The 71,877-nt window shown below is 34.7% G+C and overlaps 1 protein-coding gene across 3 annotated transcripts; it reads left to right on the plus strand.

Annotated features, from left to right (window-relative positions):
- Positions 1-4,900: 4,900 nt before the first annotated feature.
- LOC127856300 (P2X purinoceptor 4-like) lies at positions 4,901-59,619 on the plus strand. Of its 3 annotated transcripts, none has more exons than XM_052392431.1 (12): positions 4,901-5,064; positions 15,166-15,319; positions 18,386-18,457; positions 21,940-22,018; positions 22,556-22,655; positions 24,563-24,649; positions 25,174-25,318; positions 31,937-32,064; positions 40,321-40,477; positions 43,093-43,194; positions 44,004-44,063; positions 56,707-59,619. In XM_052392431.1, exons 1-12 carry the CDS (start codon positions 4,925-4,927, stop codon positions 56,740-56,742), a joined length of 1,260 nt encoding a protein of 419 aa, XP_052248391.1. In that variant the 5' UTR covers positions 4,901-4,924; the 3' UTR covers positions 56,743-59,619. The 3 variants fall into 3 exon arrangements, with proteins under 3 accessions (XP_052248391.1, XP_052248384.1, XP_052248401.1); XM_052392424.1 differs by lacking the exon at positions 25,174-25,318 and adding an exon at positions 28,888-29,035; XM_052392441.1 differs by lacking the exons at positions 25,174-25,318; positions 44,004-44,063 and adding an exon at positions 28,888-29,035.
- Positions 59,620-71,877: the final 12,258 nt, after the last annotated feature.

The following is a 71,877-nucleotide window of genomic DNA, read 5'->3' on the forward strand; positions in this document are numbered from 1 at the left end:
CACATGCTATTACTAAATCCATGTGCGTTTGGTTGGTGGTCACCATACTGGACATGTGGGGTTTTCCTCCACAACACTTGACTAAAATAAAAACTTTCAGAAGCTTGAAATTGCAGATATAATTGAAAATCCGTCCCAACGTGTGTGCGTCTAGTAAGGCTCCATTGGTCATTGTCGGCTCGGATACTACTGAAATGTACCCCGGGTACTCTAAGGTATACTTAAATGTATCCCGGGTACGGAAAATATACTGAAACATACCCGAGAATTTTAACGCTTAATTGGTCGCTGTCTGCTTTTTTTTCGAATTACAGGTAACTATGTTTATATTTATGTCATTTTTTTAATGAACTCTATATTATCGAATCCTACTTAAATACATATTGAGGCAGGTTTTGTTCAAGAAGAATTTTGTTTCGTATTCCGTACCGCATTTTTCGACATCAGATTTTTTGGGGAATACACTTCGGGTACAGTCTAAATTGGCCGGGAACGTGTTAGCATATTTTCCGTACCCGGGGTACGTTTAAGTATACTTAAGAGTACCCGGGCTACATTTATGCAGTACCCGAACCGACAATAACCAATCGACTAAACTGGCCTTTTTATTTTCGAAACTCTTGCTCAAAAAGCATTTTGAGAAAGATTTTATTCAAAGAGAATTTTGTTTCGTATTTCGTAGCGCGTTTTATGACATCGCATTTTAGGCGGGAATATATCTCAAATACAGTCTAAATTGGCCGGGTACGTGTAAGTATATTTTCCGTACCCGGAGTACATTTAAGTGTACTTAAGAGTACCCGTGGTACATGTAAGTAGTACCCGAGCCGACAATGACCTATCAAACTCAAGTTGACCAATGTATTGTCTCGTTGTATCATAAAATGCTGGATGTGCAATGTATACAGAATTGAAACTCCAGCTGCTGTAGCAGAATTGCATTCACATTATTACATACGATCTGTTGGTCCTTTATTTAGGCAAGTGACAAATTGCCAAAACAGTACGAAACAACACAATACGAAACAACATGCACACAAAGAAGAATTAAAGCTGGGGTCATCGCCTTGGAACGGTCAATGCAAAGCATTTGGCGGTTTAAAACTGTTTGAGAGCGCTCAACCTCACACTTGGCCCAGCAATATTCATGTAAAATAATAAAAGTGTAAATAAAATTTAACCTAACAGCATTGCAACTCAAATTAAACAATAATAAAAAGTATAACACAAATATATGTTTTCTTTAAGGACGTATGCTGCAGTTTTAATGAACATTTTATTATATATCTAGAACTTGATAATTTGTGTTGTTTAGCTAGAACCACCTATTGTGGATTAAAAAGTAAAATAAACATCATGTGGCACTGGTGCTGTTAATTTTTTATTCGCACTTAAACAACAAGCATATTTCAGCATATTTTTTTATCAAATAAGGTAATAACTAATAACATAAAAAAAGATTGAGTAAATTAAAGAGAAAACTGTTAAAAACAACATCTTTTTCTCTCAAAATATATCATACTGGTTCAATTTGACTGCAAATTCATTTTAAGAACAACATTAATCGAATTAATGTTTTATTAGTTATTAACATCAACAAAAACAACATAATTTTACATATGAAAACTATTAAAATGCACACAAGTCATTTTTATTTTTACATGCCTTCCCATATCTAGATTTTGTCCAAATTTAACCAAATGTTTTATGATTTATAATAAAATATAAAAAGAAAAAAAAACATATGTCACCGGGGTCGATTGTTCACAACTGCAGTGTTACTGCGTGAAGTACAATACAATTTAAAAGAAACACAACATCTGGTCAAAACACAAACTAATACATGTTTTGCCAAATGCCAATGCAAAAGTAGATTTTAATGTAAATGAAATCACGCATTATGTGAAGCAAGATCGGAAAAAGTAGGTTAAGAGAGCATCCAACTTAAATAAGATATATACCGTACATTTAAAGGGGCTGTCGGCGATATTTATTGTAATTTTTGACATGGCTTGACCAATATATTGCGGTGCGCCAATACAAAGTAGTTTTAAATATAAATGAAAACACAAATTATGTGTAGCAAAATCAGTTAACTTCGGATGCTACACCCCCCTCCTCCCCAAAAAGAAGATTTATAGAAATAGGCATATCAACGTTATTTAATTGTAATTCGTGGCATGACTTAATTGATTGATTTATTGCTGTAAGCCAATCCAAATTCAGATTTAAATTGAAATGGAAAAACTAAATATTAATTATATGCATCGATATCATTAAAGTTAGGTTAATTACGTTTCCAACTTAAAACAAGACGTCCACAATACACTTAAAGGGGCATATCAACGGTATTAGTTGTAATTCTTGACAAGACTTGACCAAGCCACGGCTTTCTATTGGCATGCTTAAATATATTGATAAGCAGTAACCGATGATTGATATTTGCTATGAACCTTTGTATGCAAAAAAATATGTTCACAGTTCGTGTACGATAAAAACATCATCCGAAACAAGTATTTCATTTTTATGAAAACTTTTATACACTAGAAAAATGTTTGCATCCGAAAAGAGATATTACAGAAGGCGATAATGACATATGTGTAAAAAAACTCATTCGCTTCCTACACGAACTTCGTTATCTATAATAAGTTTTTTTCAACTATAATAACATAAAGTCTATGACTTTATGTAATGTAATACGACTGACATTAGTATTGCTTTTTTAAATTTATATTTTCTGAAGCGATGAATACATTTGAAGACATTTTTTAAAGCCATGAACACATTTGATGGACGTGCGCGTAAGTTTATATTATATTTATTGCACATAGAATATGTTTGATAGTTTGTTAGAACCATATTTTGCTGATATAAAATAAAATAAAAATCGTGGGAGATCGGTGTGACTGGTGTTGTTATTTTGTATATAACTAAATGATGTTTCCAATTACATACTAAAGGCCTTTTCAAGTTCGCGTATGCTACACGTGGTTGCATGTCGCGTATTAAAAAGTTCAATGTGTCATCAAAAATAGAAAGAAACATTTTACAATTTCAATGTTTCTTTTAATAAATTGATAACCAAACAAATGTTTTTTTCCAATCAAATTGGTTCAAGAGAAAAAATATTACACGTGGCTGCAAGTCGCGTCTCAAGAAGTTCAACGTGTAACCAAAAAAGAAAGAAAAAAATAACAATTTTATTTTTTTATTGTAATCATTTGCTAACCAAAAATAAACAAAATGTTTTTCCAATCAAATTAGTCCGAGAGAAAAATATATGTGAACAAAAATCAATAATATTCGCATATATGCACGTGCGTCAAGATGCAACTTCACCCGCACATGGACCAGACGTCGTTGATATATTATTTTATTTTATCAGGTTTTCTTTGTAGTAAATGATCTCAAACAACATTTCATGGAAGTTGATATCTTAAGCCATTGTCTGAGAGAGCAAAATTATAAAAGTGTTCCGCTTTATTTTTAAGCATAACATTAATGTGTATGTACAGATTTTGAGTATAACTCAAATATGTTTTAATGACATGTTTCAAATATTTGATGGTTAAATACCAATTTACTTAATTCTAAGGAACGCTATCTGGTCTAAACAAGTATTACTTGAAACACAAAGATTTTCTATGGTAAGGGTTATCTATGGCAAGCGAAATGCACATTAATTCCTTAAACCACGGTTTAACAGTTAACTATATAGCTAAGAGACTTTGAACCCGGGTTCAAAGTGCCGTTTGCACATTAATTCCTTAAACCCGAGTTCAAGACTTTGAACAGCGCTTCAAAGTGTTCTAAAATAGATACAAATCTGTTATCTGAGACAACCAATCAGCGGAGCTTAAACCACAATTAGAAGGTAAATGCCGCGACTTCATTGGTCATCTCTTAACTACAAGGTTAAGAGACTTTGAACTGCGGTTCAAAGACCTATAGAATACATGTTATCTATAGGTCTTTGTGCGGTTCAAAGTCTTAAACTGCGGTACAGAGGCGCGGAATGCACATTAATTATCTAACAGTTAATTATATAGTTAAGCAACTTTGAACCCGAGTTCAAAGTGCCGTTTGCACATTAATTCCTGTCTTAACTATAGGGTTAAGAGACTTTGAACTGCGGTTCAAAAACTGAAACTGCGGTTCAAAGTCTTAAACTGCGGTTTAAAGTCTTAAACTGGGGTTAAGATGGCGGAATGCACATTAATTTATTTAACAGTTACCTATAGGGTTAAGAGACTTTGAACCCGAGTTGAAAGTGCCGTTTGCACATTTATTCCTTAAACCAGAGTTCAAGAGTTTGAACCGCGGTTCAAAGTGTGTCTAAAACTAGATACCTACATAATTCAGTGACAACCAATCAGCGGAGCTTAAATCACAATTAGAAGGCAAATGTCACGATTTCATTGGTCGTTTCTTAACTACAGAATTAAGAGACTTTGAACCGCGGTTCAAAGTCTTGAACCCGGGTTTAAGGAATTAATGTGCAAACGGCACTTTGAACCCGGGTTCAAAGTCTCTTAACTATATAGCTAACTGTTAAACCGTGGTTTAAGGACTTAATGTGCATTTCGCTTGTCATAGTTATCCTTAACTAGACCACGGGCTTTAGTGACTAGACTCATGCTCGCCGTTACAATCACGTTTGTATAGGTCCCTGAATCACGCGATAAAAAGGTCTGTGTACGTGGTCTAATGGATGATGGTTGGGTCGTATTGTTAAGTTAAGGAGCTACACATTGAGTATCGATTGCAATTGCTTCATGATACTTTATTTCTTGATTTTATTCCCTTATTTAACATACTTACCGTTTTAAAACAACTATCCGAAAAAGCATAAACTTATTGCGCAACCGATGTTAAAAGCGTTCGCTGATTCAGAGTGGTTTTCATCATCATGTGATGATAAAAAATGAAAATGGCGTCTTTACTCGGACGCGTCTTCTCCTTATTTTTTGAATACGATACTCCAAGAATAGTTCACATACGAAGCAAGAAAGTTGGCGTCATAAATCGATTATTACAGCTTTGTATAGTTGGATACGTGATTGGGTATGTCTATTAAATGACCATTTGTTTTTCATCATGTCTCATGAGTGACAGTTGGAAAAAACATTGCAGATACTTTACTTTCGTTTTGGCTTTTTTTAGAAATGGGAACGTCTTTTTGAGTCGTAGGTATATAGTCTAAGAGATCACGTAAAACACAACGTTTGTTAAAGATGCCGTTTGTTCCAGTACAACATTTAAACAAATAAACAAATAAACCATTGTTTTGCTGATCAAAAATTTAGTCAATATAAATTGCCGCCCTAGACTTAGAGCCTTTTGATGATTTTTACTTTGGCAGACTCTTGGCTCTCAGATTTATCCAGAACGCGTATTATTTCAGCTAATCAAGAATTCGACAAAAACTGACTTTAACAGAGAAATATAATTTCAAGGTCACACATTTGTATCTGATGTTAAATAATAATAAACACCATACATGGTACTAGTCTTGTTTAGTTAAAACTTTCAACATATAAAAAAAAACATGTTGAACGCATATAAATATAAATGGGAATCGCTCCTTTGTTATATCTTAAGAACATTTTCCAAAACGAAAGTAGCTGATACTTGTTTACTTAAGCTACGCTTAGCTAGCATGTCAGATATCAGTCTGGTCAATATGGTCTAAACTGACGACGGCCTCGATAAATGACGACCAGCCTTTTTCACACATGGACATTGACAGCCAATATTATAACGGTTCAATGACAATGACAGGGGTCTAGATAGGCTCAAAACTTGTGGCTTCTCCCTTAAGCCAAAATATGTAGAATTGGTAACATTTTTGGGAGAAATGGTACTTTTGCGTCTTAGATCTTAGTTTTACGTACATTTCGCAGCAACTGAACGGATGATTGGTTTCTGTTCAGCTTTCAATCAACTTTTCACTTGTTTTATAAAATAAGACATGTTCAGTGTATAAAACTACATTTTTCTTATTTCTCATTGATTATTGATTATGATTGTACTTTTAATTAATTTTTTTCCTGAACAGGTTATCAAATAAACTTCAATTGTAACAAGCCAATTGTTCAGAATATTTTTACTTCCTTGTTAATTTTAAGCAATTCAACATGAAATCAAATTCACATTTTCATTTGAAATCTCATTTTAAAGCAGAGATTCCAAATCTTACCTGTAAATGAGCCCCATATTTATTGCCAGTGCTAGGATACATCTTCCCATGTGATCATTCCTTAGTATTGTTTTCATGGGGCATTTAACATTGCTGAAGCATAGTTATTGGTAGCCAGCACAAGGCAATTAATCAAGGCATCATCTATTAACAATTTCAAGAAGTGTAATAGCTCCAGACTGTTCTTTTGAATGTTCAAATTTGCATGACCTGTAAATGGGACAACTTATGGCTGAGAATACTGTGTCCAATTATCCACATCAAAGTGATTTTAATCAGTCAATTTCTTGCACAAAGTAAATCATTAAAAGGAGGAGAAGTCACTTCGCCTTCATGAAATTTATGTGCGAAGTTAAGATTCATTTGGCGAAGAAATCGCCCACTCGATCGCGAGACCCCTGAATGATCATAATTATTATACATTACTATTCAGTATTGCTATTACAACAACACAAATTGATATCTGTATCATTTAAATTTGAATAATCAGATTTATGATTATCTTGTTAAGCAACTAGGCCGTCATGGATTTGGACCATCCTGACCCGCATTCGTAAGATGCACTGTGCCACAAAAATGAACCAATCAGGTGCCCTTGGAAAGTTCCGTCAGCAGGAAGAGCGTTAGTACAGAAAAGCACGTGTATAAAGATGCTATCGCTATTTTTGCACCTCAGGAACTTTCAGAGCTGTAAACAAACCTATACAAACCAGCGAATTTGTTTTCTTTTTTTTAATGGACAATCGGTCCTGTAAAGTTGACCGACAGGCCGGACCTTACATAATTTTACAGGACATGTCCGTTGGTCCAGCCACGTTTGGCTGTGACTGTGTTATTTGCCAATCTATAGTTAAATGTGTATTCTTGGACATTATGTCGAAAATTGCATTCAAATTCTGCAATGTTTTGACAAAATACTTGCATACTGGCTAGACCTCACTACATGAATTAAAGTAATCTGTTTCGTTTACAATTGTCTCATAGTGTCGACCCTTCTGATTGGTTGCTTTCCCCCCATTCACACATAGCTGCGACTTTACGATGATTATCCCGATCAAGCCCGGTCTGAAAAAAAGGATTGAGGCTGGTCAGAGTCTAAATCGAGCAATTTGGCAAATTATGGTCTTCATTTCGACCGTTCTACGATGCCCCTACGTCAAACTCTTTCACCGTTATTGCCGCGACATTCAAGATCATACTATGACGCTACCCAGAGCTTTTACTGCGCTTTTACTACGATCATGAAGATCTCTCTACGATGCTTCCGCGCTGCCTGTATGATTACGACGCTTCTACTACGCTCGTTTTACAATTTTACAACGATTCTTGTTGGCCACAATCCCGCTACGCTTGTTTTGAGCATGTTCAAAATAAGCGTGGCAAGAGTGTAGAGATCTCCGATCATGAAGACTCAACCGCGACCATACTGCGCTTACAAAGACTCCACTTTGTTTCTCCTACGATTTGTCACGATTGGCCACGTTTTCGGCCACACTTTTATCGTAGTAGAAGCGGCGTCTATGTGTGAACGGGGGGTAAGATTTGTTACTATGTGCATGTGCTTGTTCCAAAACATGTAACTTAATGGAAAACCCAAACTCTTTCTCATATTATTGTTAAAATATTTTTTACATTTTATTAAAAAGTAAGCGGCATATAAAACATTTCATGAAGCTATTAATATTCCATGAACAAACTAACATAATCATGTGTTACCTAATTAAAATTCATAGCATCTATGACAGGGCCCTTGTTTGGCCGTTTTTGTTTGGGGCTGAAATTCTCCCCTTAAAATAGTATACTTTTTTTCCCCTATTTCAGCTAAAAACTTCACCTCCAAATTAAAAAAAAAACTTTTATACCTATGTTGCCAGCTGGTATTGTGCTATTCACCTTTGATTAAATTTTGTTTAACGATTATTTACATTGTTAAAGTGTTTAACTGGATAATTATGCTAAATTTATTACGCCATTTTGTCAAAAAAATGACATCATTTCACAGCATATTGATATTTTTCACTGTTATTTTTCACTGTTTAAAACAGTGAAATACCAGTTTTATTTCACTGATATTTCTCTATTAACCACCGAAAAGCATAAAATAAAATGATTTATTACCAAATAATCAAGAGAACTTGCTATCTACATGTACCTGTGACAATCAAATAAAATAGACAAAAGTTTTTTGATTGGTCAGTTGGAATCATTCAACCTTATTGTTTTCCTTGACCTTTTCACCATTTCATGCTACTATTAAGAAGTCTAGCCATGGTAAAAGTTCTGAAATTGGGTTTTATCTGGTTTCCGCTCAATAACTCTAGCAAATATCTTAGATTCTTTGCCAAAATTCATGAAAATGTGTAAGGCAATAACATATAGGTCAAGCTCGATAATCGGCCAAATCGACCCAGACACTCCTGAGTTTCGACCCTTGAATCATCGAAAAATTGTGTTTTTTCTCGTTTCAGCTCAATAACTCGAGCAATTGTCATAGGATTTTCGCCACACTTCATAAAAATGTGTAAGGCAATAAGATCTAGGTCAATTTCGATAATTGGCCAAATTGAACGGGACACTCTTGAGTTACGGCCCTTGAATTATCGAAAAATTGCGGTTCTTCTCGTTTCTGCTTAATAACTCGAGCAAATTTCATAGGATCTCCGCCACACTACATGAAAATGTGTAAGGTCATAAGATCTAGGTCAAGATCGATAATCAACCAAATTGAGTTGGACACTCCTGAGTTACGGTCCTTAAATCATCGGAAAATTGAGTTTTTGTCCTTATGTTATGAAGTTGTGCATGTTGGATTGTTATTGTCCTATATCAAAACTGAACTTTTTTTATGCCCCTGATAGGGTGGCATATAGCAGTCGCACTGTCCGTCGGTCTGTCTTTCCGTCACACTTTTGCGTTTAGGTTTCGAAAAATGCTCATAACTTCTATGGCGCTTCAGATGTAACCTTCATGTTTGGTATGCATGTGTATATGGACAAGGTGTTTCCATACGCACACAAACTTAGGGTCCGCGTTTAGGTTTCGAAATCTGCGTTTAGGTTTCGAAAAAGCGTTTTTTGGGGGCATATGTCTTCCAATGGAAACAGCTCTTGTTTTTTTACACTTATACCTATGTTGCCAGCTGGTATCGTGCTATTAACCTTTGATTAAATGTATATTTATGTAAATTACATTAAAATATAGCAATTTTAAGTGGTGAATGGTTGGTGAAAAGATCTTCTAAAATTCCCCTTTTCACCCAAAGCGATGCAAAATTCCCCCCTCTAAGGGCCCCGGCCCCAATCCCCCAAAGTGTAGTAAGGGCCCTGGTTGTATACATTGTACAAAGAATTCCTTACCTGGGATTCAAAATTGAAACCTCTTAAAGCAATAGCTTTTGCCCTATCTTAGTACTCAAAGTATTTTCCAACTTATTAAGGGAAAGTGTTACAAAGGTTTTATTCTTTTACTGATTTCCAATTAAAATTATCGATAAATGAACCAATATTTCGAACTTTTTTCAGTGTAAGGATATCTATTTTTTGAAAAAAAATTATGAGCTATTGTCATCACCTTGGCGTCGGTGTTGGCGTCGGCGTCCGGTTAAGTTTTGCGTTTAGGTCCACTTTTCTCAGAAAGTATCAATGCTATAGCATTCAAACTTGGTACACTTACTAACTATCATGAGGGGACTAGGCAGGCAAAGTTAGATAACTCTGGCGTGCATTTTGACAGAATTATGTGCCCTTTTTATACTTAGAAAATTGAAAATTTTGGTTAAGTTTTGTGTTTAGGTTCATTTTATTCCTTAAGTATCAAAGCTATTGCTTTCATACTTGCAACACTTACTAACTATCATAAGGGGACTGTGCAGGCAAAGTTATGTAACTCTGACTGGCATTTCGACAGAATTATGTGCCCTTTTTATACTTAGAAAATTGAAAATTTGGTTAAGTTTTATGTTAAGGTCCACTTTATTCCTACAGTATCAAAGCTATTGCTTTCATACTTGCAACACTTATTAACTATCATAAGGGGACTGTACAGGCAAAGTTGTGTAACTCTGACTGGCATTTGGACGGAATTATGGGCCCTTTATACTTAGAAAATTGAAAATTTGGTTAAGTATTGTGTTTTGGTCCACTTTACCCCTAAAGTATCATAGATATTGCTTTCATACTTGGAACACTCGCAAACTATCATAAGGGTACAGTAAAAGGACAAGTTGCATAACTCTGGTTGTCATTTTTACGGAATTATGGCCCTTTTTTGACTTAGTAACTTTGAATATATGGTTAAATTTTGTGTTTCGATCCACTTTACTTCTTAAGTATCAAGGCTTTTGCTTTCAAACTTCAATACTTTCATGCTATCATGAGGTTACTGTACCTGGCAAGTTGAATTTTACCTTGACCTTTGAATGACCTTGACTCTCAAGGTCAAATTATTAAATTTTGCTAAAATTGCCATAACTTCTTTATTTATGATTAGATTTGATTGATACTTTGACAAAACTACTCTTACCTGACATACCACAATAGACTCCACCTGAACCATCCCTCGTGCCCTCCCCCCCGAATCCCCCCTCCCTAATTTTTTTTTTTTTTTTTTTTAAGATCATCTCACAAATGATCACAACACCCTCACACTATACCACCCCCCCCAACCCCCCCCCCAATTTTTATTTTTTGAAACGGTTAAAAAACACAAATATTTATTTTTATTATTTTATTTTTGAAATACCGTCCAACCATCGCACCCAAGAATCCCCCCCCCCCCAATTTATTTTTAATATTTTTTTTCATTTTTTTTACATTTTTGTAAGATAATGTAATAAATGTCCACACCCCCACACTATACACACCTCTTCACTCCACCCCTCCCTGCTTTGTGATTGAAATTGAGAGTCCCTTCACCTTTAAAAAGAAAATAGATGAGCGGTCTGCACCCGCAAGGCGGTGCTCTTGTTTTAAATCCCCCACCACTATAGTGGGGGACATGTTTTTGCCCTGTCTGTTGGTTTGTTTGTTGGTTTGTCTGTTTGCCCCAACTTTAACATTTGCCATAACATTTGCAATATTGAACATGCAACTTGATATTTGGCATGCATGTGTATCTCATGGAGCTGCACATTTTTAGTGGTGAAAGGTCAAGGTCATCCTTCAAGGTCAAAGGTCAAAATATGGGTCAAAATAGCTCATTTAATGTCACTTTTGCAATATTGAAGCTAGCAACTTGATATTTGACATGCATGTGTATCTCATGGAGCTGAACAATTTGAGTGGTGAATGGTCAAGGTCATCCTTCAAGGTCAAAGGTCATATATATGGGGACATAGTGTTTCACAAACACATCGCTTGTTTATTGTTTAAACATCATGTTTACATTCTTCCTTGAATCAATGAGAAATATTTGGAAAATCACCAAATTGTGAAAAAGTCCCTTAAACCATACAAAAAGGCCTATAAAGGCAAAGTACATGACTTTATTTTAATGCAATGTTAATTTTCTTTTACATAAGATGGCAACATTTATGAGTTTTTTTATTAACTTATACATGAGGGTGCAGGATTCACATGGGTTTACACATGGGCTGGAAAGAATGTGAACACACTTTAAAAAAAAAGTTATATGCACTAGTTGAAATTCTTAAGAAATATTGTTTTAAAAAGTTTTTTGAAGAAAAGCATCACATACAGGGCGTGTTTACATCCATTAACATTCAATTGTGAACCCCACAAAGTCACATGATCCTGCAGCATGTTATAACTGAAAGATAAATCCCCCTTCTGCAAATGATGCAACTCAAACATTCTATAGGAGTATGTTGTTGTATGTATGAAATTTTCTGCAGATTTCCGCGGATCTGACTTTCCATGGGTCCAAGTCTGAGATTTGTATGAATTTGTAAAAATTGAGGTTAGGGTCTACTAGCAATGTCATGGGAGATTTCATTAGTGGTCTGAAAAATAATATTTTAAAACTTCTCTGAATATGGCCTTAGAAGCACTTTCGGCATATTGCACTAGTAGCATTATGTTAAATGCATTATTAGGTTTTGGATTCGCAACTTTTCAATCAAAATCTGTTTTTGAAAATGTGTGGCTTATTTAATTTTTTTTTGCAATTGGCCTCGTACTGAAAAACATGTATATAATTGAGAGAATAAACAACAACCACCAAATCATGGGGATTGTCAAATAGGAACGGATGCACACAACTGCGGATATTTTATTGAAAACTATACCAGTTTCCAAATGGTTAAACAAAAATGTTGAAATACGGATCCCTGGAGTTTTCTTGAGTGGTTCGACATTTTATAAGTACATTTGCACAGCGACCAAGATGGTCATATCTGCAAGATGGATTATTGCAATTATCTCTCAGTAAAGTGTTGATAATTGAACATATTGTAAATTAATGCGCTAAAATGGAAGATTGCCAGCAATTTTCACAGAGATCAAGAAACAAAATTAAGAACATTAAGAATAAAAACAAAAAATATGGTGTCAAATCTGCATCCCTGGTTGGAGAAGGGAAAAAGGTTAAACTAAATAAATCGTGTTGTAAATTCCCACTAGTGGCATTAAGTGTGTTTATTTGTGTGTCTGTTTAAAGAGGTTTGTCACCCCTTTGTGCACATTTTGTTGTTTAAATTCTGTTGATATTATTTCCTCCTCTCTTAGTTTTCTTCAACCAGACGCCTGGGAATATTTAAATCTCTATGAGTGATAAACATGTAACATTTTGTATTACCAAAGGTATTTTTGTTAAAATTTTAACAGGCACCACCTCCTCATTTATACACCTGCCTCTGCCACGCCATTTCTAGTATTTAGTTATATTTCAATTGTATAGTATAACTATAACTATTATATAATTATATACCTAGCACCTACATAACTACCAAAATTAGACAAAATGAAAGGCTTTCTTTATATAAAATAAAATTTCATGGTTCCTTTACCTGTAAACATCGTAATGGCCAATATGATGAGCCACAGAGGAACCTATCTACCATAGCACATTAAGGTCTCATTGGCCACCATGCATTCATCTTCAACTGGCCGGGGTAAAGTGGACCTTTGACTCAAAATCAAATTTCCCCCTGAAATGTCACAGGATCACAGGGGCAGGTCTACATAAAGGGCAGTCAGGAAGAGGCTGATAGTTTCTGTAAATAAGTCTGATTTGCATACACACTCACTCAAGAGTGGTGAAAACTAAAGTAAAGTAACATTTGTAATGAAAATTAATTTACATGTGTATCACAGTTTGTTTTTTTCCTGACTGGTAAAAGTTATGCTATTGAGTTTTGTTTTCATGAGTTTGATCATTTTGTTGTTTGTTTAAACGTGTTAATGTGTACATGTTGTTTTATATCATTACCATTATTTAATTTGGACATAGGTCTTATTTCTGTAAAATAAAAACTTAGATGTGTCAACAAGAAAGATTTTTGTGATAACTACAACTATAGCCAAAACATAAGGTACAATACTTTATGTGTTTTCTTTGCAAATTTTTACTTACTGACTGTAAAAATGACAAAAATAATGCAAAATTCATTTTTTGTCATCTGAATTTCAAATTTAGACATCAATTTGTGTCAAAATATTTGCATAAAAAATTACTTTTTTCTTTTTTAATTTTTTTGAGCATCTGTACCTACAATTAATATATCACAAGATATTCTCTATCAAAATGTTGTGTTGTTCTCATATTTTGTTTTTAAAGTTTCACATCTTTCCTGATTTGAAAATGAGATGTTATTTAAAAAGATTTTCTCAAAAAAAGTGCCTTGTGGTTTGGCTTAAATATTGAATAATAAATAGAAACATAGATTTTATTTCTAAACATTAAAAAAAGCAAGCAATAAACATGCATTGGTGACATCATTATGTCTGTTAAACAAATCTGCAGAGGTAACTAGAGCTATAAATCCACCTGACTAAATTTTTAATCAGAAACAATGGGATGCAGTAACTACAGACAGTTATGTTCTGGATGCAGTATGAAGAGCATTGGCTGTAATTCACATCATATGCAAATTTGAATACCATAACTACTTTAAGTTTTCGGACACTTAAAAATAAAAATAAATATTTCATGTCCCAAAATTTAGATATGAAAAATATTTAAAATTACGGGTGTCCCAAAAATTTAGAGACAACAATTAATTTGTCAGAAAATTATAATTATATTGAAATAAAAGCAATAAATCCAAAGAACAATAATTTTCTTGTGATTTACTCTTCTTTTTCTGCTTAAAAAAAATAAATGCAACTGTACAGCTATGCTAACTCTTGATAATTAGAACAAAAAAGTAAAAATTGAAAAAATATTGTCTTAATAGGATGACATTGTTTCAAATGCTGATGGGTGAATTTATTATTTTCTACCTGTATACATGATTATTTACCCAATTATGCATGATCCATGATCAAAGTGTCACGAGATAAGCGAAAACAATGAAGAAGTTTGAAGAATAGTGTGATAAAATGTACTGTTTGAAAATTAAGAGACATTAATTATAGACGAAAACCCTTATGTCCGAAAAATAAGAGTCAAGAAAAAAAAAAATTTTGCTCAAAAAGAGGGTGTCCGAAAAACTTAAGGGAAATAACGCTAGATTATTAAGTGCCATTGTCATTCCCAATCAGCATGACTTATACATGTAAATTATGGTGTGTATATTTGTGAGCATCAAATGAAATCTTTCTCGCTTAATTAATTTTCTGAACTTATTTCTTCAAAATTGAGAAAAACGAAAAATATCAGCTTGGAAATGGTACCATTATAATTATGGTACCATCTTTATAATGAACAAAAACAAGGTTTAAATACATGTTTATGCAACTTCAATTAGATACATATATATAATCTCAAGGCTATTGCTAAATGTTATCAATAAATGCTTGTTGTAAAACTTATTCACAATTATGTATATCATATTTTACATATTGCAGCTACGCAATAATCTATCAGAAAGGGTACCAGGATTTTGACAATGTCCAAGGGGCCATTACCACAAAGTTGAAAGGTGTTGCACAAACTTTCAACCTGTCAGGGGATGGGAAAAACAGAACATGGGATGTGAACGACTATGTTGTCCCTCCACAGGTATTTGACATTTAAATAATTGCTTCTTCAGCTTTGATAACTTCTTTTCTTGTAAATATACCTCCTCTTCAAATGTGTTTTCCTTATTATTTCCTTATTGTCCCCTACGGGTGAAACCGGAGGGGACTTATGGTTTTCACTCTGTGTGTCAGTCAGTCAATCAGTCAGTCTGTCACACTTTTCTGGATCCTGCGATAACTTTAAAAGTTCTTTATATTTTTGCATGAATCTTGAAACATAGATAGATGGCAATATGGAGATTATGCACATCATTTCATTTTGTTCCTATGTCAAAAATTCTGGTTGCTATGGCAACTGCCACGTAATCGCTTATTGTTTGTGGCGAACACACATTAACAAACAAAGTTTATTTCTCTTCATTTAATAGTGTGTAACCTATTGTTCGATTTCACGTCATGCGCATATTGCCATAATGGCGTTACTCGCATAAACTACATTTTGCTACATTGCGAATAGGGCAAGTCCGTCCCTTGTTCTTAATGTCAATTTATCCATACACAACGTGTAATGAAATACTCAACAACAACGCCATATGTGAATTCCAGTCCAATTTAATTTCTAATATAATTCATATTTTCAAATATATAAGACTACAGTCTGACAACTACATGATTGGATCTATCTCGATCTGTTCACCTCAAAATCTAAGCGCAGAGTCTTTTATTCTGACAAAACATCTACATTTTGTTTACCGGTTAATTTGCATAAAACTCAATTATAACTTTGATTGGTCATTAGTGTCTGTTTCTGCACATGCTTATTGTTGATTGGTTGAGTTGCTAAATGTACTGAATCAATGACACCCCCCAGGAACGGAGTTTCATGTGTTTACCCATTTATCGACTAATCCCTCCAGACATCTGATTTGATTGTTTGTGGTGATAGGAAGTCTTAATGTAATCTTTAAGTTGAATAAGATTAAGTTTCCCGGTGCAATACTTTGTATGACTGATGCAAATTAGGTATCACTGTAATCCTTTTCATCTGGCATATTTCAATGGATATATGAAATAATCTAATAAGATTAGACTTCTCGTGGCAGCTGAGTAACAGATTCACGTTTTTAATTGCAAGAGATCTTAAATTTCCAAACTTCATTTATGTTATTTTTGTTTCTAACATTCAAATATTTTCTTTATAGAACTCTTATTATTATGATAAAAGATGTATCATATTTATGTATCTATTTAATTCTGAAATACAATTATGATAACTAAATTTACTTATAAATTCCTATCAATTATTAATATTATCTGTCATTAAATTTCTATCATATTGTTATATTATATAACATAATATTTATGTTATATGAATAAACAATAACAGGGCTGTTAATTTTGTTACAGAACAACAACAAAATATGACAATGATGGAGTTTCACCAGTAGGGGACCATATTGCTTGGCAATAGTCTTGTTATTTCTGTTGTAAAATTAATAATTATTGTTATTTTGCTTATGAAGGTCTAATATGTTTTCTGATATTTTTTACATAATTTTAAATTAATTATCATTGTTCATGTACTTGTTTGCAGAATCTGATCCCATCTCATGTAAGAATGGAAGTATTTTAACTGTTGCATAGTTTATTTTAAAACAAAAACTAACAGACTTTTTAGTACGGTACCTCACCATGTGTTAGGTGCAACCATGTATAACCCTTTCCCACTAAGAGCCAAAGTGGAAATTGCTATGTGAAAACAGTATAAAACAAGGACAGCCTGCGAGTAACTCACAGTCTGATTAGGTTTTATGCTGTTTGCTGCTCATCAGTAATTAAGGATTGGAAACGAAGCCTTTAAAACTTGAATCTAGTAAGAAAGGTATTTAATTAATATAACTTTCTCAGGGACTACAAATGCGTGAAAATCGGTATCTAAGTGGTAATTTTAAAGGGATAAGGCACGCCAGATTGTTTAATGCCAAACATATTATGAATATTTTGGATAGCACAAGAAATTTGTTATTCCCCCGGATCGAATGATCGGGAGTATATTGTTTTTGGCCTGTCTGTCTGTCATTGTATCTGTGTGTCTGTGTGTCTGTCACAAAACTTTAACCTTGGTCATAACTTTTGCAATATGAAAGATAGCAACTTGATATTTGGCATGCGTGTGCATCTCATGGAGCTGCAAATTTTGAGTAGTGAAAGGTCATCTTTCAAGGTCAGAGGTCAAATATATGGCTTTAAAGCGGCGCAGTAGGGGCATTGTGTTTCACAAACACAGCTCTTGTTGTAAATTAGCACTCAGGTAAGTGTTTAATGAATGTATAATTAGCCCAAACTTGTTGAATTGAAAATTGCAGGTTTAAAACTGCGCCTTATTCATGGTTATGTGGGTATTTGTTGATTATTTGTAAGATAACTAAAACTAGAAAATAAGTTTTCCAACTATATTTTGGAAACTAAACATTTTACATGTGTATTGTCCTTAATCTTTTCTCTTTTCATGTTAATGTCATTAAGTTGATCGAGAGCTGTATAGTTACCATTTGGAGCAGTATTGAACGAAGTTTTGTTCGTTGGTTTTGTTGGATTGTTTGCATGTTTCAACAGTTTGTCAGTAATATAAAAAAGGCTGTCAGTTGAAGAACACACACTATTCTGGAATAGCTGGATTGCCAGTAGCAGGTAACCATACTTATGTGAGTGACTGACTACTGCCATACTTATGTGAGTGACTGACTACTGCCATACTTATGTGAGTGACTGACTACTGCCATACTTATGTCAGTGACTGACTACTGCCATACTTGAGTCAAATGTTAGGGGAGAATGGCCATAGAAGGTTTCCATGATCAATCACTACACAAGTTACCGGGTTGGGGATCAAACCTGCAAACTTTAGTTTGTAGTCACGTGCACTACATACTGACTTAGCTGTCCAGGTCTTGAAAAACAAGTACTAGATCAATTAAAAAAAAAACTTTTAAAATTAAAGACTCTGTGCTTAATGTTTTATCAATATACATAATATAAACATGTTTATACCTTGCATTCTGATTGTGTATGTGTGTTATTTGATTACTTTTACATCTGCTTGCAGGAAAACAATGCTTTTTTTGTTACGACCAATGTGATAGTTACACCACGTCAACAGATGGGCCTTTGTGAAGAGGTATGGTTAAAAACATATTTATGCTACCATTTGTTTTTGACATTTTACTTGTAACATGTAATATTAACTTGTTCATCATCATGCAAATGATAGAAGAATACATGTTATTGTATAAAAGAGCATTTTACATTGTTTTTATATTTTGAGTTCCCCGCAGGGTGGTAGGCATACATATAGGATCTGGCAGGAGTTGTCAAATCATACCATATTTTATTAAACTAGTTCAGGAATTTTGTTAGTAAGCGAGCCTTTGGCGAGCTTACTAATGAAATTCCTGGACGAGTTTAATAAAATATGGTATGATATGACAAAGAGTGTCAGATCTGTTTTATCACTTGCTTTTAAATGAGCAAATTAAATAAATATTTACGCAAACATAATGATAAATCTCGAATACTGTTTACATTTCCTGGCGTCATTTGGAATGCCTCGGATTTTACAAAGCAAAATAAAATGCGATTGGTCAATAAACGAAAACTAAGCCCATGAAAACGCTTAAAAATGTTGTATTACACATGTGTAATAAAAAAAAATATGTAATAGTTGTATTACATTGGAAACGGGGTATAGCATGTGATAAAAAATTGCACTTGTCCATCTGTTTATACATCTGAACCACCACACATCCTGATGCTTGTGTATTCCTCTTTAAAGGGACCTTTTCATGTTTTGATAAATTGACAAAATGGAAAAAATGTTTCAGATTTGCAATTTTTAGTTGTGGTTATGTATTTTGCAAGAAAACCGTAATGCTGAACTCTAATTCAGAACATGCTTTAAATTATTCATTCTATGCATCTTTTGACGATTTAAAAGCCTAAAAATTACAAAGCGATACAAACACGAAATGATGGTATAAATTGGAAAATTCTGTTTTATCCTTCTACCGGTACGTTGTGACATTACACGCTGTGGTTGCAGGTGAATTATTTGAGTTTTAATATACCAAAATTGATTAAAATAAGGATATAGCAAACTTGTAAACTTGCAAACACTCAATAATATCAGATTAGATGGAGTTATTACACAGAATTGTTTGTTCAGGTCGATTAACTTAGTTACAGGCCTTGCATTGGATTGGACACTATTACTGTAAATAGGAAAAAGCAATTTCTGAACAACAGCTAAATTTTGGATGGATGTACTGGGCCATGCTGTATTTTTATGACCCCCTTCGAAGAAGAGGGGGTATATTGCTTTGCTCATGTCGGTCTGTCTGTCGGTCTGTCGGTCGGTCCACCCGGTGGTTCCCGGATGATAACTCAAGAATGCTTGGGCCTAGGATCATGAAACTTCATAGGTACGTTGATCATGACTCGCAGATGACCCCTATTGATTTTGAGCTCAGTAGGTCAAAAGTCAAGGTCACGGTGACCTGAAATAGGAAAATGGTGTCCGGATGATAACTCAAGAACGCTTAGGCCTAGGATCATGAAACTTGATAGGTAGATTGATCATGACTTGCAGATGACCCCTATTGATTTTCAGGTCACTCCATGGGTCAGTGGTTTGAGCCTAGTTGAGTTACTTTCTTCTTTTTTTTATGCCCCCCTTCGAAGAAGAGGGGGTATATTGTTTTGCACATGTCTGTCGGTCCGTCGGTCGGTCAGTCGGTCGTCCACCAGATGGTTTCCGGATGATAACTCGAGAACGCTTAGGCCTAGGATCATGAAACTTCATAGGTAAATTGATCATGACTGGCAGATGACCCATAATGATTTTCAGGTCACTAGGTCAAAGGTCAAGGTCACAGTGACTTGAAATAGTAAAATGGTTTCTGGATGATAACTCAAGCATACTTAGGCCTAGGATCATGAAACTTCATAGGTACATTGATCATGACTGGCAGATGACCCCTATTGACTTTCAGGTCACTAGGTCAAAGGTCAAGGTAACAGTGACCCAAAATAGTAAAATGGTTTCCGGATAATAACTCAAGAACGCTTATGCCTAGGATCATGAAACTTCGTAGGTAGATTGATAATGGCTGGCAGATGACCCCTATTGATTGTCAGATCACTAGGTCAAAGGTCAAGGTCACGGTGATCCGAAATAGTAAAATGGTTTCCGGATGATAACTCAAGAACGCTTATGACTAGGATCATGAAACTTCATAGGTACTTTGATCATGACTGGCAGATGACCCCTATTGATTTTCAGGTCACTAGGTCAAAGGTCAAGGTCACAGTGACAAAAATATACTTACACAATGGCTGTCACTACAACGGAGAGCCCATATGGGGGGCATGCATGTTTTACAAACAGCCCTTGTTGTGTTTTGAATTTATCCTCATTTTTTGTGTTCATTAAAGCTTTTTTGAGTTTTGAGTTAAACTAAACCCTGAGATTGAGGAGGAAAATGTCCATTATCTAATAGCTGAGATTGGAGATTGTTTGTGAGCTGACTGATGTCCATTATCTAATAGCTGAGATTTGAGATTGTTTGTGAGCTGACTGACATTCTCAAAACTCTTCGGAGTGGAAACTAATAATCTCATCTCATGATTTACCGCGGTACGCCTAAAAAAAGGAGAACTTTCACGATACTTGTCAAAGGCCAAGGTCATTTGTACTTACAATACAGAAACTGATTCCACTCAATTACTTGATATTTCATGGGAGTATTGCTTTGAAATGTTGTCTGCAGACCTAGGTTGGGATTTTAAGATATCAAAATACTATTGGGCCATTCTCTGTGAAAAGGGGGTTCAAATGTGCGAAAAGTGTTCTCCCAGATTAGGCTGTGCAGTCTATACAGGCAAATCAGGGAATACACTTTGTCCTTTTTTGTTTCAAGAAAGTCTCTTCTTAGCAAAAATCAAGTTTAGGCAAAAAGTGTCGTCACAAATAAGCCTGTGCCGACTGCACAGGCTAAGCTGGGATGACACTTTACGCACATGCAGTTAAACCCCTTTTAACAGAGCATGGCCTAATTAAAGAAACAGACATTGAACAAAAAAATATTGTGGTGTGGCATCACCATGTTTCTTTGTACTTATATCTCAGCCTTGACATCTTGTTTATTTCACTATTTGTAAAGATAGATATGCTATCCGCAAACCCATCATTTAATATTTGAGCCTTGGTGTGTGAAAAGAGGGTTAAAATGCATGTGCGTCAAGTGTCATCCCAGATTAGCCAGTGCTGTCCGCACACTTTCCATATACTTTCCGTCTTAACTAGATTTTTGGTAAGAAGAGACTTTATTTAAATGAAAAATATCACAATAGCAGAAAGTGTTTTTGCACACGCATTTAACTCTTTCAGTGCGGGAACCGAATTTTGAAGGACTTTGCAAACAGTTTGGATCCAGATGAGACGCCACAGAATTGCTATTCTGATAATATTCTTTGAAAAAAATCGAAGACAATGCTAATTTTAGATATTAAGCAGACAACATTTTAGCAGACAACAAATTTCCCAGCATGCAAAGGGTTAACCCCCTTTTTCACAGATTGAAGCTCATGTGTTTATTCTTGCAGGATATAAATGTTGTCGGAGCTAACTGCACAGATGATCCATCTATTTGTGTTAAAGATCAACCTCTGATGACAGGAGACGGTACTATAATTACTTATTTATAAGATATGCCATTTGTTCATTGATCAGTGTAAATTGATATAGATTTTCCTTGAAACAATTAAAGAAAAACAATTCTTATTTTGCATCATGATATTTTTTAATTATGACCCTGGGAGGCATATACATGTAGCCATCGGCTAGATTGTGATTCTGTCCATCAACCTGTACACGGGTTAACCCTTAAGGACAAGCTTCATATACATGTAACATCATTAGAAAATTGTGATACAAGCATGGATGTTAGCACTCCCAACATACTCACAACACCAGACTTAATTGTGAACTTAACCAAAAATCACTCATACAGTTTTCAACTAAAATTTTGTTATAGTAAGCTGTACTAAGTATGTAATTGTTACATCCGTAGGGATGCAAAACTGTGTCTTTTGACATAAGTCTAGTCCATGTATTTAAGATGATACACAGGCCACTACATATTTTATGGTTTGGTTTTCTTCATATTGACCATTGCATACATAAAGTTCTCTAGAAAAAGGCCAAATGTCTCTGCCGCAGGTTATATGACTGGAGAGTGTATTAACTCATCAAGATATCCTGGATTCAAAGTCTGCCAAGTTCAAGCCTGGTGTCCAACTGAAAATGGCAATTTGTCAGCGTAAGTGTAGCAAACTTTCATAAAATTTGTTATTTGTTTTTAGCTCACCTGATTGCTCAGGTGAGCTCTTGTGACCGGTCTTTGTCTGTCGGCCGTCCGTCCGTTAACATTTGTTCGTAAACACTCTAGAGGCCACATTTCTTGTCCGATCTACATGAAACTTGGTCAGAAGCTTTGCCCCAATGAAATCTCGGTCAAGTTCGAAACTGGGTCATGTCGAGTCAAAAACTAGGTCACTAGGTAAAAAAAAAAGAATAACCTTGTAAAAGTCACATGTCATGCCCAATCTTCATGTAACTTTGTCAAAATGTTTGCCTTAATGATAATGTTGGTTGAGTTTAAAAGTGGTTTGGGTCCGTTGAAAAACATTGACGTCAGTGGGCAGGCAGTTTTCCTTATTTGGCTATAGAGAAACCTTGTAAACACTCAAGAAGTCACAATTTTTGCCCAATCATGAAAGTTGGTCAAAACATTGGTTTTATTGATATCTCGGACGAGATCGAAAATGGTCAAGATCTGTGAAAAAACATGGCCGCCAGAATATAGTGAAAACATGTGAAAGCTCTAGAAGTCACATTTTTGGCCCAATGTTCATGAAATTTGGTCAAACATTTGTTTACTTGATACGAGAGTTGAGTTCAAAAATGGTTCCGGTCAGTTGAATAACATGGCTGCCGGGGGGGGGGGCAGTTTTCTTATATTTATATAGTAACGAAAAGATTGTGAACACTCTAGAAGGTCACAATTTTGTTTCAGATTTTATGAAACTTGATCATAATATTTATTTTTGTAAGCAATTAAGTTTGATGTTTTGTAAGGGGGGTCAACTCAAAATATAGGTAACCAGGTCAAATCTTACAAAAACAATAACACTCCATACGCCAGAGTTTTGGTTCAATAATGATGAAACTTGACCAGGATGTTTGTCTGGACAATATCTAGGTCAAGTTTGACATTTGGTAAAGATTGAATGAACCGACTCCTATCAGGTGAGCGAACTAGGGCCATCTTGGCCCTCTTGTTTATACATACCACTGTCATCTTGATGGGCCCTTTCTAAATTATCTCAATATAAATGTTTAAATTGGATTTTACCTTACTTGTAACAACACTTGAACTACTGAAAATAGTTGTTGCTTATGAACATCCAAAAACCATCCATGTCATGCAACCTCACATCTACCTAGCTACAACTGTAATACTTTGTTACACAGCCTTGTCTTTAAACAATCTTTTATCCACCCAACTTATTACATTTTACAAAGGGTTTCATCTTATCAACTGTGGTACGCTTAAATATAAGGTATGACATAGTTGTATGCTTTATTTACAATTTGTTGGTGTATTAAAATATCCCAGTGATGAACATATTATAAGATTTGAGTTTGAGTTAAAGATTGCATGCTGAACCATACCTACATATGCTTTCCATTGAAGACATTTGAGTATAATGCTTTGCCCAGCTGCACCCTGTCTGTCAGCCTATAGGTGTGTTTGTCAAGTGGTATGAGGAGTCTGTTGACCACGTAATGACTGTACGATAGCTTGAAAAACACCTTGACATTATATCAAATTGGTAGCCTTTTTATGCCCCCAGATCGAATGATCGGGGGTATATTGTTTTTGGCCTGTCTGTCTGTCTGTCATTGTGTGTGTGTCTGTCCAAAAACTTAACCTGGGTCATAACTTTTGCAATATTGAAGATATCAACTCGATATATTTTGCATGCATGTGTATCTAATGAAGCTGCACATTTTGAGTGGTGAAAGGTCAAGGTCATCCTTCAAGGTCAAAGGTAAAATATATGGCTTCAAAGCGGCGCAATAGGGGACATTGTGTTTCACAAACACAGCCATTGTTGTTATTAAAATCACTTTATTGTTGAAATAAGAAAAACTTTTTTTCAGTCCAAGACCTCCGGTTATTGGTGTTGCGGAAAACTTTACTGTACTCATCAAAAACAACATTGAATTTCCAAAGTTTGGTATTAAAAGGTATGCGCCTTTATATACATGCACATAGAATCTATTATTACATTTTTTGTATAAAAGAACATTTCCAATTCCATCAATACTGCTACTTGTACTACAACCATCACTACCACCACCACTTACACTTTGATTTGTTATCCTTCTTTTTTTAATTTTTTTACTTCCTTGTTTATAAAAAAGTTTTGTGAGTCTTGCCTATTTGGGGCTGTTTTTTTTTTAAATCTTACTAGTCAAGGTGGGTAAACTCTGATTTAATTCTTGTTGAAAAAAAATTCTTGTAGAAAAACAGTTGAATGCTATGTTTGTTACTAGAGTATCTTTTTTTAAATCTGATATTGATTTAAGAACATAAGAATGGCAGCTGTATTGAGGTACTACTTGATGCCATGCACTCAATATTTTACATACAACTGCCATTCTCGTATGTAACACATTATTAACATGATATGCTTGATATAAAATATTACTAATACAATATGCTGTCACAATTTTTTTACATCTTTCATTTGTTTCAATACATTTTTCAGGCGAAATAGTCCAAATAACAAAGACAACTCATATTTGCAAAATTGCCGTTACAACATTGATTTGGACCCCCAGTGCCCTGTATTCAAACTTGGCACCATTGTCAGTGCATCCAATATTAGGTCATTTGATGATATTGCTGTACAGGTAGATATAAATATATAACATCACTAACAAATGGTGGAAGACATACAGAATTTAGCCATTTTCTTTTAACTGTAAATGGTACCAGTGCATTGTGTTATTGAAATGATAAACAATGTTTTGTTTGTCATTTTGCTAAAACTACACGTTAATACATGCAAACATATCCCACACTACAAAGTAAAGGGTGCTACACTTGAATCAACATTGACGTTCATCAATCAGTCTGTCTGTCTGACCGTAGACATAAATTTTTCTAGAGAAATTCTTCTACACATTTTTATTTGAACAACATTTTATCTTGCTTGGATAATTCCTTATCATTTGAAGCTGTGCATGGGTTTAACAGTATTGTTATGGATTAAAAATAACAAAAGTTATGCCCTTCTTTCAACTTATTATTGTGTAACATTATTGATATATAGACTTGTTCCAAAACCTCAAGGCCCCAAAGTTTAATTTTTGGTATTTAAAATTGTAATGTGTTTCGTTATCATTTAAATGTTCTAGAAAATAGTCCCCTTATATTAAAAGTGGTTGCGCCCCTGGGTCAAATTTGTTGTGATTATACTTTGTAAAGCACTACAAAATCAGTAATATTCATCTGCATACAATGTTGTTGTTTTTCAATAAAATGTCAATTTTGTAGACAATAACAGGAATCAATTCAATCGTTTTGTTCAGTGTTGCTGTTTAACCAGCTTTTCACCTTAGCTGACCTTTGTAAGTGACGAATTATTTTGAATATAAAATTTCCTGCAGGTAGGCATGAAACTTTTAGATGATGATGTGTGATCAACACCTGACTTATATACAATTCTCCGCATTTAATACACATTTATACAGAACATGTTGATTTGTGTTTGGTTGTTTGCGTTTAACTACAATACATTCGTAAAATAACCTGTGTTTCGTTTATGGGCTCTCGATATTTTAATTATTGACAGCTTTGACAAGTTTTACGATACATGTAGCAATTGAAAACGCAACAGGTAAAGAGAAATAAGCAATGATGACGATTAGTTCCATCCAAACGGAGGGTATTTGTTTACAAAAATTCACTTTTATTTTTGCGCGAATTTCAGGATATCCCCGGAAAGCACGTTTTTCGAATGACTGAGTATGACGCAATAAAACATTAATTTGTATCCTATTGCATTCAATCTAATTTAAACACATTGGTCCATTGGTTGTTGCAATTAAATCTGAGCTGTGCCCTATGAAACCGCTGTCCCATAATGCACTGTTGATTTTACACTTCAGAAAATTATTGTACTTAAAGTGATCAAATATTTGAGATGCAAAACTCTGGAAACTTTATTGAAAATTGACCAAATAGTTTGCTAATTTCAACCAATAATCTTCGCATCTTCTCTAATTTGGGCCGATAAAATTAAGATTTTTTTTAGTTTGGCAATGGTGATAAATGAATAAGATCAATTGGCAATTGGCTTCACTTGTTTCAAACACTCCTTAACGGTTATTCGGTCCCACTAATCCGCTAATCTTAATAATGATACACTAAATGGGGCCAATTAATGATCACCTGATAACAAAAGACTAATATATTGACATGTTACAAACAGGCACCACCTCCTGCAAGTGACTCTCAAGTGTCCTCCCTCTTTCCCTACTACTATTCATGGCAACTGCGATATATTTTGGACAAACAAATCGGATATTGACTGAAGCATTTTTATTTTATTTTTTCATAGTCAGAAATTTGCGAATTTTAGTGCGGACGAAAATGTCATTTTTATAAAAATGACGAAATTTCGTGCTGGTGAAAATAAATGGTTTCACAGTAGAACATATTGTGATGCAGCCCTTCCAGAAATACTAATAAAGCATCTACAAAAAACCCAGATTATATACAAAATGTCATCTTTTACTCAAATCAATTAACGATTTAGTCATGACTTGTTTGCGCTTATGGCGAATCTTTAATCAAGTGCTCCTAATGGATAAACAGCTTAATGCGATCGGAAGTGAGTTAGAGCCAAACGATCAAAAGAATCTGTGAAAATTGTGATAGGCACTGTGAAAACAGTTAGAGCCATTCGAAAATTCGACCCTCACAAATTAGAGCCATCCGAAAGAAATTTATTTGAATACATGTATATAGCAATACAAAATCGGTGCTTCAAGGAGAGTTCCAGCCAATAAGTAATTCATGTCAACCGAGTTTGAGCCATCGGGTTTCGACTGTATGTTATTCAATTGACTTTCTATTTTTGGGAAGTATTTGGTATGAATTTTTTCAACAATGTGAGCTGCGTACTCAGCATGAAACAATGTTATCTCTAATGAAAAGGCTTGAGAGGTAAATAAATATATATACCAGTAATAGACCATGATTTCATCCAACAGCTTAAAGTAGAACCTATATAAAAGTTATCGATACTATTCAGCATGGTATTTTACAAGCACGTGTTATTATTCATTAGAACAATTGACACTATAAACATTGCAGTATCGGATCATCAATGCAATATATAATTTTTAGCTCGGCTGTGGTTCGGAGAAAACCCGAGGTATTTTCATAGCCAGCTCATCGTCCGCCGTCCGCGTCATGCTAAAACCTTAACATAGGCTCTAAAATCAAACTGCTTCTACATACAATTTTGAAACTTCATATGTTGATGCACCTTGAGTTCTACACGCCACACCCATTTTTGGGTCACTAGGTCAAGGGTCAAGGTCCCTTCTGACAAACTTTCATATATTCAAAACTGCACCCACAGTCGAGCGTTGGCACCTACTATGCGGTGCTCTTGTTTTAATAGAGTGTCTGTACAATTTTATACAATTGTGTCTTTGTCTCTTAATTTTTGGAAACCTGTATTTTTTAATATTTTTTGTATGTAAATTTTCGGACACAAAAATTATTATTTATTATTAAGTGTCCGGAAACTAAGAGTAATTACAGTATGATTAGATTCTAGTTGGTCCTGACCGTCTCAGATTTTGGTAAATTTTGCGAGAAAGCTAATTGTCATGTTACATTATTTGCTTTGTGAAAGTAATACGTAATGGTGATTGACAAAAAATTCTCCCACAAATTTGATCTTGGTTGACTCGTGATTAAATTCAAAAAAGTTTATTTCCGCAGTGTTGGTGGTGGTGGTGGTTTTTCTCAGTTAATATTTGTGCATATATTCAAAGGAAATAAATTGACACGTTGCATATCAATTAAAACAACTCACACCTTTTTGATTGGCCTTGATATGTGTTCATGCATATAATACAATATTATTTAATAACCTTAGAGTGAAATTGTGCACGCACGTAATATTTCTTATCTTAATATTTGTATATCTGTTTGAGTCAGTTGTCTTAATGCTTGAAAGCTTGTTTATATTTGTGAAAATTCTTGCATTGAAAAGTTAGTAAGGAAAGAAATGTGTATGATTTCATGATTATTTTCGTCTATATAATACTGTTATGAAACTGAATTGGTTTCGGTAAAATACTATTCAGCACATCACCATGGTTACTTGAATGTACCGCTACTTATCCATATGAAGTTTTTCACCTTATCAAGCCCTTATTGATGCATCTCTTCTTTTCAGAAAAAATATTATAGGATTCATTGACAGCTCAGAGCTAAAAACTTGTCGCTTTATCCGCAACGATCCAAAGTACAAATTTTGCCCAATATTCTATCTCCATGATATTGTGGAATATGCAGACACTACTTTTTCTGATATTGCAGTCAAGGTAACCATATATAATTTGTTTAAGTAGTAGTTATTTTCAAAATTGTGTAATATTTATTTATAGTTTTGCAGATTGAGTTTGTTATCTTTCTTCGTTTGCAAATTACCTTAATGTGTACACCCTTCTTGAATTCATGGTACATATTACAGTAATTTAAAATTTCATGTCATGTGGGTTAAGTAACATATGATACTGTAGCTTTGATTTGAATTTTGGTGGTCTGCTTGCTTGTATGAAAACCACAACACGAGCAACAAATAATAAACATATTTCTGTCTGAAATTGACATTTCAATAGTGTTACAATATGGTACAACTTCTTTATATCTGTATTTCTTCCACCACTTTGTATTTTATTATGCAACTGCTTTCTGACATGTACATTGTTATGGAACACGTACCCAGGTATTGCAGAAAATGGCACCTTATTTAGCTCTTTCATAGTATTGTTATTAGCTGGACAATGGTCCTAATTAACTTGTTTTAATAAACAGAAATAATAACTTAGATCTATATGATTTTCAAAGTTTGCATTTTGTGCGCATGTTTTACTTGCAGTTACAGCATTAACAATTATTTGACACATAGCTGTTTATTTATTAATTCATATCACATGTTTGTATACATTTCACAGCCCCTTTACATATTAGGCCAAAAATGATAGGCGCAAAGTCACGTGACTTTCAGAATTCCAGAACGAGGCTGAACGTGATGAAATTTCTAATAATGCCACGAAATGCCGCATGTGATTTCAAACCCTTCAAGGTTTTGAACATTTAGCTATGAAAAATATTGTAAACACAAGATGTCATTGTTAAAATTAGTAGTAAACATATACGGTAGTTTCCATTTTAAGTGACAATATATTTAAAAATATGTTTATTAAAGTACTTGTTTTTATTCAATTGCTTGAAAAAAATGTGACACTTTTCGTTTATTTTTACCGTAGTGTTTACCGGTAATCAAAGTTCTATCAATAATCTTGTTTATTGATAGATCTCAATTACAATGAGTTCAGCACAAATCCATTATCTGGATATGATCAGATACTGTGCGGACAAATTCCAAATAGCAACATGGTGTCATTAACCACTGGCGGCAAATGTCTGATTATTAAACTAAATTTATGATACCTCCATGTTTTCATGGAGTAGAAGTTGTCATTTCTTGGAGAAATTTTAAGCAAAATACTCAACTTTTGCTTTTGTTAGATATGTAACATTTTGTAAAAATTGAAAGTCACATGAAAGTCATCTGTCCACAAAAAAAGTAAGAAACTAAATACTGTATAGATGTAAGCCAGCTTAATCATAATAATCAAGTGACTGCCACCTATTCATTTAATTTATTTTTTAATTTAATGCTTAACATTTAATGTTGTTAGCTGGTACCGTTAAAATCAAACTCTGTCATTACATAGTCCTATAAAAACGAACTGTAGAGTGCGGAACAACATAATTAAAACAAACATTTTTGTTTGACAACAACTTGTTTAAATAATGTTTCAAAAAGTACAAATTATAAAGATTTATAACATAAAATGCTATTATATTAAAATCTCTTTATTAGAGAGTATGAGTGATATATATATATTTTTTTTCACTTGTTTATAATAATTCTTCAAGATTGTTTTTCGCTGTAAATAAAATTATTACCAATATTAATAGTGTCATGAACTATATTTTTTATAGTGCTTTGTCTAATGGTTTATTCAACACACCTTTTAACTTATTTGATAGTTCATGAAATTATAGCCTCTGAAAGTTATAGTTATATAATTCTACGTTTTGTATCCTGGGGTTAATTTATATCTTTGTTTTGAGCAGTTTTCGATGTTAAGTCTTCAGACTGTCTTTACTTTGATGTTCATGGGTAACTCGTATTTATTAAGATGAAATAAAATTTATAAATATTCACTTACAGTAATAAACATTATGTGGTTGAATTATTCTTTATCATTATGTGTTATAATGTTTATTGTAGAATTACTTATCAATGTTTTGACTAAACAAACATTGTTATAACCGTCCTGAATGTAAACAATCAACTGCTTTATAATCATTGGTATATTCCACCATTTGTGTAACATAGGAAAAGAAAGTTCACCTTCAGCTTTGTTTTGTAATTTGACATGTCATGTGATACCTAAAAATTATAACAGTGTAAGTATTGTGAAACTGGTCTATTTTTTGTTTGACCATTTGCTTTGGGTAAAATCAGTATTGTTAACATACACTTTAAACTTACATTCAGCTTTATTCATAATTTGTGATGCATACTTTCCTCATGGTTTAATTTGTATCTTAAATTATTTACCCTACCAAGAATTCTTACAATGTCAATTTTTATGCCCCCGAATGATCGCATTTCTGTCTGTTTGTCTGTCGTCACACTTTTGCCTTTAGGTTTCGAAAAATGCTCATAACTTATACGTCGCTTCAGATGTAACCTTCATATTTGGTATGCATGTGTATATAGACAAGGACTTTCCATATGCACACAAATTTTGACCCCTTTGTCCTTGACCTTGAACTTAGGGTCCGCGTTCTTGTTTCAAAATCTGCGTTTAGGTTTCGAAAAAGTGTCTTTTGGGGGCATATGTCTTCCTATGGAGACAGCTCTTGTTTTAATTTAAAGAATAAACTAGTTTTATACGAACTTACTCCACACAAATTGTTAGTGTATTTTATTTATGTATCCCTTAATTACTTCAAATACTTAAAAAAAAAGTCTTCTGTGAGATGGTTACACATTTTCTTTATGAAACGCAACTGTTCTTCATAGCTGCAATACTTGTTGCCTTGCATTCCTGTTTTTAGTGTTTGTTTTTATTCATGTTGAATGTTGACATATGAATACACACATCTAGTTATATAATTATGTGCACATTAATTTGTCCTAGGGTGGTGTAATACAAATCCTCATTACTTGGGATTGTAACCTTGATCATGCGGTGGATACATGCATTCCTGTGTACAGTTTCCGCCGCCTTGATACCAATGACACTGCCTCCCCTGGCTACAACTTCAGGTACTTCTGCATGCCTTTTACATGTACATTATATCTCACAACGGGTTTTACATGATAAAACTTTTCGCTTAAATATTGTGAACGCAGTTTTGGTAGTGTTTTAAAATGGGTTATGAAGTATTTTGTTTTATAACATAAATAAGCGCACCTGACATTTCAAGCGAAAAACTGATATAAATTATACTGTAATAAGCATATAAATAGCAAACTTGTGAAGCTCATCAGAGCAAAAAAAACTCATGGTGAGCTTTTAGGATACCGTGACGTCAATCTTTTCATCATTCGGCTTTTTCTTCAAATTAAATCCCCTGGACTGCTCACAGAACTTGACAATATTGTACAACATTGTTCCTTGTTTTTAGCTCACCTGAGCACAGCGTTCTCATGGTGAGCTTTTGTGATCGCCTTTTGTCCGTCGTCCGTTGTGCGGCCTCAACATTTGCCTCGTTAACTGTCTAGAGGCCACATTTTGGTCAGAAGATTGGTCTCAATGATATCTTGGATGAGTTCGAAAATGGTTACGTTTTCTTGAAGCGGGGCATTTTTCCTTATATGGCTATATATGGCTATATATGGCTATAGTAAAATCTTGTTAACACTCTAGAGGCCACATTTATTGTCTGATCTTAATGAAACTTGGCCAGAAGATTCATCCAAAATATATCTTGGACGAGTTTGAAAATGATGCTGGTTGGTTAAAAAACATGGCCGCCAGCTAGGGGGCGGGGCATTTTTCCTTATATGGCTTTAGTAGAACCTTGTTAACACTCTAGAGGCCACATTTATTTTCTGATCTTCATGAAACTTGCCCAGAAGATTTGTCCCAATGATATCTTGGATGAGTTCGAAAATGGTAGCCTTTGCTTGAAAAACATGGCTGCCAAGAGGCGGGGCATTTTTTTCTTATATGGCTTTATATGGCTATAGTAAAATCTTGTTAACACTCTAGAGGCCACATTTATAGTCTGATCTTCATGAAACTCGATCAGAAGATTCATCCCAATAATATCTTGGATGAGTTAAAAAATGATGACCGTTGGTTGAAAAACATGTTCACCACGGGGGCGGGGCATTTTTCCTTATATGGCTATAGTTAAACCTTGTTAACACTCTAGAGGTCACATTTATTTTCAGATCATCATGAAACTTGGTCAGAAGATTTGTCCGACTGACATCTTGGATGAGTTCAAAAATGGTTTTGGTTGCTTTAAAAACATGGCCACCAGGGGCGGGGCATTTTTCCTAATATGGCTATATATGGCTATAGTAAAATCTTGTTAACACTCTAGAGGCCACATTTATTGTCCAATCTTCATGAAAGTTGGTCAGAAGATTGGTCTCAATGATATCTTGGATGAATTTGAAAATAATTATGTTTACTTGAGAAACATGGCTTCCAAAAGGCAAGGCATTTTTCCTTATATGGCTATATTAAAATTGTGTTAACACTCTAGAGGTCAAATTTACTGTCCTATCTTCATGAAACTTGGTCAGAAGATTCATCCCGATAATATCTTGGATGAGTTAAAAAATGATGCCGGTTAGTTGAAAAACATGGCTGCCAAGGTCCGGGCATTTTTCCTTATATGGCTATAGTAAAACCTTCTTAACACTTTAGAGGCCACATTTATTTTCTGGTCTTCATGAAACTTGGTCAGAAGATTTGTCCCAATTGTATCTTGTTATCTCAGGTGAGCGACTTTGGGCCTTTCAGGCCCTCTTTGTTTAAAATATCTTACATTTTGTCTTGAGTATGCATTTACTCTCTTACATTCTTTTCTTAAAGGTACATTTACTCTCTCACATTTTTGTTTCAAATGAACAATCAATTTCTTACATTCTTGTCTTGAGTGTAAACTAAGTCTCTTACATTATTGTCTGAAATGGACAATTATTCTTAAATGTACATTTACTCTCTTACATGTACATTCTTGTCTTAAGTGTACAGTTACTCTCCTACGTGTACATTCTTGTATTTCTAGTTTCTTTAGTCTTAATAAGGAACTGTTTGCGTGTAGTTGCAAAGAGAAAAAATGTTTTCAGAAATTGCCATGCACTTGTTTTGCGTGCTGGGCATTGATATTTAATTCAGTTTTGAAGTGCAATTTAATTTTCCAAATAGTCTAAGGATCTTTGAATCAATCATGGCTAAGTTGGGAGGCATACATGTTTTACAAACATCTGTTGTTTTTAGCTCACCTGATTACAACATGCTCATGGTGAGTTTTTGTGATCGCCTTTTGTCTGTCGTCCGTCGTGCGTCGTGCAGCGTCAACATTTTGCCTTGTGAACACTCTAGAGGCCACATTTATTGTCCGATCTTCATGAAACTTGGTCAGAACATTTGTCCCATTGATACCCCGACTGATTTCGAAACTGGGTCATGCTTGATCAAAAACTATGTCACTAGGTAAAAAAAAAGAAAAACCTTGTGAACACTGTAGAAGTCACATTTGATGCCCAATCTGTATGTAACTTTGTCAAAATGTTTGTCTAAATGATATGTTGGTTGAGTTAAAAAATGGTTCAGGCTCATTTTTTGCCTAATCATCATAATTTTTATGTCCCCCACTATAGTAGTGGGGGACATATTGTTTTTGCCCTGTCTGTTGGTTGGTTGGTCTGTCTGTCTGTTTGCGCCAATTTAACATTTGCAATAACTTTTGCAATATTGAAGATAGCAACTTGATATTTGGCATGCATATGTATCTCATGGAGCTGCACATTTTGAGTGGTGAAAGCTCAAGGTCAAGGTCATCCTTCAAGGTCAAAGGTCAAATATATGGGTCAAAATCGCTAATTAAATGTACGCTTTTGCAGTATTTCAATATTCAAGATAGCAACTTGATATTTGGCATGCATGTGTATCTCATGGAGCTGCACATTTTGAGTGGTGAAAGGTTAAGGTCAAGGTCATCCTTCAAGGTCAGAGGTCAAATATATGTTACCAAAATCGCTCATTTTATGAGTACTTTTGCAATATTGAAGATAGCAACTTGATATTTGGCATGCATGTGTATCTCATGGAGCTGCACATTTTGAGTGGTGAAAGGTCAAGGTCAAGGTTATTCTTCAAGGTCAGAGGTCAAATATATGTGGCCAAAATCGCTTATTTTATGAATACTTTTGCAATATTGAAGATAGCAACTTGATATTTGGCATGCATGTGTATCTCATGGAGCTGCACATTTTGAGTGGTAAAAGGTCAAGGTCAAGGTCATCCTTCAAGGTCAAATATATGGGTCAAAATTGCTCATGTAATGTCACTTCTGCAATATTGAAGCTAGCAATTTTATATTTGAAATGCATGTGTATCTCATGGAGCTGCACATTTTGAGTGGTGAAGGGTCAAGGTCATCCTACAAGGTCAAACGTCATATAGGGGGACATTGTGTTTCACAAACGCATCTTGTTTTTGTAAACAGTGATTTTATATATATCTTGGACGAGTTCGAAAATGGTCATGATGGTTGGCAAAACATGGCCGCCAGGTGGTGGGGCAGTTTTCACTATATGTATATTGTGAAAACATGGGAACAGTCTAGTTCACAAGAATCTGATAAGCCATAATGTTAAAGAAAGATAACCTGTACATACTTTCTAATAGATAACTCCCTTGTTTAACCTGCTGACTCAGGTTCCCTAATCTATTTTTAGTTCAGCGCTGGAATTTGATAGACCCCTTGGTTTCAAAACACTTAAAGGGTAAATGCTTCAAAATGCATATTTTTCGAGTATACTGACATTTTTGGCTAAGTTGTAATTTCTTGTGTAAATCTGTACTTATTGTTTTTCCACATTTGTTATCAGTTTGTAGTAAATTAATCTATAATGGGAACTATTACTGATAAGCCATCTTTGATAAAACCCCTACAGAGTTCCCCTGAGCTAAGATATTGATCATTGATTATTGGTGTGTTTTGATAGCTGAATGCATGTGTAGCTTGCACATTTTAGTTGAAGTATGGTGGTTATGTTCAATTTAAATAATAGTGTTGATTTGAGTGTTTTTATAATGCTTTTAGTCTATAAGTAGAGATTATATTTTTAACCAATCAAAATATCTGTAAATGAAATGTTCTGAGGGAAAATAGACTGTTCTGCCAGTGCTCTCAGAACTGTATAAAATAAGTTGTTATGGCTTATACAGTCACTTCTTGATGCTTTCTTGAAAAGGTAACAACTCTTGAAAAAGGTGGGAATTTTGAAACAATTAAAATCTACATTATTGTAAAACCAGCATCAAGACATTTTGGCATTATTTTCCAAATTATTCTCATTATTTAGCTATTTTTATTTGGCATATTCTAAATTAGAAAGACTCGTTTGATTGAAATAACTTTTGTAAATTCTTCTTATTTTTTACATTTGAGTCACTGGAGTTGTCCACTCTCCATAAATTTTGTTCTTTAGATTAAGTTAGACATATTTTATAAACTAAATTTTTGAAGCACATTCTAGACTATCAGTAACTAATATTTATATCAGTTTTCGACAGATTGTGAACTTCTTTTTACATTCATTAAGATATTTGCTGTATTTGTTCATTTTTAACGATGCTTAGATTCTTTAGACTTGGCTTGTACCTGTTCTTAATTCTCTGTCATTGTTCTTAGTTTTCCTAGTTCTTAGAATAAAAGTTAGTTTTTTTCGTTAAAGCTGCTTTGGTTTTCACATATAGATTAATTCTTTGAGTATATTCAGGTGTATCTGACTGGACGCCTTTAGTTAATTGAATTATAACAAGTCAGATTGTCATCCTGACCGGAAATAAGCGTTCTGTAGACTCGATAATATATTTCCGTATTACGTAAGTGCTCACAAAGTTACATAACACGTAACCATCCTGTGAATGGTTCACTTGCGTAAGCGAACGAGACCTGCACTACCACAGTTATTTATAGTGAAACATTGTGAATACTTTAAGTCACATTTTTTGTTCAATCTGAATGACACTTGCTGATCTTAACACATGGTGACAATCTTTATGAGCATAATATTTTTTGAATGTGGTGAACTTTTGTGATCACCTTTTGTCAATTGTCTGTCTTCCGTTGTGCGTCATGAATATTTGCCTTGTTAATACTGTAGAGGCCACATTTATTGTTGGATTTTCATGAAACTTTGCCAGAAGATTTGTCCCAATAATATCTTGGACGAGTTAAAAAATGGTTCCAGTCTGTTGAAAAACATAGCCGCCATTTGTTGTTTATTCTTCATGAAACTTTATTAGAGCATTTTATTCTATTGATATCTTTGGCTGCAAAGAACAGGTCATTTATTTTTATCTCAGGTGAGCAACTTTGAGCCTTTCAGGTCCTCTTGTTTTTATGCTGCCCCCCTCCCCCAAGGGTCTCATGATTAGTACAGAATTACATGTACATTGTAGTTATCTGTGAAACCGCAAGGGTCAGGTGTTAAATTTGTGATGCGATACATTTTATTGTGGTTCTTAAGTTAGTTTGTTCAAATCTTGCGGCAGGGCGGCAAAACTGTCCATGCCTCAACGGCAGGGGGGCAAAATTGTCCATGCCTCAACGGCAGGGGGGCAAAACTGTCCATGCCTCAAGTGGTAACTTGATTTATCTACACTTGTATAGTTAGTCTGTCAACGGACTGATATATTTTTTTGCTTTTCTAATTTCACAATTACTTCTTGAGATGTATTGCAATACAATATCAAAGCTCCATTTCTGTTCTGGCTGAATTATCAGCAGATAAGAAAACGTTACTCTGTATAGTATAAGTACAGTACAAGAAGTAGGAGAGAGTAACCTCTATAAAAATGATAAAATGATCATGCATGACTGTTAACAGTCTATTGTATAGTAAACAACTTAAAAAAACATTCACTGAAACCATGAGTCTCAGAGCTTTGATATTTGGCTTGTAATACCAGATTTTACAAAGTTTGTTCCTATCATGCACCTGGAGTCAAAACTGGCATAAGCCCAGTGGCCCCGTGCTTTATATGGAGTTTTATAGTAAATTGCTTTTAAAACCATTTTCTCCATAACAATACACATGACCTGTTCAAAGTGTAGATTGCTTGATACCAGAAAGTAATAAATACTTTTACCAAAATATCACAATATTGCGACGTTTAACTATATGTTTGTTACAGGGCTTGCACTAAGAAATAAATTTTGGAAGTCCTGACTTCCTGCCCTTTACTTATGGAAGTCCCACTCAAAAATGTTGGAAGTCCAAACAACTTCAATGTTGATGTTAACGGAATGTCAACTGCGTAAATGATCACAAACTCTTCCCATCCATTTTGGGTCACTGTACATCTGTGAAAGTAACTAGATATATCATACAACAAGGCGGAAACTACCCTAGGCTTTAAAAATAGGGAGAAGTTTGGAAAATCAGGGTATAAGTTTGTGCAAACAATATCGACAAAACATGTTAATTTCAAAACATTTATTATTTCTATCATTTTACTATGTTCATTTGTAAAAACAATAAATTCTCATTAAAATCTACCTAAATTAAATTATTTATTAATTGATTAATAATCATAACACATTTAAGTCATTCAACCCATTTAAGTAATTTGAGATATGTGCGGTTGCAAGTTTTCATCACATATTTATTGTCATTTTATTATCCTCACCCCTATGACTGCATTTGCAACAAAACACAATCTTAATGAATGGTCATGATGGAGCATCTAGTATATCTATTACTGTTTATCCGAATACTATACATGTCCGAAATATGTACGCTTTATAAATGCCTTACCAGTTTAACTTTAATAATCCAAACGTTCCTTGTTGTTATCTGGTTTAACAAACCTTATCAAATGTTTGTTAAATCCATTTAATGTTTTCTCCATTATTGAATCAACATTACTTGTAATTTGAATCGCCAGCTTTGAACTGAACGCGGGTTGAATGTTACAATAGGTCAGCCATTTGCAATGTCGAAGGTCATGGCGTAGCAATTTAATTCTACTCGGAGATTTTATATCTAATCCAGGAAATGTGTTTTCTGAATGTTTCTGACTAGTAAAATGACATGTTAGTATAGAAAATGAACTGTGATTCCAGTTTATATAAGATGGTTATTACTCGTAATTATCGGTGGATTAACAAACTGAAAAAACTCGCGGGACCTAATACGGTAGTGAATCTGCGTCATTAATTAAACTTTGATCAGTTTTGTTTTTCTTTAATTATTTTGCCGTCTTTCTTTTACCGTGCCGTCTGCCCCAAACCAGCAATTATCTCCTAATCATTAGACAACATGCGACACGAGCAAATAGGCACGAGTGTGTTGTTAAAGCAACCAATATTAAGCGACTGGTTTGTCACGGTCAATTTGCGATCCGCGCGGGGGTAAATTGTGTAACCGTTAGATAAACAACACACAATAAACTTGCTAATCACCTGCGGGCGGTATCAAATATAAGGAGGCGAAGTTTAGACTTATCGAGACGTGTGCAAAACACATTGAGTCGGCAGAAAGCAGTGTTGATTGAAGTATTATTTTAATCGACAGCTTACGTTACGGGTTGCTATTTTCGGCGTATGACCAATTTTAAGGAAGTATAGTGGACGTCATGGGTTTTTGTTATCGGCGTATGGAAACAATAATCGGGCGTAATATACGGCCGTACGCCGCTTAGTGCAAGCCCTGGTTTGTTAGCACTGTTATTTAATTCCTGTTGACTTCATGACTATTGTGAATTATTTTTGATGTAACACAAGATGTAAATTCATATGTTGTGTAAGAAATTTGTAAGTATGACCCCCAATAGTGTCATACAATTAGTTAGACAAAGAAAATGCAGTGAACGAAATGCTGTAATTGCAATCTTAAACATGCAAGCTATTGCCAAGGGTTATACAAGGTTATATTTTTAGCAAGTCTGTTTTTGGAGAAAACCCGAGCTATTGTCATAGCCAGCTCGTCGTCCGCCGTAGGCGTCGTGCTAAAATCTTAACATTGGCCATAACTTTTTAAATATTGAAGATAGCACCTTGATATTTGGCATGCATGTGTATCTCATGGAGCTGCACATTTTGAGTGGTAAAATTTCAAGGTGAACATCAGCCTACAAGGTCTAGGGTCTTACAAATAGTTTTCAACTTTGCTGTATGAGTTTTGTTGAATCCTGTATGGGGGGTAGGGCATTTCTCTCCCCTGAGATGGTTCTTAAATCACACCCCTGAGAATGGATCAATCTTCAAAAGATCTCAAAAATCACTTATTGAAGTCTTGCATTTCAGTTGTATGCATGTTTTGCAGATTTGCACGATATTTCTTGGACAATGGAACGGAAATTCGAACACTGTTCAAGGCCTATGGAATAAAGTTTATTTTGACCCTGCAGGGTCAGGCAGGAAAGTTCAATTTGAAGCCACTGATAATCAACATCGGGAGCGGTCTGGCAATATTGGGAATTGTAAGATATAATTTGATAGCCTGCTTAGGAAATAAAATGTTTTGTTGTCTACAAATTTGCGAGCAAATATATAATATTTAATTGATTTTATTAAAATATTGCAATATCACACTATTTATTTTTAAATGACATATATATCTATAGGGTATAATTATTTGATTTATCTTAAATTTCAATAACCAATTTTACTTAAAATATAACGTCGTCAGCGAAAATCAGTCATGTGTACGCTGACGTTAATGTCGGGAAATGGCGCGATAAAAATCTGGTACGAAAATGCGCTGGAAATTTCGTCTTTTTTATACAAATTCTCGGCTCATAATTTATATTCTGTTGTCTTATCTATAAGTTACATTATATTTTACAAAAAAATGAATGTTCAAAGTCATGTAATAGACATCTGTATATTTGTATGCAATTTTATGTATTTATTGCTTTCTGTATATTTTGGTGACATAATATTAAAATATAATGGCAATATTTGTGGGGATATAATAGTTTTACCAAATTTTCGAAATTGATATGCCTGAAATGTTTAAAGTAGTGTAACTGTCCATTTTGTAAAATTTCCAGGAGAAGCAAACAACTGTTTGATTGAAATGATAATAATTTTTCAATATTCCAATTTAAAGATAATTTTTATAATGACATTTGAAAAACAAAACAAAACTCCAAATTGAGATATCTTTTTTCAAGCAATAAATATTTGAGAAAGGAGCAATTACCATAATTTCAATGCCCAAATATTGTTAATGTGCAGTATAACATTAGCACTCTGAATTTATTTCGTACAAGATTAAGGCCTGAACATTTTAAAAAATGTCAGTTACACTTGTTTTTATTTAACCCTTTGCCACTTAGATACGTATTTTCACACATTTGTATTCCCTTTGAAACTTAAAATTGATAAAAGGCATTTCTTACTAGATCCAAGTTTTAAAGGCTTCATTTCCAACCCTTAGATACTGATGAGCAGCAAACAGCATAAAACCTAAACAGAATGCGAGTTACTCTCAGGCTGTTCTAGTTTTATGCTGGTTGCAAAAGCTATTTTCACTTTGCTTCTGAGTGGGAAATGGTGTCAGTGTTTCCAGCTGTAGTCCAACAGCTGAAAATGTGTTGCATATAACAACTGCCTCCCTACCTCAAAGGTCAAGGTCACACTTAAAGGTCAAAGGTAGGATTGGGCAATATAACACCTTAAAAGTTTCTGTCTCAGCCATAACTTTACCAAATATAGATGTATTTAAAAGAGGTGGATAAAAATGTCCGACATCATAAGACAATGTGTTGTGTACATGTCACGTTAGCTCAACATTCAAGCTCAAATTTAAAGGTTAATTTTCTGGCTCAGACATAAATTTGCCTGATGTTGATGGATTTTGAAATAACTTTGCACAAATGTTAAGCATCATAAGATAAGGTAATGCTCCCTTTCGAAGAAAAGGGGGTATACCCTGTATAGTTTTGGCACTGTCCGTCAGTCTGTCAATCTGTCTTTCAGTCTGTCTGTCAGTCTGTCACACTTTTCGTGTCCGCTCCCTAATTCAAATAGTTTTCGTCCAGTCTTTACGAATCTTGGTCAGAAGTTGTATCTAGACAATATCTAGGTCGAGTTTGAATATGGGTCATGCCGGGTCAAAAACTAGGTCAGGGGGTCGAAAAAACAAATCTAAGTAATAAGCTTTAAATGGACATAATTATCTGACCTGCCAAATTATATATTTTTGTTAAATAAATCAAAGCGGCACAGTAGGAGGCATTATGTTTCTGACAAACACATCATGGTAAAAGGTCAAGCTCATCCTTCAAGGTCTAAGGTCAAAAATACAAATCCAAGGGAAGTAATAAGCTTTAAAGGAAGATAATTATTCAATATTGAACATAGCAACTTGATATTTGGCATGCATGTGTATCTCATGGAGCTGCACATTTTGAGTGGTGCAAGGTCAAGGTCATCCTTCAAGGTCAAAGGTCAACAACAACAAAAAGCAGCGCATGAGGGGGCATTGTGTTTCTGACAGACACATCTCTTGTTCTCATATGCAATCTGTCATAAGATGACATGCCACATGTTAATTAATCTTGCTACCTCTAAGTTCAAGGTCACACTTAGAAAAAAAGGTCAAATTTTGCCATAAAACCCCTTGCTTAGACTGTTTCTATGTCGTTCATCATGTTCTTTTAATAAATAATAAACTACTTATGACATCCATGAATAAACTATTTTTCATGTGTAAAACCTGTCTGCCTCCCTCAGAAGAGACAGCTACACTTAAAGGTCAAAGGTCACATTTGGCAAAAATAGCTTGTTTGAGCTGTAACTTTGTCATGCATCATGCAATTTCAATTCAACTTACCACAAACTACTTCCTCAAGGAGACTTATTGTCTAGTGTATCAATTATCTCATTACATCAAACTAAGGTCAAGGTTGCACTTATAGGTCAAAAGTCAAATAGGCCTGAAACAGCTTTGTTTTGACTTTAGCAAAGTTTTGAGGCAAAAATGAGGGATCATACTTGCCCTTTTGACACATGTCTTGTTTTGTGTGCTATAGATATACTAGTGCTTCTCTATTAATAAGCTATTAATAATATGCATTTATATTTGTAGGCCACTGTGATCTGTGATATATTCGTGCTGTATGTCCTTAAAGGAAAGGCTCTTTATAAAGAGAAGAAATATCTAGAGGTTGTTGGTGAGGATGCGTATCAGGTACAATGTCTTCAGAGAATGTTTGCATTTAGTCCTGATAATGTGACAGTAAACATCTTTCTATGTGAAATAGTTAATCATATACATTGGCATTTATGTCTCACAGATTCCAGAAATTAAAGAAAATTCTCAATAGCTTAGAAATGTAAATATTTTATTAATACTTAAATAAACAAATATTAACTGTTTTTCATGTTGAACTTCATATTGGTTTGGTAAACATTTTTTCCTCTTACATACATGTATGTGTATATCTGTCTGTCACAAATTCTTTAGGTGCAATTTTCATCAAATTTTTACTCCAGGGTGTGGCATAGGTCATTTTTAAGGAGTTATGGACTGTTTTTAAAATTACTTGTATAGAAGCTTATGTGCTTCCTTTGGTAAAATGTTTAGCAGAAAACTTCCAGAGTTACTGTGCATATTTCCAAGTTTTTGAGATTGAGTTATATTTGAAAGGGGTAATTGCACTGTATAAAAATTTCATTGGAGAGTTTTTTTACGCATGTTCTTGTGATGTTGGCGAAGTTTCATAATAATTACCTGCTAGAGCCTCAGCTGAAAATAACAATGTTTTATAGAGTGTTTTCTTTTAAAGAATAACTTGCATTTGTTTAAAATTATATATATGCAAACTTATGTGCCCAATTCTAACATTGTGGATGCAATTTTCATAAAACTTTTACAGAGTTCACCACTATAGTACATATTCTTCTGTGGGCATGGAACTCCTTCAGTTCTCAGCTTTCCCATTTGACATGTGACTGCTTGTGACATTGGTTTTTGTGTTTTGTATATTGGTTTTATAGAGAGGTGAAACTGCGAGATTGTTGCCAGGTGAACACATAAATGGTAGACGTGAATCACTGGTAATTTCAAAACGAGACTCGTCACATCCTCTTCCTCTCAAGTCATCGCACTTTATAATCTGTCACCAATTATTAAATGTTTTCCAATTAAGTGCAAAAAGTAATTTTAAACTTGACTAAAAACACTAATGAGACTACACATTTGGAAAACAATTGTACCATAACTAGAACATGTTAAACATTTAATGACATTTTTATGCTCCACAAAATATTTTCGGTGGAGCATATAGTTGCCAGTTTGTAGTTCCTTACTTCCTTCCTGCTGTCACACTTTTGTTACAGTTTCTCATAGCATCTTCAATACTTTACCGATCTCTTTCATATTTGGTATGTAGGTACTTTGCGTGGACCTCTACCTTTTAATGAGGTTTGAGGTCGCTGTCAGGGGTCAAGCTCAAGGTCACCGAGGCTAATAATAGATTTTTCCATCACACTTTGTTTACAGTTTCTCATAGCTACTTCAATTCTTTACCGATATCTTTCATATTTGCCATGTATGTACCTTGCATGGACCTCTACCTTTTGATGAGGTTTGAGGTCACTGGGGTCAAGGTCACTGAGGCTAATAATAGATTTTTCTGTCACACTTTTGTTACAGTTTCTCATAGCACCTTCAATTCTTTACCGATCTCTTTCATCTTTGCCATGAAGGTACCTTGCATGGACCTCTACCTTTTGATGAGGTTTGACGTCACTTGGGTTAAGGTCAAGGTCACCAAGGCTAATAATAGATTTTTCCATCACACTTTTGTTACAGTGTCTCATAGCACTTCAATTCTTTACCGATCTCTTTCATATTTGCCATGTACGTACCTTGCATGGACCTCTTCCCTTTGATGAGGTTTGAGGTCACTGAGGTCAAGGTCACCGATGCTTATAATAGATTTTCCGTCACACTTTTGTTACAGTTTCTCATAGCAACTTCAATACTTTACCGATGTCATTCATATTTGCCATGTACGTACCATGCATGGACCTCTACCTTTTGATGAGGTTTGAGGTCACTGGGGTCAAGGTCAAGGTCATTGAGGCTAATAATAGATTTTTTTTTAGGTGGTTATTAACACATAGATTGACAAAGCGCATCATCGGGGAGCATCCATCAGTTTCACTAATATTCTTGTTCTATTAGTATTAATGGTAATAAATATGCCTTTTGTTTAGTTCCCCGTATGGTTAGTTGCCTCTGTTTTAACTCCAGTTGTACTGCTTATCTTATGAAATCATTTCATCGTTGCAAGTTGACAGTTTCTTTTTTGGCAAAATTTTGTCAATTATCCAAATATATGAAGGTACATAATAAAAACAATTTTGTTTGATTGTCATAGCCACATGTACATAGATCTTTATTTAGTATTGTTGGATCAAATATATGATATTTGGTTATGCTATAAATTGAAGTTCAGTTGCATAATTTCATATTGAAAGTGTCTGTGTCTTGAGACATAAAAACAAAATACGGGTATTTTTTATAAAATATATATTTTTGGTAAAATACCGGAAATCATTTGAGCTTTTAAAGGGACCTTTTTCACGTTTTGGCAAATTGACAAAATTAAAAAAAAATGTTTCAGATTCACAAATGTTCGTTGTGACTTGTCACAGTGACTTGAAATAGTAAAATGGTTTCCGGATGATAACTCAAGCATACTTAGGCCTAGGATCATGAAACTTCATAGGTACATTGATCATGACTGGCAGATGTCCCCTATTGATTTTCAGTTCACTAGATCAAATTTCAAGGTCACAGTGACTCAAAATAGTAAAATGGTTTCTGGATGATAACTCAAGAACGCTTACGCCTAGGATCATGAAACTTCATAGGTACATTGATCATGACTTGCAGATGACCCCTATTGATTTTCAGGTCACTAGGTCAAAGGTCAAGATCAGGGTGACTCGACACAGAAAAATGTTTTACGGATGATAACTCAAGAACGCTTATGCCTAGGATCATGAAACTTCATAGGTACATTGATCATGACTGGCAGATGACCCCTATTGATTTACAGATCACTAGGTCAAAGGTCAAGGTCACAGTGAGAAAAAAGGTATTCACACAATGGCTGCCACTACAACTGACAGTGATATGGGGGCATGCATGTTTTACAAACAGCCCTTGTTTGTTTTTTTTGCCCCCCTTCGAAGAAGAGGTATTTTGCTTTGCTCATGTCGGTCTGTCGGTCGGTCGGTCTGTCGGTCCGTCCACCAGGTGGTTGTCAGACGATAACTCAAGAACGCTTGGGCCTAGGATCATGAAACTTCATAGGTACATTGATCATTACTCGCAGATGACCCCTATTGATTTTAAGGTCACTAGGTCAAAGGTCAAGGTCATGGTGACCAGAAATAGTAAAATGGTTTCCGGATGATAACTCAAGAACGCATACGCCTAGGATCATGAAACTTCATGGGTGAATTGATCATGACTTGCAGATGACCCCTATTGATTTTGAGGTCACTAGGTCAAAGGTCAAGGTCACGGTGACCCGAAATAGTAAAATGGTTTCCGGATGATAACTCAAGAACGCATACGCCTAGGATCATGAAACTTCATGGGTAGATTGATCATGACTCCCAGATGACCCCGATTGATTTTGAGGTCACTAGGTCAAAGGTCAAGGTCACGGTGATCTGAAATAGTAAAATGGTTTTCGGATGATAACTCAAGAACGCATACGCCTAGGATCATGAAACTTCATAGGTAGATTGATCATGACTTGCAGATGACCCCTATTGATTTTGAGGTCACAAGGTCAAAGGTCAAGGTCACGGTGACCCGAAATAGTAAAATGATTTTCGGATGATAACTCAAGAACGTTTTTGTCTAGGATCATGACACTTCATAGGTACATTGATCGTGACCCGCAGATGACCCCTATTGATTTTCAGGTCACTAGTTTAAGTTAAGCTTTTTAGATCCAATTTTCTCATTTATCGATATAAAAGCATTTAATGATAAACTTCAATCCATGCCAAAATCTGTTAAAAGGACCCTTTAAAGATCACATACCAAAAAGTTATACCTTTATTCCTTTGGCAGGTGAGCTGCCTTTGAAGGCATTTTATTATGCCCCCCTTCGAAGAAGAGGGCTATATTTTTTTTGCACATGTCGGTCCGTCGACCAGATGGTTTCCCGATGATAACTTGAGAACGCTTAGGCCTAGGATCATGAAACTTCACAGGTACATTGATCATGACTGGCAGATGACCCCTATTGATTTTCAGGTCATTAGGTCAAAGTTTAAGGTCACAGTGACTCGAAATAGTAAAATAGTTTCCGGATGATAACTCGAGAACGCTTAGGCCTAGGATCATGAAACTTCATAGGTACATTGATCATGACTGGCAGATGACCCCTATTGATTTTCAGGTCACTATTTGTTATATAATCATTGAAATATACATGTTTATTTACCAAAACGATTTTAATGTCTTTTGTTTTTCTCTGTTTTATAAGCTGAAAAGACTTGATATGTTTCAACCAAAATGTTAACCCTAGTGCACACATCATAATGTCTTTGTATACTTATATTCAATATTAATCAAAAGATTTTAAGTAATTCCTTGCTTACCTGTATTTAAAATGTAATTTAACCTTTCCCAAATTGAAACTTTTGTTCATCTTATATTATACATGTATTTATTTTATTTTTAGGGGGTATATAGTTTTTACACTGTCCGTCTGTAAGTCTGTCAGTCTGTCACACTTTTCGTGTCCCCTCTCTATTTCAAATAGTTTTCATCCGATCTTTACGAAACTTGGTCAGAAGTTGTAATAGACAAGACAATATCTAGGTCAAGTTCGAATATGGGTCATGTCAGGTCAAAAACTAGGTCACAAGGTCGAAAAAACAAATCCAAGGGAAGTAATAAGCTTAAATGGACATAATTATCTGACTTGCCAAATTATATATTTTTGTTAAATAAATCAAAGCGGCGCAGTAGGCGGAATTGTGTTTCTGACAAACACATTGTGGTAAAAGGTCAAGGTCAAGGTCATCCTTCAAGGTCTACGGTCAAAAATACAAATCTAAGGGAAGTAATAAGATTTTCACGTCACTAGGTCAAAGGGTAAGGTCACAGTGACCCGAAATAGTAAAATGGTTTCCGGATGATAACTCAAGAACGCTTATGCCTAGGATCATGAAACATCGTAGGTAGATTGATAATTGCTGGCAGATGACCCCTATTGATTTTCAGGTCACTAGGTCAAAGGTCAAGGTCACGGTGACCCGAAATAGTAAAATGGTTTCCGGATGATAACTCGAGAACGCTTATGCCTAGGATCATGAAACTTCATAGGTACATTGATCATGACTGGCAGATGACCCCTATTGATTTTCAGGTTACTCGGTCAAAGGTCAAGGTCACGGTGACTTGAAATAGTAAAATGGTTTCCAGATGATAACTCAAGAACGCTATGCCTAGGATCATGAAACTTTATAGGTAGATTGATCATGACTCGCAGTTGACCCCTATTGATTTTCAGGTCACTATATCAAAGGTCAAGGTCACGGTGACCTGAAATAGTAAAATGGTTTCCGGATGATAACTCAAGAACGCTTATGGCTAGGATCATAAAACTTCATAGGTACATTGATCATGACTGGCAGATGACCCCTATTGATTTTCAGGACACTAGTTAATAAGGACTTGTTCAAAGATTTGTTAATATCTATGTCTTCTTTAAATGTTTTACAAAAAGTACAAAGGAAAAATGAAATAAATTACTCTCACCTTGCACTAATTAGCTCGTGCGACTTGCTTTATTACAAACCTTGATTTTTAACTTCATAAAAGTGATGTCAACAACAAAGTCAATAAAAAATTCAACAAATGCTTGCTTATTCAGTACGGTCTGTTTTTATGGTCTGTGTCTCTATGGTGACTATGCAATATAGGATTGTAGAACAAAAACATATTTTCTGTTAAAAGTGTTTTTTTTGCAAGCCTAAGGTTAGGGGTAAGATATCATTGGCCACAGGAGGTAAATGTTAACTTTTAAAACTTTACACAAGGTAAGGTTGTAATTTATTGGTCATGTTAACATTCTTGAATAGTCAAGAGATGAATTTATAGAGGATTATTATCAGTTGTTGCAGATGGGATTGTTGTGTTTTGTTTGAAATTTTTAAACCGCACAAGTGTCTCCATCTGTGGAGATACTGGACTGCATGGATTGGTGTAATGATTTATAAGCACCTTTAAAGTTGGATAGAATTACAAAAGATATATTCATATTTCTACTTGTCTGCACTGAACATAACACAAAATAAAGCAGGCGTTTGTAAATAAATAAAGTGCATTTGAACAAAACTTGTAACATTTAAAAACAATACAAATGTCAAAGTGTACGGCTAAAACAATCACGGGTTGCAATGGAATATTGCATAATTATGATTGTATCAAAATGAATTATTGTCAATGGTTAATTTTATCAGCTATTTGAAAATATTCTGCATGTTGTTTTTTAATCAAATCTCAAAGGATAGATAGAAAATGCAAAGAAACAAAAATATTTTAACAGACTGAAATAGACTGATTGTTTATTATGCCCCCCTTCGAAGAAGAGGGGGTATATTGCTTTGCTCATGTCGGTCTGTCGGTCCGTCCACCAGGTGGTTGTCAGACAATAACTCAAGAACGCTTGGGCCTAAGATCATGAAACTTCATAGATACATTGATCATGACTCGCAGATGACCCCTATTGATTTTGAGGTCACTAGGTCAAAGGTCAAGGTCACGGTGACCCGAAATAGTAAAATGGTTTCCGGATGATAACTCAAGAACGCATACGCCTAGGATCATGAAACTTAATGGGTACATTGATCATGACTCGCAGATGACCCCTTTTGATTTTGAGGTCACTAGGTCAAAGGTCAAGGGCACGGTGACCCGAAATAGTAAAATGGTTTTCAATGATAACTCAAGAACGCATACGCCTAGGATCATGAAACTTCATAGCTAGATTGATCATGACTTGCAGATGACCCCTATTGATTTTGAGGTCACAAGGTCAAAGGTCAAGGTCACGGTGACCCGAAATAGTAAAATGATTTTCGGATGATAACTCAAGAACGCTTTTGCCTAGGATCATGACACTTCATAGGTACATTGATCGTGACTCGCAGATGACCCCTATTGATTTTCAGGTCACTAGGTCAAAGGTCAAGGTCACAGTGACAAAAATCGTATTCACACAATGGCTGCCACTACACCGGACAGCCCATATGGGGGGCATGCATGTTTTACAAACAGCCCTTGTTTATTATATTTATTTAAAGTCTAAAGCTCTTCAAGGTATCCAAACCTGCTTATCTAAAAGTACAAACTGAATTTATCAGCCTTTTCTTTTAAGCACCTTATTGTGTGAGTAAGTCTGATGTATGGTTGTCATCACAGTATTTAGTAATTTATAACCATGTTATCAACATTCTTGTGGCCTTGATAAAGGACAGTTGCTTTAATTAGCTTATAACAAAGAGTTCAAGACCAGATGGAAAGCCTTATACATGTAATTTCATAAAACTTGTATGCCAGTGGATAAAAGAATCTTAATGAAAAAAAATTCAAATCCTTGTGAAAGGTTCATGAAAAACTTTCACTTTGCAAAGTTAAAGTGAATTAAACAATTAAAAGAATGAAAGTTAATTAGTTGATATCTGTAAAAATTTCATGTTCTTTTACAGGCTTTACAAGTGAAAATAAATTCACAATGCTGATAGGGGGGGGAAAAAATGTTTCTTTTTAGATTGATAAAAAAAGTAACTTGACAATAAAATAAGTGCTTTTAGGTGTATTCTGTCTCTATCTCATAATATTATTTTTTTTCTTCATTATTTTTTAACAGACTAAACTGAGAAAGTCACTTTGTTATACTTTTTTGTGAGGACCATAAATAACATTTGTATGCTGGCGTAGGAGAGCGAATAGTTTCCATGACAACATCTGGCTTACTGAAACCAATTGATCTTACATGTTACAGGTATTGGAAACCAATTGTGACATCATTTGACAATTAGATAACTGTCATTATTGCATGTTTTGAAGTTTGGCTTATGGCAGAACCCTTGAAAATGGGTGTTCAACAAATGGCTGATAAAAAAACATCTTTCAATTTGGCTAATGATTCTTTAATGTTAATTAGTCAAAAATAAAATATATAATTGTTTTCTGCTAATTTGCTCCCAAATATCATGCTGGTCAGTATCAAAGTTTTTGCTTTCCATTTCATGCACAACTTCAATAGTTTGTTTTCAGTTACAAAAATAAGTCTTAATTTATGGTCACAATGTGAACTAACAGCTTTTATTGCAGTAAACACGTATATGGTTATTGTTATGTTATCTGGTGCCAACCATGTCATTTTGTTTAACACATAGTTTATACTTTTTATATAACAAGTTATCAAATTGTTTAACACCTTGTACACAGTATTTAATGTATTCACTATTTATCATTCTGCATTAAGAACTTTAGAAGGTTCACCTGTATCTTTTGACTTCAGTAGTAGATATTGAAGCAGTTATATGACACCAGCTTATATAGGTGTTAGAAGGGAAATTTACAATACCTTGAACTATCTTCATTCTCTTCTATTAAACTTGGGGTAGTCTGTTAAAAATTATCAGTGTGTGCAACATAATTTAAAATATTTTAGTAATTTATTTATAGCTGGAAATAGCAGCTTTGATTTAAAATCTCCCTCATTTAAATGAGTGTAAAATGTACATGGGTTGTGAAACACACTTTGTTTCTCCATATAACCTCCATTAACACCTCATAAATGCGTACTTGTGTAACAGCAGCAAATGAACCCTCATTACATCTACATATCATATAAAATGAACAGCGTCATGCAAAACAGGTCTTATGCCATATGCGGCCAGTGGAGCTTCCCTGTCAGCTATAAAGTCATGCAAGGATTGCAGGTCTCATAAGTGGTCTCGACTATCTCCTAACCTGACTGAGTCAAATGAAAAATCGCATAGATACAATGTAGGTTTATGTAAGGAGGTATTTGCCATGGGCTTCTTTCAATTGTAATTTTATGAACCAGAATCAAGTTTGATTGGCAGCCAGTTAAATTTAGTTTAAAGTTGATAGTTGTTATCATATATCTGCTACAAAGAAATATTTATGCCCCCCTTCGAAGAAGAGGGGGTATATTGTTTTGCACATGTCGGTCCGTCGGTCCGTCCGACCACCAGATGGTTTCCGGATGATAACTCAAGAACGCTTAGACCTAGGATCATGAAACTTCATAGGTACATGGATCATGACGTCCGATGACCCCTATTGATTTTCAGGTCACTAGATCAAAGGTCAAGGTCACAGTGACTCGAAATAGTAAAATGGTTTCCGGATGATAACTCAAGAATGCTTAGGCCTAGGATCATGAAACTTCATAGGTACATTGATCATGACTGGCAGATGACCCCTATTGATTTTCAGGTCACTAGGTCAAAGATCAAGGTCATAGTGACTCGAAACAGTAAATGGTTTCCGGATGATAACTCATTTATGCTTATGCCTAGGATCATGAAACTTCATTGACCCCTATTGATTTTCAGGTCACTAGGTCAAAGGTCAAGGTCACAGTGACTCGAAATAGTAAAATGTTTTGTGGTTGATAACTCAAGAATGCTTACACCTAGCTAGGATCATGAAACTTCATAGGTACATTGATCATGACTGGCAGATGACCCCTATTAATTTTCAGGTCACTAGGTCAAAGGTCAAGATCACAGTGACAAAAAACATATTCACATCATGGCTGCCACTACAACTGACAGCCCATATGGGGGCAGGCATGTTTTACAAACAGCCCTTGTTTTTAATTGTTTTAAGTCACATTCAGGAAATTATTTGTGCCATAAAAGTGACAGTTGTAGAAAGAACTGAGGTTAGGGAGCCAGTAAATAATGGTTCTCTTGTTTAAATGTAAACTGTGTGACTTATTGAAACCCAATTAGATTAATAAGTGTGAGTTTGAAAAATCAAGAATAAACTTATTGATTAAAGCTACACAATTCTGTTCTTAGATGTCAACAGATTATTATTCTACTTGGCCATACAATTTTCCTCTTGTGACTCCCATGCCCCTCTGTTACTCCCATGCCCCTCTGTTACTCCCATGCACCTCTGCCAATGTTCAAGGTTAAATATTAAGGTCAAATGTCATGAACTTTTAATTAAGTTCTCTAAGTTTTCAATTTCTCTGATGATTTTAATATTTCTTTGCATAAGTATTCCCTAGGATATATTCTATGACTAGGTGTATTTATCTCAATTGAAGGTCAAAAACTATAAAGTATTGTTTCCACTCTGTGACATTCAAATACCTTAGAGCATTTTAATAATATACTGACGAAATCAAGTCAAGCTACATGGTTAATGTTACGGTATAACCTTGGGCTTTGTTTATCTTTGCATTTCGTTGGGGTGTTGATCCTTAAATCGGTTCAATATGTTTTCGTGTGTAATACTGTTCCTTGAAAGCATACGAGCCGAAAAACATAAAACCACGTTGTGCATGTGCACAGCAATTTATGCTTTGTAAAAACGATTTAAATGTGTAGATTGGTAGATGAGTGACATAAAGAAAGCCGGATAAAAAATTTGATATTCCAAATGGGACGTGATCCAGGACTGAAGTTGGAAAGACATCAACAAGCGCTTGGAATGCTTGTTGCTGGCATGCCTGTAAATGACGTCGCCAATCACTTTGATGTCCATAGATGTACTGTAAGTCGCCTAAGGACATGATATCAGCAAACTGGAAGCGCTAAAAACCGACCTTGCTCCAGCAGGCCTAAAAAGACCACCCAACGTGAAAACAATAACATAGTGACGTCATCGAGGCGACATTTATTTTAGACGAGTGGTAAGATTGCCGCTAGGCTGTACAACACTACAGGGACGCTCGTTTGCAATAGGACTGTGCGCAACCGATTGCGAGCGTCATGATTACGTGCCTACAGACACTACGTTGAGGTGCCGTTGTCACAACGCCACCACCAGGAAAGGCTCAACTGGACAATACTTCATCAGCGATGGACACGTACCGACTGGAACAATGTTTTATTCACAGACGAATCCAGATTCACCGTTGATTTTGTGATGGAAGAGTGAGGGTTTGGCAGCGTAGTGGCAAACGGTTTCATGACGCCAACGTTAAGGAACAGGACAGATACAGAGGTGGCAGTGTTATGATGTGGGGTGGCATCAGTCACCAGTCAAGAAACAGACCTTGTTCACGTCCCCGGGACACTCACATCCGTTCGATATTGCGACAAGATCATCAGACCTATTGTTGTACCTTTCATACGCCACGGACACGCCTGCATATTTCAACAGGATAATGCCCATCCTCAAACTGCACATCATACACGAGCTGTAATACAACAAAACCATATTGTAACACTGGATTGGCCTGCCAGATCTCCAGACCTTTCTCCAATTGAACACATGTGGGACGTGTTGTGCCGAAGAGTACGTAAACGTCATGACGTCGACAACGTAAACGACCTTGAGCGGGCCCTTCAGAGAGGGTGGGCTAGGATCCCTTCTAGGAGTCATACGTGACCTTTTTGGCAGCATGAGACGAAGATGCATGGCAGTTATTGCTAAAGCGGGAGGCCATAACAGATATTGACAATATGTGACATTGGATTATGATATGCCGAAATTCATGTAACATTTTTGACCAGATGAACTTGAAGATATGAATTTGTTTTGATACAGAAATGTGGCTTAATGGTTAATCTTTCAATATTAAAAAATAAATTGGAAACAATTTTAATTTGTCAATATTTTTATGCATGTGAACACATGTAGCTAAACTTTTTTCTGTCAGTATACTTCTGATTTGTATTCCCTGTGATGCGACCGGTTGTACAAAATTACCATGGTGTATGATGGCAAGAATGTTTGAGTCGCGTTCTGAGAAAACTGGGCATAATGCATGTGCATAAAGTGTTGGACGACACTTTACGCACAAGCATTAAGCCCAGTTTTCTCAGAACGTGACTCATTTTACCAGTTATTTATTAAGTGAAAAGTGGATTGTTTCTTTCAAACATAGGCCTTTCAGACGTATATCACATACTGTGACAGACCTTTTTAGTCTTTCTTGAAATTGCCATTCTGAAGTCATAAAAACAATAAATATGAAATATCAATAACTTATTTGTCTGCATTTATTTTGCTGTGTTACTCATATAAAAGCAATAAACTTGTATTAATAATGATCTATTTAATATTATGAATGAATATGATACATACTTAGTGGGTTTTATATTGAGAAATTTTAATTTGTGCTTATGTAGAATACATTTATTGTCTGTTATAAAATATAAAACTGTCTGGCTAAAACGTAATTGCTTTCAATTTTTTTATTTTTTTTCCACTTGTGTTTTTATGCCACCCTTGAAGAAGAGGGGGTGTATTGTTTTGCTGGATGGCGTATGGTTTGTCGGTCGGTCTGTCAGTAGACCAGTTTGATCAAGAACTTGTGAACAAATCAATTGGCTTGACACTTCCCGCGAGTGTTGGCCTTTGCAAGTAGATCATGACCCTAATTGAAATTGGGCTCACTAGGCCAAATGTCAAGGACACTGTCACACTATGAGTGAGCATTGTGTCCGATCAATAACTTGTGAAATTGAGGGACAGATACTTTGATACTTTTCAGGTGCATTGGTGTTGGACAGTAGATGGCCCGTATTTAAAATGGGGTCTCTAGGTCAAAGGTCATTGGGTCGCCATGGTGTAATTGATAGGTTGTCCGCCTAGCGACCGGTAGGTCATGGGTTCGATCCCCACCGTTGGAGTGTTCTTTAGATCTCTCCCAAAGACACCAAGTACTGGTTCTAGGCCCAAGAAACGGACTCAAGAGCGTTTATATAAGCCTCAGGCTTTCGCTGCAATCGAGCTAAAATTAATAGGTTTAAACTAAAGGTCAAGGTCACTGTCAGACTATAATTGTTAAATCATTTCCCATCAATTACTAGAACACAAATTTGCTGATTGGCTTGATACTTCCCATGTTAATTGGCCTTGGACAGTAGATGATCCCTATTGAAATTGGATTCACTAGGTCAAAGGTCAAGTCATTGTCTCAATAAGTATGAAAATCATTTTAGATCAATATCTTGCCAACAAACTGACTGATTAGCTTGATACTTCACATGTGCATTGACCTTGGACAGTAAATGACCCCTTTAGACATTGGTGTTACTAGTTCAAACGTTTAAGTCGCTGTGACATTTAGTGTTAATTGGTTTCTGTTTGATCAAAGAATTGAGTGATTGGTGTCAAGGCACTGTTTGAAGAGTGGGGGGGGGGGGGGGGGGGGGCATCCGTCTCTGTCTACGGATCTCTTGTTTATTTAGTATCTGCATGATTTAAATCTGACTTTGCTAAAGGACTAGATTAGTCTAGACTTAACAGGATATCTCCCTTCTGATATAAAAATACCTACTGAGTTTTAGCAAGCATAAATACATTATTACACGACATAAATTGCAAGGCTTGAATACATTAATGAAAACTTAAGAAACAAATGCCTTGTATGAAGATTATCCTGTGACCCTTTAAAAAGCAATATTATTTACAAATGTTACATTTCCATTGCAGGACATTCCTGGACTTAATATGAAAAGTGGAGACTAAATGGGCGATTCTCTCAAGCAGTTAGCAACAGTTGTGTGGTCTAAGTTGAAACATATGATACATTTTTAGATTGAAGTGTATTGTGTGATGTTGTTATCCATTACTCATCAATGAAAGTACTTCATGATTTATTTTTTATTGCCCTGTGCAAAACCATCTATATTTGAAATCCGTTGTACATAAAATAACCTTTGAATTTCTTCCTTTTTTGTGGTATTCATGAATATGTATTAAATTGGTCAGCATTCTTTAATAATGTTTTCAGCGTAGACTCATAACATTTATGTGTTTTTTTTAGTAAGAACTGTAATTTTTAGTTTGTGTGCATCCATCTTTTGTTTTGTTGCTCAACTTGGTAGAATTGGGGTAGTCTCTAGAATTAATATTATATAAATCGATAAACATATATATACTATACGTTATGTTTGGAATGCAGTAATTAAGTATTTCAAACCATTCTGAAAAATCGGTAGAAATGCTGTAGAAATACAAATATGTGTATATATATATATATTATTATATTAATATATAAATTTTAACATATATTTGAACAAGGGTGATGAAATTTGTTGAACAAAGCAACACTGCCTTATTGAATTAAAAAAAATATTTCTGAAGTATAATTACATGCCTTCGATATATTGTTGTAACTGAAAACACCATTGTTTTTATTTTTCAAGGAATGTAGCACAATCAACCATTCTTCTCTGTGTTTGATGTTCATTTATTCTAATCTGTAATTTTGCAACAAATATTTTTCTGTTTTTAATCCACCTTTCTAATGCCAAAGACTCGCAATTTTCTAAACATTTTTTTCTTCTCTAAGGTTCTGGGTTGTTGTATTGGTGTAAAAAGCATTGCTTTTGTGTGTGTGATGTTTTATAAATGTTTGATAAAGTATGGGAAATCAATTTGTAATATGGCTTATAGCTATAATGAAGTGGTAAGTGCATTTCTGTGTTGTTTTTTGATGTTAGTGTACATGACAATTTGGATTGATATATTATATATTAGCCTGCATGAACAATTAATGGGGTTGATGTTTTGGTGTAAACCTTCATGATAATTGGGATGAAGTATTGGAGTCGACCTTCAGGAGAGCTTGTTTCTTGATTTGGGGAAAGGGCCTGGTCTTCCATTTTGGAGAAAAATTATCAACAGAACAGAAAAAGTGGGAAGATATTTCCCAAAGAAAGCTTGCAATAAGGTGAAAATTGCTTCATTTGCAAGAAATTCTCGTTTGGGTCGGGGCCTTTATCTTTTCCTACAGGAAAATTGGGTTCAAATATTGTTGTTGACCAACATGAAAACTAGGGGCATGTACACCTACATAAACCTACATGAAAATTGAGGTCTTATCTCTTTCCCACTCAGAAGCAAAGTGAAAATGGCTATGTGCTAAACCAGAACTGCCTGCAATTTACTCGCACTCTGTTCAGGTGTTATGCTGTTTGCTGCTTATCAGTATCTAAGGGTTGTAAATGAGGCTTTTAAAACTTAATTCTAGTCAGAAAAGTCTTTTATTTAATGTAACTTTCTAAGGGACTACACATGCGTCAAAATACGTATCTAAGTGGTAAAGGGTTATATTGGTGTTCAACTGCATGAAAAAATGGGTTCATGTATCGGTGTTAATCCACGGGAAAATAGTTTTGTATGTGAATGTGTATGAATATATTAGAAGTACTACACTAAGAAATATGGTTGTTAATGAATATAACAAATATCAAAGCCCCATAAACACTCAAAATAAACTAATATTTCATAAAATATAGTTAATTCATAAAAAAATCTTTGTTCTTTTTAGCAATAGCCAAAAAAATTAAGTTAGATGTGTAGATGCTAACATAGATTTAGCGAGATATAAAATGCTCATTTTTTTTTTTGTGTGACAATATATTTAATGCCAATTTCCCACATCGATATCCAAACATTTAAAAGGAAACACACGACGTGTTTCTCGTGAGCTGCTTGTAGCAAAAATATCATAGCAGGAAATTCACATGAAAAATATTGTCACACAAAAAATAAAATCAAGCAAATTGTATCTCATTAAGTATATGTTATTAGACCACAATCATCTAGGGTTAAAAATTTTGCTATTGCTATAAGGACCATTTACCAGTAGGTGTAAACTTTTTTTCCGAAATATGTTACGAAAAATTAGTAGATTTTGAGTGTTGAAGGGGCTTTAAAACAATTGTTAAAAAAATGTTTAGAAAAACATGTTTTTTTAGGTTCAGGATACATGTATCGGTGGTTATTTATATTCAAAGCTTTTTTAATTTATTTATTTGTAGTTACTTGTGATATTAATTTATGTAATAATTTTTATGCTGCTAAATAAGGTTGCCTATCAAATTGACTTTCCATTTAATCATATCAGAATGATTAAAATTATTCTTGTTTAATTTTTGCCCTTTAAAGTTAGTTCCCACTTAGTTCATATTGTTAACTTCTGTTACTATTTAGTATTAATCACACTTGAGCATTGACAGTTTGAATTATATATTAACAATTAACTCTAGTATGTTTTGTTTTCCTTTTTGTTTTCTTTGTTTTTAAATCTCGATAATGTTACAAGGAGGCAAAACTTAACTTTCTTTAAAACGGTTTGTGATCAATATCTTATATTTAAATACTGTCAATGTTGCTGGTTTTTGAAATATCAAACATTTCTGGCAAACCATAGACATGTAATATTTATGTGAACTTTTAAAATTGTTCCTGTGACATTCTATACACATGGATCATCATTAACTTTGTATGGTGACCGATTCATAGTTAAATAGGCTGATAAGGATGTTGGTGGGATATTTACTGCAATATTGTTTATTTTTGTATTCTTTGGTTTGTATTATTTCTTTAGAATTTGTTTTTGTTGTTTTCCCCCCTTTACATATTCCAAGGGTTTATGCTCGTGGAATCGCCATGGATATCTGTTTGTAATTCTGTTCGTTGACAGACAGGTAAGCTCCGTTTGGTAAAGCACTGAGTTATATATCAGAGGATTACGGGTTATTTGCCTGGTTGGGTCACATAATTTGTGGGGGATTTGTAATGAAATTCTTTTAACGGCCATTCTTCTCTTGAGTCTGATTCAATAAGGGCAATCTTTAGTTACTGGCAATAGTATGTGCATTTAGAACTTGTAAACAATCTATTCCAGGAAAAAATGTGTGTTGGAAAACATTGCAGTGATGTAATATGACTATACAGTTAGACTAGGTGAACTAAGTAACAAAAAATAAATAAAAAAACACAACAAAAAAGTTTGTCCTACAATTTAAAACGTAAAACATTCAACCTAACAGGCATCGTTCCTCATTATATTAAGTTGTTACAAAAGAAGTGCCCCTTTTTATAACACTTATGTTCTGTAACAACATGCCTTTTGTTTATTGTAATTAAAATCATCACGAAAACTAAAACAAGTGTCAACTAACAAATAAATAGGTATCTCATTTAGGGGCAGTGTAGTCCTCAAATTGACATGACGCCTTATCTATGATCGCTCCGCCCACTAAAATTGATCCACCAATCAGCGATCGATTAATCGGGCGCACCTGCTTAGCAACGACCTGTCCGCCATTTTCTAGACAAGCTACATGTTTAGGTTCACTTTTATTCCAACGAGTTTTTGTTTTCCTCTGTAAAAAATCGATTAAAAATGGTTAAACGGTGTCAATGGGGATTATGTAACTCGGACAATCGATATCCTGAAAGATTAGTTGGTGACATTTAGATAATTTATATCGTTTCCAAAGCCGAAAAGAGAACTTGAGAAGTGTACGGGATGTATAAATACATGCGGTCGTCACCACGAACAACTGAACGTCAACCCTGTCAAAGACAATTATAATATATTTTTATCGGATATACTAGCAGATTTAAATAGTTTATGTTATCGATCTGATTATCACATAATATTTCACTTTTTTTAAATAGTTTTATCAGTTACTAGGTCAGAAGCGAGGTTCATCTGCATTACTTAAAGAGAAATAAATCCCAGCATGAAGCCTTATTCATGGTGTGTTTTATTACTCTGATAGTAATGCACTTAATTGACATCATACATGTTATTTGAAGGTGACATGTGATAAATTATCTTATTAACGGTATCTACACAGTTGCAGTCATGTGGTGTCACCAATAAACGCTTTTAATCCACACTAGGAGCTCGAATGCCTAGATCTCATTTTTAAACGAGTTTCGTTTATTTTGTTCGTATTAAAAAACGGAAATGAAATATGGCAAAAACGGTGTAAAAAGGGTTAATGCAACTCTGACATTTGGTATCCAGAAAGATAAGTTAGATGAAGTAAATTTATATCCAACGCGGCAAGGCGGTCTTGACAAGAGCGAGTGGAAGCTTCAAGAATTACCGAGATCCCCTTTATAGAACATTAATTTATTTCACAAACTTGAAATGTCATATAAGCGATAACTAAGCATTATTAAGTACATGTATGATGTCACGTGTGCATGTAAAATATTTGAGAATTTTGGTACCCAATTCGTGTAACTTTACGAAATCCCCGTTAAAAATCGCGTTTCTGTGTGTGTCAGAAACAAATGAAAACCAATTTATTATTTTAATAAAGACGTATCGATAAATGCTATTGTAAAAGAGTTATTATTACTGATATTAGTTAACCAATAAATGCGGTAACTTCGGGGAAGTCGGTACCTGCGCGAGCGTCTGATATTGGTAGCCTTATTAATTTACAATAGCCCGACCGTATTCCATTTCGTACAACGCTAATTTTATATCAGACAATGTCCAAACTTACTGTGTTGTTTTTGCGCTTTAAATTATAGTGATTGATAAATGTCCCATAAGCAATGTTTAATATGATTTATATCACTTTTACACGCAATAACATGTGGGATTGAGGTACCCACCCGGCGTCAGAAAGCGCGTAAAACTTCACCGAATTCCCAGTTATAAAGCGCTATTTCGTGTCAAATACACGGGAAGGGGGGAATGTTTCGGTAATAATTTTGTTAATTACACGGATAAATACCGGTGAAGTGTTAATTTATTGCAAATACCACCATTACACGTAATAACGGGTTCGATTTCGGTAAGCGCGCAAGCGTTTGAGAGCGTGTTTAATGTACCGATTTACCCGTTATAAATAGCTGATTTTCTCTTTAATCGTATATTTTTTGCATTTGCAGAATAACTAAATGGCATCAGCCCCTTTACAAGTGTAATATGGTGTTAAACAAGTCCATAAAATCATCCGGAATATCGCGTAAATCTATATGCAGTATATAGGAAAAGAAGCCATTTTGGTGTTAGCTTGTCTAGGTTTTCTTATCGCTGAGCCACGTGATTAAGTGGGCGGAGCGATCACTGATAAGGCGTCATGTCAATACTGTTACTCACATTAATTTTGGAGTTATTGCCTTGACTAATTATTCCCCCTCTGCGAAAAAGCAGGGGTATATTGTTTTGCTGGGACCAATTGGCTTGACACTTCAGATATGCATTGGCCTTTGCCAGTAGATGACCCCTTTTGAAATTGGGTTCACTAGGTCACTGTCACTTGAAGAGTGAGCATTGTTTCCAATTAATTACAGAGGGACCAATTAGCTTGATACTTCCCATGTACTAGTACATTGGCCTTCGAAAGTAGATGGTCCCAATTGAAATGGGGTCAATAGATCAAAGGTCAAAGTCACTGTCACTTTAAGTGTGAAATCGTTTCCGAGCAATAACTTTTCAACTGAGTCACCGATAGCCTTGAAACTTTCCATGATCATTAGCCTTGGACAGTAGATGGCTCCTATTAAAAATGGGGTCACTAGGTCACATCCTACATAAAATAAAGGATCTCGTGCAGAAAAAGGTATATTTCTTTTGCAGGGTGTATGCTTAAACCATATAATCTTCAAGACAGAATGCAGACTGCTTACAGATCATGCACATGTGGACCTTCTTATTACACCGATCATTACTGTGTGCCTTTCAGTTAGATTGAAGTCCAATCTGTTGAATAGAATGCTCTGAAAACTATTGTCTTGACATAAATAGTTTAATATTCAAAATTATTTCACAGAGTATTGGCTTGTTCAGCTGAATGTATCAAGCTCTATAAAGAGTACAGAGAAATGAAATATAGATCTTTATTGCGAAACCATAATTTCATATAACTTTAAATGTTGAAAAATTAGATTCATATCACAATAAACGGGTGATCAGTAAAACAATTGACACAACGGGAAGTATTTTAAACTGTATATAAACAAGCAAGTGTATAAAGAATAGGACGTTAGTGAGGGTGTCATTAAAATTGTCACATGGAATGTGGAAGGACTAACAGCGTTTAAATGCTCTGATAGTAAGTTTTCATCTTTTCTTAACTGTCACGATATTATATGTCTTACTGAAACTTGGACAAATAAAGACTCTACCTTAGACCTAAAAGGCTATAGTAAGCCTATTCACTCATACAGACGATTACAACACCGTAGAGCGAAGCGCTCGAGTGGTGGTATTGTGATTTACATTAAAGACTATATTCGTAAAGGTGTTACATTAGTAAAAAATGACATTGATTGCATTGTTTGGCTTAAATTAGATAAAATGTTTTTTAATATTGAATCAGATGTATATTTATGTGTTATATATATTGCACCTGAAAATTCCCCTGTCCACTCTTTGTATACTTATGATATTTTTGAAACTATTGAATTAGATATTAATTTTTATCAAACCAAAGGAAAGGTATTTTTAACTGGAGACACAAACTCGCGAACGGGAAATAAAGCCGATTACATCGAAAATGATAGGTATATAAGCGATACCGATTTTGATACTGTCCCAGATATTGAAACCTTAATCCCACGCTCAACTTGTGACCTTACTACAAATCGATTTGGAGACAACCTGTTAGATATTTGTAAAGCGACTAATATTCGTATCGTGAACGGACGTTTACATAACGATCAAAATATAGGTAAAATAACGTGCTATACACATAATGGTGAAAGCTTAGTTGATTATTTATTAACTGCGCACACCAATTTTACGGACATTTTAGATTTTACCGTTAACGATTTCACGGAATTCTCGAACCATGCGCCGCTGACATTTGCTCTCCGCACGAATAACGCTGTTTCAACTAGTAATATTAATCCGATTGTTTATTTTAAATGGAAACCCGAGAACAAATGCGACTTTCTTCGTGATGTTTCGTGCGATGTACATAATCTGGAACACATGTTATTATCACAAATTGATTCAAACTCTGATCCGGATATCCTAGTGGGAGAATTTTCGAACTACTTAAATTCTAAAGGAGAAAAGTATTTTAAGCGCAATATAAATCTTGAAAGTAAAGGGTTTATAGATAATGATAAAAATAAACAAAAGTGGTTTAACGAAGAATGTAAAACCAAACAATCTCAATGTACCAGAGCTATATACGAGTTTAATCTTAACAAAAACGAGCGTACACGAGAACAAATGATTGCATCGAAAAAGGATTATAAGTATACTTGTAGAAAAACTAAATTAAAGTACAACACTGATCTAAGCAAGCATATGAACACTATGAGAAGGAAATCACCCCGTGAGTTTTGGAAATTATTTAAACGTAAAACTACATCACAAAACTCAAATACGATACCGTTAATCGAATTCCACGATTATTTCAGTAAATTAGCGGACGAAGGTGACCTAAATATAAACTCGTTTGATTCCGATACTTTTTTGCATGAATTTGACAATAGGTTAAACACAGAACCCTCCTACCCCGAACTCGATAATCCTATATCGACAGAAGAAATTATAAGGGCAACCAAACGGTTGAAAAACAATAAAGCTCATGCGCATGACAATATTATATATGAATATTTTACTGAAACAATCGATGTAATCGTCAGGCCGTTAGAAATATTGTTTAACTACATACTTGATAAAAAGCGTTTTCCGCGCAGCTGGTCATCTGGTATTATAATACCAATTCATAAACGTGGGGACATATCAGATCCAAATAACTATCGGGGAATTACTTTAATAAGTTGTTTTGCGAAATTGTTTACAAGCATATTAAATGAACGGCTTAAACAATGGGCAGAAACGAATGACATTCTAACGGATGCACAATTCGGCTTTAAACCAAACTGTAGCACGGTCGATGCAATATTTATTCTTAATGCACTTATAGAAAAACAGTTTCAGAATAAAGGTAAGCTATACTGTTGTTATATTGACTACCGGAAAGCATATGACGTCATCAATCGCGGCCAATTATGGAGTAAGATGATTAATGTGGGCATCGACGGTAAACTATTAACACTTATTCGATCCATGTACGATGAAGTGAAATTACAGGTTAAACACATGGGTAAATTATCAGACGTATTTAATAGTAACGTCGGCTTATTTCAGGGGGAGATAACCTCGCCCATATTGTTTTCCCTCTTTATTAACGACATCGAATTCGGTTTGCAAAATGGAATAAACGCCGGAATTACACTAGATCAAATATCGATATATCTATTATTATTCGCTGACGACGCGGCTTTATTTTCTGAAACACCGGAGGGTCTTCAAGAATCATTAAACAATTTAGAAACCTACTGCGATAAGTGGAATTTAACGGTCAACATTGAAAAAACAAAGGTCATGGTATTCCGAAAAGGTGGCACAATTAGTAAAACATTAATATGGACATATAAAGGTCAAGAAATAGAAATTGTTAACAATTTTAATTACCTTGGAATTGTCATGTCAAGCGGTGGATCTTTTGCGTCCGCAACAAATACATTGTATGGCAAAGCTTTAAAAGCGATGCATTCTTTGTTCACTCTCACAAAAGACATGAACGTACCTATACATATCATGTTAAATTTATTTAACGCATATGTATCATCAATTTTAAACTATAACTGTGAGGTATGGGGATTTATGAAAGCGGAAAACATTGAGCGCGCCCATCGTAAATTTTGTAAAAGAATATTGAATGTTAAGATGTCAACAAACTCATTATCGCTATATGCCGAAGTTGGTCGATTCCCCTTGTATTTAGACAGATATGTCAGGATCGTGAAATACTTTTTGAAATTATATACTGTTAAAGAGGGTAATTGTATTCTTAAACACATTTTATTATCACAGAGATTAGAAATTGAACGCAAAAATAACACAAACAATTGGTCATCGAAAGTAAGGAATATTCTAAACCAAACCGGTTTTAACGATGTATGGCTATTCCCCGAATCTGTGAACTCTAATCAATTAATACCGCTACTTAAAACCAGATTACGAGACCAGTATATCACTAACTGGAATACAAGTGTCACATCATCTAGTTCAATGATTTTATATAAAGAATTGAAACCAATATTCGAAAGATCTGCGTATCTTGATATTGTTGAAAATAAAAAACATAGGAATATTATTGCTAAATTACGTTTGTCGTCTCACAAATTATTAATTGAAACGGGTAGACACCAGAACATTGTCAGAGATCAACGCAAATGTGTTTTATGCAACCTCAATGATATCGAGGATGAATATCACTTTGTTATTAAATGTCCTTATTATGCCGATATTAGGAATACATTAATTCCAAAGTATTACAGATCACGACCTAGTATGTTCAAGTTTATCGAACTACTTAATTGTTCAAACAAAATAGTGTTAAGAAAACTTGCCATTTTTTGTTTAAAATGCTTTAAGCTACGAGAAGATGTGCTATATGTGTAGTATAAATGATATATCTTCCACAAAGACATTAAGCTTAGAATAATGTTGTATTTGTAACAATTATTAAATTTCGTGTTAACATTACATGATCACTTTGTATTAACCCCATCCATGTGACATTCTCACTAAAACATGTTGTATGTCATTACTTTTTAAATTGATCTTTCCTCAAAAGGATGTATGTTTTGTATATAATTGTCACGCATGCTGTTATTGCATATGTATGTTTATGGCGATGAGCTGTATGCTTAAGCTAAAATAAAATATTCTGTTCTGTTCTGTTCTGTGTTAAAAAACACATAGATGCTATCCACTGACTGAGTTTATCTAAATTTCATTCTTTTCAATGATTATATAGATCTACTAAATAAAAGAATTAAATTTCGGAAAATAGAATGATTATGGCTGACGTTCTCTAATCTCCACGCAGATATATCGTGCCTTGCTCTCACATGGCCTTGCTGGTTCCATTCAAATATCTGCGCGGTGGTTGGACTTCATCATCCAACAGCGATTTATATATTTTAGTCGATCATTGCATACCTGTAGCCAGGGGGGGTGCATTCGCACCAAATGTTTTTAGACGAGTAAAAAATTGTACTATAAGTTGCATTTATTTGACGCAAAAACGGTTATTTATTTTTTCCAGGAACCCAGTGAGTCTTCGTATATAAGCGTTAAAATAATGTTGTATTCTATGCAACCGACAGGTCACTATATAATGAATTTCTTGATTAAGTCATTTCCAAGATAGCGCGTAATTTTTATTTACAAGTTTTAACCGTTAAATTGTTGAAATCAACAGAGAGGTTGTGACAGCAAAATTTGAGAAGATCTAAGAAGCCGGTCCCTGCAAAATGGAATTGAAATCTTTGTTACAAATAGATATTTGTTTTCTGTACAATGCTAAATTATTAACCTGGCACTCTAATCCGTATAGAATCGATACTTAATTATAGATATTTGATACTAAACGATTGTTTTGTAACCTTTGTCATCGTTATTAAAATCTATAACTGTAATAAATATCATAACAAAATGTTGAAGCCTACTTATTGTGGGTTGAAATCCCAGTCCAATAACCTTTTTAAACAATTATCTAAATGGCTGGAAAAAACAATTTGATTAACTTGATTAAATAAATAATCTTAATTCTTATAAAAAATAAAATATATTTTAGATGATAATTTACGGAATGGTATGTCAGCTTCCGAAAATGACTATAATCAAAGAACATCCTTCGACTATTGCCGAAGACTAATGGGTCACTGGTTTATAACTTTGCATTATATCACGATTTATAACAAGAACACTGTCTGAGTTGTCTTTTTGTTATATCCCTGTACAACCATTTTCGGATCCCCTCAAGGGTATTCCAGCAAAAAATATCAGCTATGCTCAAGTCATGATAGTTTTTTTGTTTTGTTAAATGACAAGAAAACAAATCATTGTTACTAAGCAATGAAGCTTTCTTTTGTAGTTTACCAACAAGTAATGGCATCTGTTCTGCTCCACATACATAACTTTCCACAATGTTTTAATTATGTCAAACTTGACACTAAGAATGTCCTATTCTTAAACAGTTGTTAAAATGAATTTAAAATGTTATAACATATGATCAGATGGACGTTAACGTTTAATTTTCATCAACTGTGACGGATCTTGAGCATATAATGGGCATATAAGTACATCTTTTTTTTCTTCAACGTCCTGGTATACATTGTTAAGGACTTTGAGACCATAGGGACAGTAGTTTGTGGATATAGGGTCTAAATAAAGCCTAAAGTGTTATATATTTCTGAAATATCGTTTAGAAAAAGATAACTAATTTGTTAAAAATAGTTTTAAAAAAATAACCAGTTATACCATTTTGATTTCTTTTTGGTATTGATACACATTAGAGAAGACCCAGTTTTGTTAATCAGTGTTTGTTGTACGATACACTATTAGCACGTTTAGAGCAATGCTATACCTCTGGTACTATCCATATTAGCAGACAAACAACTGTTTTAAAAAATGTCAAATATTTCTATTTAATTTGCAGGATTAATGAATGGGAGAATGTTGACATGGTAAAACACACCAATTTTATCAAGATTCCAATAAATAATGATATTTTATACCGTTCTTATTGTTGAGTTTACATTCTATAAATGTGCTGTTGCACATGTAAACAAAGTGTGTGAGCGCATACTAATGTCGTGTTAAACACCGTATAAAATAATGTATTTCTGTGACTGATCGAAAAAGGTGGTTATTGAAAAACGTGGTGGAGAAAACATGTATGTTATATCATATTCATGTCGATCAGTCACTGAGTATGGTCAATGAAAATGGAATTTCGTATAAAAATGCTCTATAACTTCAGTCTCTAAATACAGTTAAAAAGTTACCAGAATGCAGGAGCTCCATTTTCAAAATTGTCTAGGGGGAGGACCTCCAAAGCCCCCGATTGCAGGAGGAACATCCCCTCCCCCACACACCCCCTTTGCCACTTCAATGCTCAATAAAAATTGTCGAAGGCAAAAAATCGCACCCCCCTTTTCAAAACCCTGGCTACAGGCCTGCATTGTGACACCAATAGTTATAATTCTATATCATTCTCACCCATTTACTATATACGATGATAGAACAAAAGTGCATAATTATGTTTTAACTAAAGACTAATTCTAGTCACACTGATAGGATTACTGGTATGGTCAGTTTAGTGTGTGTGTGGGGGGGGGGCATCTGTCCCCGTCCTTGGAGCTTTTGTTTGTTTGTAACTTACAGAGGAGAATTTACGTTAAAAAGTCGACTCTTGCTGCCCTATCTGTAGATTTATTGCTGTGCATTGGTTGTTATACTTGCATTGTGTTTGGCGTATATGTTGATACTTACATTGTGTTTGGCGTATATGTTGACACTTTTAAAGGGTATCAACTTTAAATTGAATATCTATAAAGGTCTTGAAGAGGGGTAGTGCTTATATAATGTACACAAACTAAAATTCCTGGTTTCATAATCACACCGTTTTAACCCACTTATGCCCAGTGGACTCTCCCATCCTTCTATATTGGATCAATTTCTTTTCAAAATTAGGGATGTCTAGTATATGTATTTCTATATTTAGAATATTTATCACATATTTTTTTAAGCAAACAGTGCAGACTGGGTCTACGCTGTTTGCCAAGGCCTTTTCTCTAGACACTAGGCATAAATGGGTTAATTAACCCAAGTAAAGGAGCATGCAGACATACCGTAAACCTGTTCTTAAAAGGAGTGAGCGCTCTCATTCGAATAACTTTCATTTGTACCTTAAAACACGTATTTTATTTGTTGTGTATATTTAATAGCTGTTAAATAAAACTTTTGTTGTTTGGAATGAATTACAACAGAAGTAAATAACACTTAGTCTCCGGAATTACATATGAGTATTCAGCGTAAGCATCTCGTATAAAATGTATCTGTTTTTAGATTCCACATACGGTCGTTGGTCAAATATTTATGGAATATTTTATCATTTTAAACCAGACAGACGCTCGATAAGCCTACAAGGATTTATTGTGTATTTGCAAGTTTTACATTTGGTGTTCAACGTACGTAGCAATTTAATCATATTGAAAAAAATAAAGAAGTTAAACCTTGATTTTCATCTGTATTATTATTTATAATACTCTGTATGTATTATTATTGTAACAAAAATTATAATGCCGTGCTCGTAGCTGCACCAAATTCCCCGGTTCGTCATGCAAACACTGACTCGATTATCGTTATTTTTTACTAGTATTGTGTTTCATACTTAACACGAATATCGGTCTGTTCTCGGAGTTTATTAATGAAATTTGAATGACAGTGTGTCGATGTTGATTTGTTAGATATTGTTTTAAAGAGTTAAAAAAAAAACGTTATGTATGGTGTAAAATATTGATATTTTTAGCGCCAATTCGTGGTCTTTCTAATTGGACATAGCTATGATCATTATGTTTATGATCAACAAGACGTGAGAAAACCTTCAAACGTATTTCCTGATTTAAATATCGTGATTTATTTTATGGAAACTGAGACAAAAATAAAACATGCGAATAAAATGTCACAAATCATCAAATGCAAACTTACCTGACAGCTTACAATTTTATTGCACTGTTTGTAATATTTATTTTATGATCGTCGTGTGTGTCTCGAAGCCAATCGGTTTATGACTTCAAAGACGTGTTATTGCGCTCGAATAATATGGTACCAGGTGTCAATTCTCTTCTTTCAAACTCGCTGACTTCTGGGTCCGGTTTAATGAAAAACTACAAAACCCGACTGTAGTCGGTTGACTGTGTGGTCGACCGACGCTCGTCGGCCGCCAACTGACCGTTCGTCGCATTCAAGGAGCAAGTTGCCGCGACTGTGGTCGCACGACGATGTGGTCAGTCGACTGCGGTCGTGGAAGTCGCTATTTTTAGCTCACCTGATTGCTCTGGTGAGCTTTTGTGACCGGTCTTTGTCCGTCGTATTTCCGTTCGTCCGTAAACATTTGCTCGTAAACACTCTAGAGGCCACATTTCTTGTCCCATCTTCATGAAACTTGGTCAGAAGCTGTGTCCCAATGAAATCTCGGCCAAGATCGAAACTGGGTTGTGCCTGGTCAAAAACTAGGTCACTAGGTCAAAAAAAGGAAAACCTTGTAAACACTGTAGTAGAAGTCACATTTCATGCCCAATCTTCATGTTACTTTGTCAAAATGTTTGTCTTAATGATATCTTGGTTGAGTTCAAAAGTGGTTCCGATCCGTTGAAAAACATGGCCGCCAGTGGGCGGGGCAGTTTTCCTTATTTGGCTATAGAGAAACCTTGTAAACACTCTAGAAGTCACACTTTTTGCCCAATCATCATAAAAGTTGGTCAAAACATTGGTTCAAGTGATGTCTCGGACGAGTTCGAAAATGGTCGAGATCGGTGAAAAAACATGGCATTTTTCTCTATATGTACATAGTGGCAGTTTTCCCTATTTGGCTAAAGAGAAACATTGTAAACACTCTAGAATTCACAATTTTTGCCCAATCATCATGAAAGTTGGTCAAATCATTGGTTTTATTGATATCTCGGACGAGTTTAAAAATGGTCGGGATCGGTGAACAAACATGGCCGCCAGTGGGCGGTGCATTTTTCTTTATATGTATATTGTGAAAACATGTGAACACAGTAGAAGTCACATTTTTGGCCCAATTTTCATGAAATTTGCTCAGAACATTTGTTTCCTTGATACGAGAGTTGAGTTCAAAAATGGTTCCGGTCAGTTGAATAACATGGCTGCTGGGAGGGGGGCAGTTTTCTCATTATTTCCCATCCACTTTCGAAGAAGAGGGGGTATATTGTTTTGCTCATGTCGGTCCGTCCGTCCACCAGATGGTTTCCGAATGATAACTCGAGAGCGCTTATGCC

This window comes from Dreissena polymorpha, chromosome 1 (genome assembly GCF_020536995.1).
Source record: "Dreissena polymorpha isolate Duluth1 chromosome 1, UMN_Dpol_1.0, whole genome shotgun sequence".
NCBI lineage: Eukaryota > Metazoa > Mollusca > Bivalvia > Myida > Dreissenidae > Dreissena > Dreissena polymorpha.

Coding starts and splice junctions, on each gene's coding strand:
- LOC127856300 (XM_052392424.1), top strand. CDS start 4,925: ATGAAAATGGCGTCTTTACTCGGACGCGTCTTCTCCTTATTTTTTGAA. Junction 15,320..18,385: donor ACTATGTTGTCCCTCCACAG/GTATTTGACATT, acceptor ATCTGCTTGCAG/GAAAACAATGCTTTTTTTGT. Junction 22,656..24,562: donor GAAAATGGCAATTTGTCAGC/GTAAGTGTAGCA, acceptor ACTTTTTTTCAG/TCCAAGACCTCCGGTTATTG.